This window comes from Akebia trifoliata, chromosome 10, assembly GCF_017979445.1.
Source record: "Akebia trifoliata isolate Shusen 1 chromosome 10, ASM1797944v1, whole genome shotgun sequence".
In the NCBI taxonomy this organism is placed as follows: Eukaryota; Viridiplantae; Streptophyta; class Magnoliopsida; order Ranunculales; family Lardizabalaceae; genus Akebia; species Akebia trifoliata.
In genome coordinates this window covers 21608431-21662011 of record NC_141384.1, presented here as the reverse complement: position 1 = coordinate 21662011, position 53581 = coordinate 21608431, and the positions used below count along the sequence as shown (strand labels likewise).

The window sequence follows — 53581 nt, the reverse complement described above, 5'->3', positions numbered from 1 at the left end:
AAAAAAATATTAGTTGTATATCATATGAAAAGTCTTTACGATCTCCTTCAACCCATTTCATTTTTAACTCCAATGTTAGTGCCAATCGTAGTCAGTAGTCCCTGACATCGTTTCTCGGTGTTATAATTATAAATATGAAGTGCAATCATTAAAGGAATATGATGAAAAAATTCTTTATTTTTTTTTAATTTATTGTTTTCCGGAGTAACGATGAACACTACAACGCAGCCAATTACAAACTTTGGCCAATCAAGAAAAAGATGAGCACAAGTTTTTAATTTTATCCGAGTGCAATCAATCTATCAAAATGTGATCATCTACAACCAACCCATCCTTTAAAATAAATAAAATGACACCAAACAAATAATTATTTTACTTATCACCCCCTTTAGTCTTTAATAAATAATTATTTGAAAACATAAAGTATACAAATAAATAAATAAATAAAATGACAATGAACAAATAATTACTTTAGCTTTTAATATATTAAGAGTTTACAAATTAACAATTAATGCGTATCAAGGTTTTGAAGAATTTGGAATTTTAAGGTGCCCAAGGCCTTGTGTGGATACACCTCTCTGCACAAGAGCAAAAGTTCAATCTCTCCCCGCAAGAGCAAAAAATCTCCCCGCAGAAGAGCAGGTTCTTGGAATTTTTCAATAAAGAGCAAAAAATCTCTTCTCGCAAAAGCAAAAATCTCTCTGCGCAAGAACAAAAATCTATCCAAACGTTTGCTAGATCTCTGAAAGAGCAGAAGTCGTCAAAAAACTCTATCCAAACACATAGTAAGTGATTGGGGCGTGAGGACGGACTATCAATGTATACAAGCAACATTTTGGTATGTTGGTATCGATCTTTTGATACCAATATTTTGTATCAAATTTGGATGCACAAGGTTCATATACCACAAATCTAGGACTGCAAATTGATCTGATCAGATCCAAAATTTGATTCGTTCCGATCCAATATCAAGGATTTGGGTTTCTGATCAAAAGGAACTGATTTGAAAACCTATTGGATTGTTTATGGATCGATAATGTCCAATAGGACCTGGATCCCATATATTATGTCAATATGATCATAAATGATGTCAAAATATATGAAGTTATTTATACTTTGTATATCAAATCAGATTTGGATCCTAATATTATGGTCACATAAAATTTAAAAAAAAAAAAAAAAAACTTATTATTATTAGGGTATGTCTAGGATTGGAAATGATTAGAAATATACCCGATATCCCGAACTGGTCCGATCTGATCCAATCCAAAAATTATGAAAAAATCGGATTTTTGGATTGGATTCGGATCTACTCCATTTCGATCCAAAAAAAATTCTAATCCTAACATATTTCAATAATTTTTTCTTTATTCTTAATTTCATATATAAATAAAACGTTTTAGTCTTTTTGATTTCCCCTTATATTTGTAGTAGGAAAGTAGATTTTTAAAAGTTTTGAACATTGATAATTTTAAAATAAGGCATATGTTCGGATCGGACCGGATCGATTTTAGATTAAGGATGAAATGAAATTGATCGGATTTGGTTCACATATTCATTAATCCATTCAGATTGGATTGGATTGGATCGGGTACTTCTTTTTAAAAAAAAATCAGATTGGATCAGAGTGACACTGATCTGGTATCGAACCTATCTGTTTCCAGCCCTAGGTACATCTGATCTGATTCTTATCCTATCGGTTCCGGATCGGATCCCACTAGGCCAGTCCCAAGTCAACTCTGATCCAATATGAAACCGATCCATTGACAATGCTCGCAAAATGCCAATGAAGTCACAAATTTCCCTTAAACTATGTAGATTGTTTAAGTAACAAATACATAATTAAATTTTATATTATGAGAACACTATTTGGAGTAAAAAAAAAATATCGTAGCAACATATATATTATTCTTGTAGGTAGCATAGATATGTCGATTAAGAGTGCTTTATTCGAGTGAGAATCTGTTAATGTATGAGTCGACAATCGTCCATCTTTGTCGGGTGGGGATGCTTGGTTTGGATTGTTAGATTATATGATTCTCGATTATCACAACCAAGATTATAAAATTTAATTAATAGAATTAAGAATCTTGTTCACAATATTGTTTCCAGAAATTGATTTAAAATCTCATTTTGTTGGCCATATTTCCAATATTGTGATGCAAAATATTATAAATAAATAAAAAAAGCCTCTTTAATTTATTAGAAAAATGCAATAAACAAATGTCAAATTAAATATCAAGAAATAGGTCTTGCTTCATTTTTTTATTTTAGACAATATAATTTCTTATACAAATTATGAGAGAATCTCTTTTATAATCCAAATAAAACGTAACATCGAACTCTATAATCTGATTCTTCATGAGGATTGGAACTTGGGTCTAAAGATCTTTTAATGAAATAATTGTATATATCATAGGGGACAGTTCATGGGACATAAGTAAAAACATATGTAAAAAACAATGGTCTTTCAAAATATGAGTTGGAAGTTTCGGGTTGAGCTGATTTTTTGTGAGGACGATCTCTATGATGAGTTGATGGGGTTAGAAGGTTTAAACATGGGCTGGTTTTTTGTGAGGATGATCTCTCATGATAGAGATCATCCTCACAAAAAATCAGCCCATGTTTAAACCTTCTAACCCCATCAAAAGTGATTTAGAATGTAATCACTTTTGATGGATTTCAAAGTTTCAGGAGATCATCACAAAAAATCAGCTCAATCCGAAACTTCTAACCCAGATTTTGAAAAACCATTGTTTTTATATATGTTTTTACTTATATCCCATGAACAGCCCCTTATATCATATTCTCTTACAAGTCTACTCGGGCATGAACCTTGTTCCCTTGTTCAACTTGTTTTGTCCAATGCTTAGTTTCCATCGCGAAAATGGAGCCAAATAGGAAAATTATCGTAGTTAGAATGAGTATGGCTGAGCCAATATACACTCCGGCTTTTACTACGTAGCATTCACCATCTAGCCATCCTTCACCATAGGCCTGCCTGCGGTTCATACTAATGGCCGCACTCAATAAAATAATTGTGAATCCAAAGTTGATCCTACAAAATTATAAAAGATATTTTAGAATTTACATTGTCTATATGATGATAGAATTGGAGATGTAGAAATTTACCGTCATTGATTTGGATAAATCTTGAAAAGTTTCAGAAAAATTCCATGCCAAAAAATTATGATCCCCTTTTCAATATTTTTTTTTCAAATTTTCGACAAATATGATAACGTGGAAGCCTGAGGGGAAAGAAGAAAGGAGATGCTTGGATGAAAAAAAATGGACCCATTCAATTCTATGATTGGTCCATCATAGAGAACTAGAAGGTGGCATGTGCAAACTCATATGTCTCTGAAGGGTTTATTTGTAATTTAAAATATTAATTAAAAGGTAATTTTGAAGATTACATAGTTAAAAAAAAAGCTAATAGTTTTATAATTTTAAAAACTAATGAGTTTGAATCCAATTTTTTGGGCCCAATTACATTTTAAGTTTAAATGTTAAGGTGAGGGCTTTTTTAGAATCTAAATTTTGGTGTCTACCACTTCTACTCATGGTTTCAAAACTCGTCTAAGACCAAAATGTATTATCCAAATTAACTCGGTATTAGGGCTGAGTAATGCACAACTCACTTTTTTAACTGAGATTTAATATTTCACGTTCAATTTTTTTATTTTTTGAACGAAACGTCTCAAACGTATCGGAAAACTCATCAGAGACAACTTGGTATCAAGTAATGATGAGACAAGATGCGAAATAGAGTTTTAAAACCACGCTTCTACTCTACCTTCTTTCATTATAATAGTGAAGACGGTAGTGTGGCAATATATGAACTCCTAATTGAGTGAGATGCTAGAGTCAATATGATTAACATAAGCTATCTTGACATCCCTCCATCAATCAAGTGGTGAACCAATCAAGGGTTATCAAGTTCTCACTTTCCTTTTTTATCTTTTATTTTTCATTTTTGAGTAATTTAGACATACCCCCATAGAATTTGTGAATAAGCTAGTCAACTCCTTTACTACAGTCTTCTATAAAATTACTTAAATGTCCTAATCTCATCCTGATTTAAAAATCTAAATTAGAGGTGAAAGATCTTGAAGACAAAGGGATGCAGTAAAAGAAGATAAAAAAGAGTTTTGATTAGAGGTTCAAGGGGAGGGGCATTTAGGTTATTTACTATTAGTTTCTCCAAGAAGATCATAGTCAAAGGGTATACCAACAATTTGAAAAATCTCAAATATTCACCAAAACCCATAGAACTATGTCTAAATTACCCCCCCCCCTTCCACCAATCTCTCCAGTTATCAATGGATCGGACCATGGTCCATTCCAGACCAACCTGATAAGTATTGGTTTTTATCAGATCTCAATATTAGGATCTAAACTTGATCCAATAGCAATCGTATTTGGATAACATATTAAACCAAACAATTTAATATACAAAATCTAAATAAACTTCATATATTTAAGCAGATCCAATCCCTCTTGGATAGGGATTAGGACATGGTTGATCTAGAACCAATCCGTTATGACATCAGATTGGATTTTTATTAGAATCAAAATCCTTGTTCCAGAGTTAAAATGGATTGGATTTTGGGTCTGACCCAACACAGTTCTATATTACTCCGACACGAGGAGGGATCGAAAAAGAGAGTTTCTATTGCCACAATAACTTTTGCTAATGCCACCCCAATTTATATGTAAATGTTATACAAATATGAATTGGGATGGCGTTAGTAAAAGTTGGTGTGGCAATAAAAGCTCTAAAGAAAATAGTAGGTTTGTAAGGAGATGTATAGTACCTACCAAGAGAGAACCAACAGACTAAGTGCAACAATTCGTTTCCAACCTTTTTCTTCTCCACTGATTTTATTCTTTCTTGATGACCAAAACTTCCTGCAAACAAACAAGGTTCCAACAATCTGAACCATTGAAAGACAGATCGAAGCTCCAATTCCCAACCCAAATGATGAACTCTCAGGCAAATAACATAGTTTTCCATCCAATTTCACATCCTTCACCTTCAGAAAATAAAATTACAATCCAACCAATATGCATTAATTAATGAATAAAAAGCTATAAAAGAGAGAGAGAGAGAGAGAGAGAGAGAGCATTATGAACCTTTGTTCTTTTGAACTCTGCAGCAATACATGCTGAGAAGGCGAAAAAGCCAAGAGAGAATGCCAAAGAACAAATTATCGGGAAACTGTAACGTTGTATCTCCATTAAAGCTGTGGGTTTTCTTCAATTTATTGAACTTAATTGGGTATTTGGGCAGTTTTAGAACTAATTTATGTGGATCGATCTCAAATTCTATTGACAAGAAGATGGTCAACTGCTACTAGAATGAACGAATGAGGTTCTTAGAATATAATAAAGTAAGGAATCCTTCAAAAAAGAAAAAAAATTTCAATTCAAAGGTGTTAGCTTTTGTATGTTATTCTTGGAGTTTGCTAAAATGGGTATTTGATTAATTAAAAGTAGGTCATTGAAGCATAAATGAAGGTTCCAAGGTGTTTCAAAAGTGAGGATTCTCTATAATATATATATGACACTGACAACCGAGTTGATAACTCACTAGTCAAATTGTACATGTCCACTTATTAAATTAAATTAAATTTTTTTTTTTTTTTTAATTTTATTTTATTTAAAGAGTGGGTAGTGCTAGCCCTCCCATACTTAAGAGGTTTGTGGAGAAACCCTCACCTATTTCAGATATTTTCTAGCTGAGTAACTTTGTTAAGTTTCTGAGCTGAGTTGACTAGGTCAAGTTGATGTGATATTTTATGAGTTGGTTTTATTGACTTTAGGGGTTGAGTCATCTCAAAGTCAAATTGAGTCGTGTTGACTCGTAATCTTTTAAATCTATGATTTGGATTAATTGAAAGTCTAATACATTGTCAAACAATGGAAGAAAGAGGGAGGGGGTTTCCACATTTTGGTCAATATTAGTGATACCCATGTGGTTTCATACCCTTAACCGAAGTCTTCTTCTCTAAGAGTAATGCAAATGACTTAAATGCCCTCGTCTTCACCTTCTAACAAAAAATTAATTGTTTTTCTCTCCAAACCAGTTATCTTCAATCTTATTTTACCCTGATTTTCTACATAATTTTTTTTATCTTCTTCAACCTTCAAACCTCAAGAGCAAGATTGGATTTTTGGAGAAGTAGTAGGATGACTTTTGAATAGAAAAATTAAAGAGTTATTACAATACATTAAAAATGATGGGTAAATTGTTTACCTAAGAGTTTAACAACTTCAAGATAACTGATTTTTAGGGTAAACACCTCTTCAATCCTAAGCACAACTCTAATAGACTCATCACCTATCAAATTCTCTTTAGAATAAAGAGTCAAATACTAAAATAATGGATCCAACAAACTCATCACCTGTCAAAATTAAAGTAGTGAGTGCTTCTTCACTCACTAAATTTAGCGAATAATACCACTCATTACCCATTAAAATAGTATTATAATTCAAGATTTTAAAAACTCACAATCTTGTCACACTACAGTGAAAAATTTAAATTGTTTCACCTTTTGACTATCATAATAAATAAAAAATAGTAATTTTTTTCTTTTACTTTTTACAACGGCTAAAAAAAATGGTAACATTTTTTTAATATATAAAATCCAATTTGCAATCTTAATTCCCACAATCTCTTTTTTTCCCTTATAATTTTTCTCACAATCTAATTTTTTTCCCATCTGCAACATGGATCCTCATAGAGATGATTTTCACACAACTTCGAAAAATGCATACTCATACTACGGAGCCAATGAAGATTATCAATTTTCAATAAAATTTTTCCATTAATCAACGCAATTTTCGGCACAATCTTCTCAATTTACTCCTCAATCATCACAATTCTCCACTCAACTAGAATCCAACACAAAAAATGTAGAGGTGGTAATTTTACCATTGAAGAGGTCATTCTCCTCTTGCTGGCATGGCTAAACATCAGTTTGGATGCAGTGCAAGGGAATGAGCAAAAACACAAAAGTTTTTGGGCATGGGTGTGGATTTCTTCTATAAATACAAAAAATTTAACGCTGTTCAAACTCAAGTTTGTCTAATGAATCGTTGGTCATAGATCCAACTGATTACAAATACATTTTATGGGTGTCATGCCCAAATTGAATCAAGAAATCAGAGTGATATAATTGAGCAAGACAAGGCAATTTGTTATACTTAAATTATCATTGTAATTATTTTTTATATATTTTTCTATAATACTTATTTTAATTTTAATTTTTCAGATTGGTAATTCAAAATTTTTATACCAAGAGTTGTACAAAGGTAAAACACCATTTCTACTTAAACATTGTTGGAATGTATTAAGGCACTAACCAAAGTAATTGGAAGATTGTCAAAATAAAAAATCAACAATAAGTACAAAAACTCTATTTCTTCCCCTATCATTTCTTTTTCTTCTACTTCAGGGACTCCAATGGATCTTGGGGAAAAAGATGTCCTGCATGCCAATTTTATGGACTTAGAAAGACTATTGAGAAGGAAGACTAAAAAGATAGTCTAAATAAATGGAAGAACAAAGATTATGGTAATGAGCATACAAATTCATCAGTTGCAATGTTACTACAAGAAATGAAGGAAGATAAGAAACATTTGAATGCTAAGAAAATGAAAATGTATGAAAGAATAAATATCTAAGAACAAGAAAGACTTGCACTTGAGTAAGAAAATATTCGAATTAAACAAATGAAATAGGATGTACGAAGAATATTGATAAATACGACTGAAATACCTCAAATACAAGTAGAATATTATTGTTGTTGTCAAATGGAGATTCTAGCAAGAGGATCTAATAATTTTAAAAAAATTATAATTTTTTGCAATTACTTTATTTTTGTTTTAAAATTTTTAATATTAAGTAATATTAGTTTTTGTTGTATTATTTTGGTGTAATGATTCATATTATTTAATTTTTAATGTTTTCTAATAATATAATTTTTATTTGTCAATTTGATAGAATGACTAATATTAAAATGTAACTTGCTTATGAAAATACTAAATCATACACCTCCAAATTGCAAATTACAAGTTCCTGTAACTTCTTAGTATTGAAAAATCTGACTTTTTAAAACGGGAGTAATTCAATGAAGAAAGAACAATAACTTCTAGGTATGAATTTTATTTGATCTCTTTTAAAAAAATATTCTCCCCTACTGGTTGAATCAAATTGGATTATGTACAATCCGATTTAGTCTAGAACACTCGAAAAAATAAAAAACTAATGATACCTAGAGCTTAAGCTTAGAGAGAGGAGAACACATACATTTTCAATGAAGAAATTTGAAATCTGGTTGGTTTTTTATAGCCATTTTTGTGTCTATTGACCAAGAATCATGATATAATATCTCTTGGTTTATTAGCTATTGGATTGTGTCTGATCTAAGATCTAACGATCCAGATTGTACTCTATTGAAGGTATGTGTCTCATGCTTTTTAACTAACACCTTTTAGTTGAATTTGTATGATCTAGTGACTCTGATCGTGTTCGATCAGTTGTCATTTGATCTAACGGATCCGATCGTCTCTAATCAGATACCAATTATGAATCAACACACCTGATCGATTTTGATCGGGTACTAACTTGATTCAATGCATCAGATCGTTCTTGATATGGTATTATTTTGATCCATAGTATATGATCGTGTGGTGCTGATCACACCCGATCCATCATATGTGACGGATCAACCACAACCGTTGGATGGTTTTGTATTTCGAAAAATTCAAGACTCTCCAATTCCTCGCGACGATGTGTACGTGCGAAGTTTAAAGTGCAAAGTACGTCTCAAAACACCCAATCACCCTTTCATACGATGCACGTGCGCGTGCGAAGTACCAGGTCAAATCATCAAAACTGTGATATAAATATAACTAACTATGTTGATTATTACTTATAAGGTACACCACTATCTTACTTGTGAGCAATGTGAGACTAAACCTTACATACAAAAAAATCTCAAAATCTAACTTAAGAAAAACCAAACAAATAAACTAAAAAACTAATTTTATTTTGAAAATATTCAACACTTTGTAATTGCCACAAGTGCTCAACTAGGTCAATTTGGGGTTGAGAATGGGTTTCTCTGTCTCGGATGCGACAATGATATTGAATGAATTACATAAGTTCTGTCGTACACTCATGTGACACTCTTACGTAAGGATTTTCATCGATTGTATTATAACTTAAATTTGGTTTGTTGACATCTCGTTCATCTTCAACGATTGTGTTGTGCATTATAATGTATGCCTTCATGATATCTTTAAAGGTTTTATACTTTCAAAAATATGCAAGTTCACATACAATTGTAAAACGTGCTTGGAGTACTCTAAATGCCTATTCCATGTCCTTTCTTACCGACTCTTGAACCTTAGCAAAATGTTTTACGTTATTTTCTTGTGGAAATTGAATTGTCTTCATAAATATTGACCATGGAAGATATATACCATCAATAAGATAGTATCCCATTGTATAGTTATGACCGTTGATCAAATAATTAGTTGGAGCAGTTATCTTTTAGCAAGGTTGGTAAATAGAGAAGATCATTCAAGCACAATGATATCATTGTTAGATCTCGGTAATCTAGAAAAGACATCTTATATCCAAAGGTCATATGAAACAACAACTTCAAGAATTATTATTGATTCATGGATATGACCAACATACATTCATTTCCATGCAACAGGACAATTCTTTATATTTCAATGCATACAGTTAATGCTTCCAAGCATTCTAGAAAACCCGCGACTTTCTCCTCCAACTATCAATCTAGCGATGTCGTTGTTCGATGGCCTCAAGTTTTCATTGGAAAAAATTGAAACTACCACTTCCACAATGACTTTTTAAGACTTTCTATTGCAGTACTATTGTCAATTCTTACGTAATCGTCAATAGAATCTATTGCTACTCCGTAAGCAAGTATCCTCATTGTAATGGTAATCTTTTGAAAGGAAAACAACTCAAGGATTCTAGAAATATTTCTTTTTCAGATAAAGTATGGATTGTGAGCTTTAATTATAGATTGAATGAAGAGAAAAAGTGAATGATTCATCCAGAACCTCCTTCGAAATAAAATTAGAGGATACACAATTTTCAGCAAAATAATCACACACGATGGTTGCATGGCCTTGAGTGGAACATAACGTGGTCCTGCTCGTCTTTCTCTATTGTGTTGTTTTTTTTTCCATAACAACTATTGCCAAAATCTTCACTTCATCGTCATAATCAAAATCGTTAAGAAACATATTGATTAAATGATTGTGAGTCATAAAGAATATGAATAATGAAGCTTGGAGAATAAGCAATTGAAATTTATGCGGAAATAAAGAAGTATGTGATTTTATAGATAAAAATGGAGGAAAGATTAAAAAATTGATGTCAATTAAAAATAAAAAGTGGTTGGAATAGTCAAATTTTCAATTTGGCAAGAAAATCTAAATTTTCATTTTGGATCAAAAATAGAAAATTACGGAAAAAGTCAAAATTTTATTTTGGGTCAAAATAAAAGTGGCAAAAAAAATGGAGAGAAAATCAAAATTTTAATTTCGATAAAAAAAAGAAAGTGGAATATGAAAAATATATTTTTGGTGTAAATATAAAATATAATATAATATATTAAAGTAGAGAAAGGTTTGTTGAGTCTTTTGTAATACTTAACAAATTTTAGGCTAGCTAAAATAACATTTGTCAAAAGTGACAAAAGATACTCTTTAGTTGATAGAGCATTGTTGGAGTTGCTCTAAGATACGTTTTTTTTTATGATGATAGGTTGTCCAGATGCATAGGCTCGACTAGTAGGGGAGAGGTAATTGGTCTTTTAGAGCATTATATCTCACCCAAATCCCCTGATGTATGCAAATACTCTTACCAAATAAGATGAGATAAATCCATGTGGGTGGCCAACGAGAGGGTTTGAACTCAAGATCTCTCCCTTTAGGACTACGCCCAACATCTTCAACCTTAAAATTTCAAGAATAAGATGAGATTTTAGGATAGAAAAATTAAGAATTTTATACAAGACGTCGAATATGAGAGCTTGAAGACGAGAGTGGATAGCTCTATGATGGTGAATTGACAAGAACCTGAATTTGATCTAATGAACCATGACAACATAGCCCAAACTTTTGATTTAGGGTTACCAACTTGACTCATTGCTTTCGAAAAATATTTTATTATGTCTCTCCAAGCATTTTATCTACAATAGCAGAGGTTTTTCTTGTCAAGGTTGACTTAATCTACTCTTCATCTGGTATATGACCTTATGTTCTGTTTTATATTTCAAATGCTTTATTAGAAAAATCTCATTGCAACCAAAAAGAGGTTTGAACTATTGTTTTATTATATTGATGATCAGTTTTTCTTTTAGATTTATCATCTAAGAAGACGTAAAAGGTTGAGATTTGGAAAGAAACCAATGGTTTTTTTATTTTTATTTTGGGAAAACGTTCGTTTCAGCCTAATTTTTAAAAACTTTTAATCAAACAGACTCCTAATTAAAAATATGGTACATTTAAGACTATATTTTTAAAATATTGAACTTTCAAAGACTTATATTTTTTAATAAAATGGCAGAATTACCCTTTTTTAACGTCATTCAAATACCTTTGAAGAATTTTCTCACTCCACCTTTGATACCCACATGTTTTAAAATCAATGGCATGCCCCTTGATACCAGTCTTCTCTTATAGATAAACGAAAAATATCTTAAAAGTCTTCGATTTTTCAATATCTTGGACAAGTGATGATGATGACGATAATGATGTGATAGTGGTGGTGACGATGATGATGATGATGATGAGGAAGAGGATTATAATGATAGTAATGGGGATGCTGTTATGACAATCACAATAACTTACATCATCATCATTCTTCGTTGAGGTTGAAAATCATTGACTTTGGAGAAAAAATCAATGTTTCTTAGATTATAATTATAGAGGAAAAATCAATGATTTTTAGGTTATTTAAAGTATTTTCATTATTGTCTTAGAGAATTTTAAAATATAGAATCTCAAAAGTGGGATCTTTTTTTAATGTGTTGGAATTTATCTTAAAAGGGTATTTTATTAAAAAAAAAATATAAAAATATTTCTAAATGGACAATGTTTTGAAAGGTGGACCTTAATGGTCCGTATTTTCCATTAGGGGACTGTTTAGTGCAAATTCTCAAAAATTTGACCCATGTCGTCAGTTTCCTTTCTATTCTTTTGGGTATAAAGTTGATTTTAAGAACATAGTCTAATCCATTAGGTTTAATAAAATTGGGTCTAGATCAGGAATTTTGGTTCCAATAAGGATAAAATTAGTTCTAAATCAACTATTCTTCTAATCCAATGACCTATCAATAGTTTCTTTTTAGTTTTTATATTGCTTATTTTTCCTTCCCTTTCATTATCTTTTAATGTTTCACTTTGGGTGGTCTTCTATAGCTTTTGCTTAGTACATTTGTGTTGGGGGTAAATATTTACCCAACTCAAACTTGGCATGAATGATTGTGTCAAAACCTTATACTTAAGTACGACTCATTTATTAAACAAGTACGTAGTGACTTACGTAACCCATTTGATAAATCGGTTGGATTGTGTAATATTTAGGTTGACATACATAACTTGTAAATACAACACAATATAACTAGGACTGAAACTTGGTTCGGGTTGCACTACAAGAAATTTGACTTTTAGCCACAATCACTATATGTCTAAAAGTTATCACTAAAAATTTTAGTGGTGACAATTTTATTGTCATTGAGCTGTGGCTAAAAGTGTTGTAGCTAAATGTTTTAGTCATGATTTTTTTTAAATTATCACTAAAAAAATACATTTTAGTTGCAACAATAAAAACATCCCTAAAAGTATGAAATTTAGTTACAAGAGTTGTTGCCACTAATTAAAGTGTTTATTGTCACTAAACATATTAAGTAACAATTAAAAATTGATTAATTAATAAGTAAAATTTGATTTGTATTGGTGACTTGAGGTTGTTGCTAAAAATGGGCCTTTAGTCACTGTAGATACGTGATTTCGTCATTACGATGATCACATCTACTAAAGTTAGGAGTCGCCACCATTCATATTGTAAGTGGGTGTGAATGGTTACCCGATGTGTATTTTTTTGAAAAAATAATATTTTGGCATTTAGTAACTCTCGATGGATAAGGTACGAATCAAATCTTGAGATTCGGGATAAGCGACTTAGTTGGAGAAAAGGAAAGGTGTTAGGCACCCTTTTCTCCCCGTCAAGTGGCGATAACCTCAACTCAACTCGGTCATTTCGATTAAAAATACAAGAATAAAAATAAAGTGCCACGTGTGTGTATTTGTACCCTAAGTAGGGATTTACTTTCGGCTTAATTATAGGATTGTCTCATTGAAGGAGATGATCCTAATGAATCATTTGCCTTGAGGTCCATTAATCCTAAATCCATTTGAACAAAGTGAAGAGGAGAGGGGATAATAGAAGAGGGAGGATGAGAGGGTGTAGAAGAGAAGGGGATTATTTTTGTTGCACCCACCTTGCATCTTCAGTCTTCTTTTCTTCTTCTTCTTTGAGTCTTCTTGAGTCCTTAGTGATTTAAGAAAATACAACTCTTGTATGATTGAAGGAGTAGAGAAGAGATGATGAGTATAGTATGTGATTTTTTTGTGTGTGAGACTTGGGGAAGATTAGTGAGAGAGAATTAGTAAGATTTTTCTTAGTGAGAGTGGGGGGGCCCTTTTTTGAGAAGAGGAGGAGGGTATTTATAGATGTTGAGGGATTATTTTAGGGATATAATGGGGTGAAATGAAGAGAAGTGGTAGAATGGTGTGAGATTTAAGCGAAAGGTGGGGCTAAATTGGAAATGATTGAAGGGCATTTGTATAAGAAGGGTAGGGTTGTTTTACAACCCAAATGGGTTGGATCTTTCAACCCATTTGGGTTGAATATTAGATGAAATAAAATAAATGAGAATGGTTGAGATGATGGGATTGTGTAAGACAGTAATTAATTGGTGAAGTGAGTTAAGGGGATGCGATTTTAATTAAAAGAAGGATTGTGTAAGAAGGTGGTTGATGATATTTTGGGAGGATGTGGGAGATGATGCCATGTGTCAAAATGGGTGAAGATGAAGGGTTGAGATGGGTTGATGGGAGAGGATGAGTGTTTGATTTGAGAGGAATGGTGTGGGTTTAGATTGTAGATGTGGATTTTGTAGGAAATGATAAGGGTAGATTAGGGGGAGGTATAGGTTAGGGGTGTGGGTAGATTAATTTTTTTTTAAGAAAATGTGATGGGTTGATGTGAGTAGATTAGGGGAGGTATAGGTTAAGGGTGTGGGTAGATGTGATTTTTTGGAGAAAAGGTGATGGGTTGATATGTGAGTAGATGAGATTTAAAGAAAATTAATAGGGTAGGTAGTTGGATGAGGGAGGTGAGATGGGGTGATGACATGTGTCATATTTGATTATCAAGATGGTGATTGGTTGATGTGGGTAGTGGTTTGTGAGTTAGGATTATGGCTTGGATGTGAGTTGGATATAGATAAAAGTTTGTGAGCTTTTTAGTGTATTGGGCTTGGGTTATGAAATGATTTTGGGTTATTGGATTGGGTAGGGTTTGTTTTGGATTGGATTTTTGAGGGTGGGTGTGTTTTAGGTTTTATGTGGTGTGGGATTGGATTTAGGTTAGGGATAAGGTGAGAAATGTAATTTGTGAGTGTTGAAGGTTTATGGGCCTTAGGCGGGCTTAGAATTTCTTTGAATTTAGGAGCAGTACGGTGAGGGGTAAGGAAGTTGGTAGGCATCCCAAGTCTCATTTTTTTAATTTTATTTATTTTTTTTTGAGATTTTTGAAATCATTGGTTTGATTAAAATGCCATGTGTTGGCAAATCGGACTTATTAGGCCCGTTGGAGAATTTTGTTAAAAATCGGGTATTTCGGGATATAAGAGTGGAGCGGTGAAGGTTGGGAAGGTGTAAGGTATGTTAAATCTCTTTGACGGGCCCACCAAACCATTATAAGGTCTTAGGGGCCTCGATTCTATCAAAATGCCATATTTCGATTGATTTGAGCCTTTGAGGCCCATTGGCAATTTTTGTTAAAAAATCTGTATTTTTGGGCCCTTTCGAATAGTGACCCATTCAAATTGAGGTGTCTACAGTCACAATCATAAATCGCCACTTAAAATCCCTTAAAAATATTTAAGATAGATTTAGTGATGACTTATTGTTGCAGCTAAAAATGAAAAAAATAATTTAAATTTTATCGATTTTTTTTCTTTGTATATACTTGTTTTTCATGAACCTTCTTAAATATAAAATGAAAAATATAAATCTTCTTCACAACTTAACATTGAAATAAATGTTCAAATTTAATTCACTTAAGCTTAATATTCGTAAAAAAACTGTTTGCATCATCCCATATATCATAAAAAAAAAGTCTTGATTATCAGGATTTTGAAAAGCTATGCATCACATGTCCCTAACCTGCATATAAAATAATTAAAATATTATAAAATTACAACATATGAGATATATGCAATAAGTTAAATGAGGAAATCCAACAAATATCAAGGGGTACACATCATACTAAAGCGACATGTGGCATTGACCAAGTGGTATGGTAAAACGATGGGGCCTCGTTACCACAAAGAAGGATCCTCTTACACAACCCATTCTTTTAATTAAAACCCCAGCCCCTCAACTCACCAAACACTCAACCACCATCTTACACCCTCATTCTCTCAACTATACATCATTAATTTCATTCTACCTAGCACTTAACCCAAATGGGTTGAAAGATCAAATCCTTTGGGTTACAAATAACCCATCTAACCCTCATTATACAAATGCCCCTCCATCTCTTTCAATTTACATATACCCCTCTATCAAACCCCTAACTATTTTACTCATTCTCATCAATCCATCCCATTTTACTTTTAAAAGTACTCTCCAAATCTTATAAAATCCCCCCGAATTCTCAACTAACAAAAAGCTAATGAAAAATTAAGAAAAATACTCTCCCACTCTCAACCCTCTACTCTCAACTTACTACATCAAGTCTCATACTAAAAATCTTCCATCAGCTCTCTTCTATTTTCATTATCATTTTATCACATTAATCTAAAAGAAAAATACTCACATATTCCAACAAGAACTAAAAGAAGAAGATATAGAAGAAGAAGAAGGAAGAAAATGTCTCAAGGTAGGGTCAAAGGATACACCCCCTCTCTCTCTTTACCTTTTCCATATCCCTCTTCTAGTATCCCTTCATCTCTTTAATTTCTTTTTAGAAAGACATAGGATGTGATGCTCCCCTCCCCTATCTCCAGTAGATTAAACTTTGATTCGGTTGAAAGTATATGGGTTGTAACCATTTTTAAAATGAAAATCGATTTTTGAACTTCTTAAATCGTTTTGAGGCAACCGATTTTTGGGTCCTTCTCAACTCATGAGAATGGACCCATAACCATCGCCAACACTTTTCAAAGCACACGTAGTTCACAAGGCTAAGCATTTATAAGGATCATCTCCTTCAATGTGATGATCCTATAATTGAATCAAAAATAAATCCCTACCTAGGGTACAAGTTATCGACATGTGACACTTTATTTTTCATCCAAAATGATTGAGTTGAGTTGAGGTTACCACCACTTGGTGAGGAGAAAATGGTGCCTAACACCTTCTTTTTTCTCTAATTGAACCGCTTACCCCGATCACAAGGTTAGATCAGTATCTTATCCATTGAGTCATTAAATGTTAAAAATGACACTATTTCGAAAAATGCACATTTCGGGTGACCATTCACACCCACTTATAATATGAATGGTGACGACTCTAAACCTTAGTAGATATGGTACTCGTAATTGAGAATCAAGTATCTATAGGGAGGACTTAAGAAAAGTTAACGGATACGTGATAATGATGATTATAGAAGAGTCATCACACGAAGAACATATGACATACAATCATGATATGAACATCGTGGTATCGAAAGTCAAAGACACTGTCATCTTTAAATGTTTCTTTGATCAATTGAATTTTTCAGACGAAAAACGTTATGATGTGACTATTAATGACCTCAAACCACGTTCAAGTCATTGAGTCATCTTTTTTCACGGATTCTCATTAAAGAATGTCAACCGGGATGAAATGCGACTAATTCAGATTACTCGTTAGTACCCCGAATATGATAGTCTCACCTCATTAACATTATTTGATCGTGATGAAAGCAACGTCTCGCACAATCAAATACGGACCAAATGTGGATGGAACAAATAGCAAAAAGGTACGTGGCCAAGATTGAGCCAATGGGCGCCTATGACAAAGGAATCAATAAGAGAGGAGCAACTTGTGGACTTGCATTTGTTGATTAGGAGGACAACGAGGCATTCGATCATTAGGCCCCAACACCTAGACAATGACAAGTGATGAAACATATAAATACCTTACTATTCAGAAAAAAAGGGGTACGAATTTCAAAACCTTATCCGAGCATCCAAGCAAGATTGATAAAAAATTTCAGACAAAACATACATTTTGAGATTAAACAATTTGGCATAATATTTTTTTTTTTAATGAAAACGAAATAGGGAAACATTAAAAAATAAGAATTGGGGATTGAGGATAATAGGATACCTTCGAGTTTACGGAAGACTGACAAAATTGATCACTTGATTTTCTTAGAAAAGCTCTCACATTTTTGCAGAAAATCATCCTTAGCCACAGAGAAAACCTATAAATTATTGAGAACTACCAAATTGGATGTACAAAACCTTGATTTTTAAAAATAATCCAACAACAAAGATTATGGGTGTCTATCGTAATTTATTCCTGATCCCAAATATTGGGGTCCAAAGAATGAATCCACATAACATAGATAAAGAAAAACAAAAAGATAGATTGAGCAAACTAAGTTTCCACAACTAATTAACCTACTAGGTTTTTTCTATTTATGATATAAAAAATAAGAAAGGCACCAAACCAAATTTTCTCATGACTAGTGTGAATCATTCAAGTTTTAGCAATACAAGCTCTCATATTAAATCCCAATTGTATGAAACAAATTAAAATCCATGAATAACAAACATAGATAATAGGGGGAATCATAGGTAATTAGGTAGTTTCAACTTTCAATTAGAGCTTACCCGAGCGAACATGCTCATTATTTTTTCGTTCTTGAGAAGCTAGGCAATGTCCTCATGTAATGGCCTTATAATTGAATCTCTCTTGCTCTTTAGAAGCTTTAGAGGGCATTATAAATGTTTGATCAGTTTCTTGCTGCACCCAAAATACAAAACCAATCCAAAATTGATTATTCGACAAACCCATAACTGATAATAGTGAAAAATTATAGAAAGTGTTAATATATAGTAATATAAGAACATAACAAAGCAGGGATATAATTATAAATATTGATATCATCTATCCCGGAATTCATGCACAAAAATCATAGTAAACAAGAAATATATATATATATATATTTTTTTTTTTTTTTCCAAAAATGGCAGAATAATACAAGTTGTAAACTTTCAGAAAGTAAATGCAAAATGAAACATCGATCTCAACAATGTTTTGGTTGAGACCATCTTGTTTTCCTCATAACTACTGTAACAAAACAAGATTCACCGTTATCCAATAAGTATCTAAACAATCAATAACAAGACTAGACTAAGGCATGAATACTGGTTAAAAAAGGTACTAAGGCATGAATATGTTCTATCTTGCTAAGGTTAAAAAACTTGTAAGTTGGTAAAACATAAATGACAAAACATGTATTTCATTTCATTGTCATATTGAAAAATATCTCAACTAATATATATTGAAAACATAAAAAGAAGAAAGCTCACATAGAAACTAGAACAAAATCATACCTTGAAATTGGAGCTCGATATTTCACCAGCATTAGTTAAAAATTGAGATAGATCGTCATCTTTATCATCATCAATCCTTTGAACATAATTTTTTTGACCTTGCATTATTTGAAGTAATTCATTAAAGTTGAACAAAGCTTTTGAAAACTAAAAATGAAAAGAAAGTACTAATAGTTACATAAGGAAATAATTTGATAATAGCAAGGGTGCCCACATATTAAAGTTGAAAATTGATTTTATAGCTTCATCCTCTTCCTCTAATTTTTTCTCTTGCTAAGTAGTATATACCCTCAATATGGTTAGAAACTTAAGATCTTATAAGTTATAATTACACTGTAGAAGAATGGCTACAAAAAAAATTTAATCCTAAAGATTTTAAATTTTATTTGCCTCCAAAAAGCCTTTTGACTATTTTAAGGAGTTTTTCAAATATTTAAACATTGGGGGTAGTTAGGTATAGAAGTCAAGGAAAAAAGTGGGTAAAAATACTAATGTACCTTTTCCTCAGTTGTGCTTTGCAAGGCCTCAAACATCTCATCTACACTCACACATACATGTCTCGACTGAAAGTAACATAACACAAAATTAGCATTTTTGTTAAGAGTTGACAAATAAGAAAGGAAACAATTAGCAAACATTTTTCCATGCAGCATGTACCATCATAGATTTCATTTCATTGAGTGCAACAAGTATGTCCATATCTCTTTTAGAGTCAATTAAAAGGGGAATTGGGAAGTTTGGAAACGTCTTGTATCAAGCACAATTCCAATACCCATGGACTACAGGTGGAGTAAGTAGTATTCATGTCCACACATTATTAATGATAAATGAGGGAGGAATCACGAAATTTAAGATAGGAAGTTAAAAAAAAGTTTTCTGTACCTATTAACTTTCTCTTATGATGATTTTTTTTAATAAGGTGCTCATTCCAATCAACCTAGGTTTGGGTCACTCAACATGAACTTTAAAGCAATCTAAGATTATGCTAACATATATCACACAATAGCTAAAAACTATAAAATTAGAACACTAGCAAGAATTCTTCAATTCAATCCTGCCAAAATCAACAGCAATGTTTCATGGCTTCACATTATAAGATAATCATCTCCCATTGTAGCCATGTCCTACCCATGTTCTGTTTTCAATTTATTTCAAAGTTAGCAAACATATGTATTTTTATTTAGGATGCATTCAACTATAATTGCATTTAGAACATTAACTTTAGATCCATCCATAGGGATTCGACATAGCAATCTGAGTAAATAAATAAACATATATGAAAATTAATTCAATGTAAAGTATAAAGCTTACACTCACACTTACCAAGCTTATTATCACCTTCATCCTTTTCTCTATTTCATTAACTGTCTTTCCAAAAAGTTTTAACTGATTTTAAACTTGAATTTACTATGCCTTCTTGGAATTTAGGTTCACAAACTTCAAGTTTTGTTTCAAAATCAAGTATTGCACCACTAGAGTATTCATTGTCAATTTCCATGGCCCATGCCTCATTCATGTCCATAGGAAGAACCCACATATTATGGATATAAGGTGGTAAAGTCCCAAGATCCAAGCCAGTACATGTGACCCCATCGATGTAACTAAGACTCCTCATGTTTGACAATGTTCTCTGCTCTTAGGAAATGAATGTGTATCGGACTGTGTGTACCCACATATAAATATAAAAAATGGTACTCCAATAGATATATGGAAAATTCATGAGAAAAATATATAACAATTAGAAATAAATGGAGTATCTTTGGTATCTATATACAGGAACAATGGATGCATACATCAACTACAGTGTCATAACACTTAAAACCTACAATACAAAACTATGGGAGAGATTGGAGGAAAGGCCAAGATAATAAATAAGGATGCTAGAGAACCAATTTAGTTTTATTGACAAGGAAAAATTCTTTCATTTAGATGAACAGTGAAAATGTTATAAATGAAGCAATTGCCCATATCCAAGAAAGGGCTTGCTCAACGTTTCGAAAGCCTTTCAACCGGTATGTAGCTTACAATATTAGTTGAGTCTTTTAGTGTGTTATTTGCATATGACATTATATTTGTTGATGAGACTACAAATGGGGTGAAAGGATAATGTTGACACAAGTAATATCCTTTCACCACAAATCATGGACAAAGATCTTATATGAATAAATATTAAAGAAAATATACAAAATAACCAATGTTGACTTCCGACGAGCACCATAATTAAATATTGAGAATAACTTACTTACTTTGGTGGCTATAAAATTTCATACTCAAATCCATGTGTACGAAATATGTTATCCTGAAAGTACATGAAAATGAAAATGTTGACATTGATAGATTATGCTCATCTAATACAATACTAAATGAAGTTGATGATGAATTGATTGTTGATATGAATATTGTACGGGATAAGATTACTCAACAGATTTATAATGCATATATACATGATGATGTAAAATTTTATTTAATTATTTATTTTTTATTTGATAGACATCAAGTATGTTAGTAAAGAAAAATGAAATTGAATTAAAAAAAAAAAATATTAAATCCAATGCTTGTACTTATTGTTAACATTTTATTTGATAAACATTAAGTATGTTAGTAAAAAAAAAATGAAACTGAATTTTATTTTTATTTTTTTAGTATTAAATTGTTAACATATTATTACTTATAAGAGATAAATAATCTTTTGTTAATATTATTTTTAATTTCATCTAATAAATTCTAGCAAATAGGTACCAAATAGTTCAACATCTAGACAGTACAATTAAACAACATGTTACCAAATAATATACTCAATTCAATTAGTTGTTTCAGTAACAATAACAATAACTTTCTCTCAACTTCAGTAACTTAATTCAACACTAGCAACTTTACATACAACTTTTTCAAATATAACGTATGATCCCCTCGCTCTCACCATACTTTTTTATTATGATAATGGAGGTGGTCTGTATAATTCTCAATAGAAGATCCCAATATGACAGTTTAATGTGTATCCCCGGCCCTTTACATATGTTCATTGGTGATGACCTGACCCAATGGTCTTCTTTAACACGTTGTGTGGGTTGAGAGAAATGGAGAGAAGAGAAACCCATCAAAAAAAGAGAAGAGAAGATTGCATAAAAAATGGAAGGAATACAAAACTTTGGTTTGATCCCCGTCATCCTATCCAAAGTTTTTCTACAGGACTAATTCCAATATGAATTCAACTTTAACTCGAGATACGAGATTACATAGGGAAGCAAATATAGCTGAGCTTATCATAAAATTAAGGTACTAATTGGGACCCCCACAAAAGGATGGCTTCTGGCATTTTAGACATAATTTTGGCAGGGACTTGACACATTAGACATAAATGAAGGGGAGGATGATTCAGTTGTGTGGAAGATTACCCTTTCTTAGTTATAAATCAACTTATTACAAAGAAATTGAGGAAAGAGGCGGCTATGTGTTGATTGGGAGGAGGGATTAGTAAAGATTTTAAGCCTTACCAAGGGTTGTTTTGCTCAAATGGATTGCCACATTGGCAATCCAACACCACAACTTTCTAGATTTCGTGGAAAAATTCCGATCAAAAACAGTTTCCTTTGGACTTCATACAAGGTTTTTAAAATGGACAGCCATTGAACTTCGACATAACTCTCAAATTTAAAATTAAAATTCAATGGTGAGAAATAACTTTTTTTTTTTTTAAATTTTTATTTATTTTAAAGTTCATAGAATTTTGTCCTTTACAACCCCGAAACATCTCATCATGGGTTTGGTTCTTAGATGCCACAAGACACAAGTTGAGCCCAAAGACTCTAAGTGAGAGTCAAATTCTTACTAACTTAGTAAGCCTTGTTGGACCCTTCGAAAAATGGGTTTATTAAGACATGATTTGTTCTAATTCCAAGGCATTTTTTATCATCTAACCCAAGATGACACAAATAAATCGAATACCTCATCCGAGTCGACTTGGTCTTATTCATGGAAGAGACGAGATGTCAAAACAAGTTTTAAAACCGGGGGTTACTACCAACAAGTTAAAAGAATTTTATTCCCCGCTCTTATGAGCATCATAAAGTGAGAGGCACAAAGGTAACTTACTCTTCGTTAGCATGGGAAAAAACCACCATTTTCATAACAGACACCCTTAGATTGTTTACGATCATCTTTATTTCTCATTTATTGAATTAGGCATGCATTTAATCAATCCAGTAAAAAAAAAAAAAAAAAAATCAAATTAAAGTCTGTTAAGAGTTGAATATTTAAAATTAAAATATCCCATGAAAGATTCTTAATTTTGATAAAAAAAAAATGGGTATCACATTTTATCCAAACAACATGAAGCATTCCTTTTTTTGGTATTAGCACACACATAAATGTATAAACATATAAAAATATAAATATGACCAATAACTTAGTCATGTTCGATATATTATAAGAAGTGAGAGTACATATTATTAATCACAATATATAAAATAAGAGTCGTGTCTCAAGCTGGAACCTCATATCGTACTTTTTGACATGAAAGTGGATAGGAACTATAGATGCTTTTTGACTCGTATCTTGATGAAAGCATCTATGATTCTCATACACTTTCACATCAAGAAGTGCGATATGAGGTTCTAGTCTGAGGTTACTTTAACATTATTTATAAAATAAAATAAAATAAATACTTTAAATATTAGATTATAGATTTTGAAAATAACATAATAAAATGGTATTTTATAATGTTACAAAATTAATTAATATGATTATTAGATTCTAAGTATATAATTTTACTAATAAAAATTATCCTATGAAGGTGGGGGCATTTGTGAGAATCCAAATTTTGTTGTCGAACCACTTGTACTTGCCCGTCTTTCATTATAGTAGTAAAGAAGATGTCAAGATCTCTTGACTCCTAATTAAAAAAACACATGATCCCAACCTTTTAAATGCAAAATCCAAAGGTTGGAATTTATCCTACCAAACTAAAGATGAAATTAAATATAAGAGTAAAGAGAGACTTCTCAAAACCGCAACACTACTTTTACGCATTTAATTACTTTGTATTTGGTAACAGAATTTTATAAAAATGGGTTGGGATTCATGACTCATGAATAAAACACATGATCCCAACCTTTTAAACACAAAATCCAATGGTTGAGATGTATGAGTATTTTGATAACACAAATCTCGGAGATACTTATCCCAAGGATAAATCTCAACCGTTGGAATTTGATAATTAAATGTGTAAAAGTAGTGTTACGGTTTTGAGAAGTTTCTCTTTTTTCTCGTATTTAATTTCATCTTTGGTTTGGTGTGTGATAAAAACTATTTGGTGCGAAAATATAAGCTGCAGGACCCACATAATCTGCTGAAATAAGTCCAAAAGACACTGTGGGTTCCACTTCCAACCTGAATGAAGAGAGTCAGTCTCATGGTGGGGTGGCTGACCTTTGGCGAGCTTCCTCTGTGAGAAGTCTCCAACCTTTTATTCCTTCATAGAGAATAAGAGAACACAGATAAAAAGAAAAAAAAGCCTAAAAGTCTTCAATTAGGGTTTCTATTTGATCCTGCAAATCCTCTATTCAATCAATCAATCCATGAAGATGATGATGAACACCAGTTATTCCTAATTTGAATTTGAATTTGAATTTGAAGAGAAGAAAACAGAGATTTGGATTTCTCTCCATCATCCAAGAGGAATGAGTTGGAATCATCGATTCCAAGGTATGGCAAACTCAAGGCCTCTGTTTATTATTATCTACGCTACAGTCATAATTGGTCTAGTTTTCTCCTCCATCTCTGTCTTCTCTGCCATTTTCAGTGGAAGGCCTCAGGTCTTCACAAACAATTGGTCTTCATCTGTTTCACGTAAGTTTCCGTTAATTACTCTCATTTATGAACTTTGATTCTGCAAATCTATCGTTTGTTTTAGTTGCTTATTTACAAACTGTTATTAGATCGTTTTTTATTTTTCCAGCCAGGCTATTTGCACTCTCTGCACCCAGCTTAAGGTGGGTGCAAATAGAAACGAACTTTTTTTTTTGTTTTCTTTTCTCCTCAATGCCCTTGTACAAATGTGGTAATTTTGCTTCGCTAATGATTTTCTGACTGGAAAATTTTCACTCGGTCTGTACTCTGATGACGTGGCAAAGTCACAGAACCGTTGATTGTTTTCCTTGTGTATCCCGAAGAAAAAGATCTATAGTTTTGTCCGCTTGCCATGTCAGCCTCGAATTAGGAAATCACGACTCATTTTGCTTGCATACGGTAGTATGAGGTAACAATAATGATTTTCTAAATAGAAAGTCTCCACTCGGTCGATACTCAGTTAATGTGGCATGTTTCCTCGGGATACACAAATGCACATCCCGAAATGTGCAGTTATGTATCCCGAGGAAAAGATCTATGGTTCCTTGTCCGTGCCATGTCAGCCTAGTATTGACCAATGAAGATTGTCTAATTAGAAAATCAGTACTCATGATTTAAAGGCTAATGATGAATCGACGGCAAAACATACGTTGTCTGTACATGGTAAGGGTACAAAATCGTTGATCTTTTCCATGTGTATCTCGAAGAAAAGATTAATGGTTCTGTGCCCTTGCCACATCAGCTGCATATAGATCGAGTATGTTTTGCCACGTTGATTTATCACGCCTCTGATTTAAAAGCTCGTCAAAGACCGAGATGACTGGGACGAGTCATCTCAGTATCTTTTAGTAAGAAGTCGGACTTACATGGCATCTCAAACTTCACACTATCTTGTAAGATAAACGAAATGACTTGGACGATATTTTGAAAATCTCAAACTTTACACTATCTTGCAAGATAAACGAGATGACTTGGACGATATTTCGAAAATCTTGGTTGAGTCGGTATAACTTGGCTGAGTCAACTGGGATTTTGTATATTTTGATTAAAATAATTAATTTCTTTTAGAATTTGAAAATTTATCATATACATAAAACATGATTTTATGACTAAACATATTCTAATCTACCTTATTTTATGAAAAAAAAATTATACTTACTTTATATAAATATACATGAATTAAATCATTATAAACCGACTTATATGATATATCTTGTCAGAGACAACTCAGTCTTGTAAATGGACGAGAAGAGATGAAGCAAACTGAGTTGTGAAACCATGCATATGGGAGTATGGTTTAAAAGCTCATCCGAGACTGGGATGACTCCAACGAGTTATCCCGATCTTGGGGCATCGGGTAGAGAGGGTCAATGTGAATCATCCATCACATTGACTCGTCTGCTATTTTGATATATCAGCCGAGTCAACTGGGTTTTAAAATAATTATTTCTTTAATGATTTCAAAGTTTGTTGTCTTTATAAAAATGAGATTGTGTCCGATCATCTACTATTCCACCGTACAATGACACAAAAAATTTATAATTATTTAGCATGAATATATATGAATAAATTATTTGATAGTTTACAACCGATTTAGATGATTTGACTCCTTAGAAACGGGATGACTCACACGATTCAACTTGGCATCGGAGATGAGGTGAGATAAGTGGTTTTAAACTCTCTCTAGATTTGAAGGGATTCAAGCAGTACTCGATTACGCAATCGAGGTATTTGGGTCTACCATCATGGACTCTATTATTTTTCAGTTCGGTTTTGGCTAGCCATAGTATAATTAAATATTGCTTAATAAGGTAGGTACATGTAAATGTGCTTTAGCTAAAAGTAGAATCTAAAGAGAATGTGAAGTCTTTGTTGTTTTTTTTATTCTTTTCTTCTTTCACATGAATATTGGTTTATATTTCCTACTCCTCAATCTCAACTACAAAGAAAGACTCTAGGTCCTTATATTCTAAGATTTTCTTTTCAAAAGTTTGATTTGCTTGAAGAATTCAGTGTTGGTGTCAACCATCAAGTTACATGTCAGTTTATTTATTTTTCCATTAAAAAATAATTATCTATCTTATCGGCTCACCGGTTGGTAGTCGTTCCAAGGATTTCATATTTTTTAATTTCGGTTTCTCATCTAGTCTCAACACCCAACTCCATTTAGACTGAGATGACTCAGACTAGTCAAATCCTTACAAAATGAGGCAATGTATTTAACAACTTTCCAGATTTTAGAAATCTCGGTGAGATGACTCAAACATGGGGAAAACCATTGAGAAGGCTGAGCCACATTGGAACTCTTGCTCGGATGCCTCTGACATCGAGATAACTCACTGGAGTTGTCTTAGTGCTTGTAGAAGAGGTCAAGTACTTGCATGCATTGTGTACCACAAATAAAAAGGGAAGTTGGAATTATTATTTTATTATTTTATTTTTTGAGGGGTAAGCTAGGCTTGAAACCATGACTTCAAAGCTGCATTGCAATATGCCAACCAACTTAGCTATGTCCAAACCCAAGGGAGGCTGGGTTGAGTGCAAGCTTGGTCGAATACTCGAATCTCATGGATAGAGAGCTACCGGAATCCCTTGATCAAGGGGATACTGTGATTATTTCCATGCTTTGACTCATATTTAATATAATTTCTGCATTCATCAAGATGATTATCATCAAAATCTCGTTGGTCTCTTTTGAGGGCATTGTGGTAGTATTATTTTTTATTTGTTTTATGGGATTTATAATAATTTAAGTATAAGATCCTGTTAGTTACTTTTCTTGGATTTGATATACTCTTTGATCTGCCCTTTGACTTTATTTTTATGAAAACCTGCTTGAATTTCAGTTCTTGTTTAGGTAGCTTAGCTATAGGTACATGTGAGACAGACATAGCACATTTTCATCCAATGTCAGCATGCCTTAGTCATTTCTTTTGGCATGCAATTTTACAAGTTAGGCTAGTCTCTCATTGGACATGACATGCATCTCATTTCTTGCCTCCTTCCTTGTTAATCATGATGAGAGAGTGTTCTTGCCAGGTTCCTTTCCTGCTGAGTTGGATAGGATTGTTAGAGAGGATGCAATGGGTTGATCCTCCCAGAGATTGTAATAGTTTTCACTTCTTGCTCTCCGGTCGGGGGTCTGCCTTAACCCCCGATTATCTTTCAATATATATATATATAATTTGACTCATTAGGTGTAGTTCAGCTTTAGTCTATGACTATGACATCACCACACCAGACATGCATACACGTAAATTCCTTAATACATACAATATGCACATACGGAGATAGCATCTGCATGACTAAGTATAAGTTTCCCAGGCCATTCCTTCATGAGACGATTAAGAATATTTATTTACTTGAATACCCATCTTCATTTTTCTGAAGATGTCCTATTTTGATGTTTCAACTCCAGGTACATTTCATGTGATCTGTGTTATTTGCCTTTGGTTTCTAGGCATTCAATTATCTAAATGTGAAGGTGTTTTCAGATATAGATTCTCCCCATCAGGAACACACTCCTATTTCTAGTCCAACCGCAGAAGGTGGAAAATCAACGTCTACATCTCCGTTTCAAAGTATATGGACGAGGCCTATATGGGAGGTCCCACCTCCTGGTGCAAAGAGGCCACCTATGAAGGCATTTCGGCTGACCAAAGCACTCGTGGAACCTAGGGTGAAAGATAACATCATCATTGTAACTTTTGGGAATTATGCTTTCATGGATTTTATCCTGAATTGGGTTAAACACTTGACTGATCTCGGCCTTCCTAATCTTCTTGTAGGTATTTTCTTGTAACTTCAACCATGTAACTTCTTTGAATTTGGGCTTACCTTCCTAGCAAAATCCTTCCTTTTTCAAGTAAAATATACACTTTGTCGACTCAAATCCTACTCTTTTGATTTTTTTTCCCTTTTTTCATTACCTAAAGAAGTTCAAAATCGTGCATAGGGGCAATGGATACCAAACTTTTGGAGGCTTTGTATTGGAAAGGTGTTCCTGTTTTTGATATGGGTAGCCATATGAGCACGGAAGATGCTGGTTGGGGGACGCCAACATTCCACAAAATGGGGAGACAAAAAGTTATTTTAATAGATGCCATGCTGCCTTTTGGCTATGAGCTGCTGATGTGTGATACAGACATGGTTTGGTTAAAGGTACGTCCTTTGTCTACTATTTGGTTACTGTTGATCCTACCACTACATCATTTATGTAAATATTAATGGGTTTTATTACCAAGTAAGTGAATTGATGCTTCTGCTGGTACTAAACCCAATCCTTTGAAGTCGGAATCCTAAAATGAATTTCTAGTTTTTTCTCCGCTTTGTTGGAAAAATATTTCTTTGCTTATTTGACATGCTCATATTAAAAACCCAGAAACATAAATTTCTAGCCACTATCCATGAACTTACAGTGTTCAATGAGGCTGTCATTCCCATGTAGGAAATGATTTAGTGGTTTAGTGGCAAGTGATGGTTTCCTTTGCATTACAAGGTAAGACACTCATTTTTTTTTTTCAAGATCTTTGACTTGAAACGTATCAAAGGCAGAAGGTATTAGAATGGTCATCAACCATATATTCTTGCTTTTTTTTATAAAAACTTTTACTTTAGCGATTATTTTCTCTGCAGTTTTGATTGAGTTATCACTCATATGCATTGGTAGTAGAACTGAAGCAGTGACTGTAGGGGGTTTACAACTCATTCTCTCTGTCTATCCTATTATTCCTTCTCTAGATTTTTCTTTGTAAAACATAGTTTCTGTTTGTGCCTGGAACAGAACCCGCTTCCCTATTTTGCTCGTTTTCCTGGAGCTGATATCTTAACTTCCAGTGATCAATTGAGACCGACAACTGTTGATGACAGTTTGGAAATCTTTGAACAAGGTGAACATAATATCTAAAGCTTTTATTATTTGACTTGTAAATTTGTTTATTCTGTTTGTTTTATCGTTCATAAAATTCATTTTTAGTTTTCCATGAATAGCTTTTTACTAATTTTTAGAGGCCTAGGCTAGCTGAGTTTGACATGAATCCAGAGAAAATGTATATTTTTTTTTTATATATTTATTCCCTAAGACTCAACTAAAGGCTTTACCAAGTGTTCAAGAAAATCTTGGAAAATACTAAGATCTTTTTTTGAATTTGTATGATAACCAGTGTGTTTCCATTTCTTTATCAAACATTATACTACCTTAAAGATACACATATCTTCAACTATATATGTTAAGCATTGTAATCAAAACCATTAAGCTACACCCAGGAAATACGGGTCCTTTAGGCAAGGTGAAGCCTAAGTGACAATTTATTTGTTCATAATCTTCATTAATATATTTCATGAAAATATTATATGCAAAATTTTAAAGGAAAAGATAATAAAGCACATAGGAACAGGTAATATAGCCATTAGCCTAAAAGAATTATTAGTTATGTAACTTTACTTATCAAAAAGGAAACTTGTCAGTTATATAACTTGATCAACAATTATACGTGCTTGATTGTTTTTCATGCTCCAAATATAACAGATGCACATACAAACAGAGCTCACTGCCATATTTACTTTGGACAGTGAGAAGAAACTAATAAGCAAAGAAAATGAACAGTAGCAAATTACTGAAGAACAAGAGAGAGAGGGTGGAGGAAAAAAATTAAAAGAGGAAACAAACATTATAAAGGGAGGACTGGTTTTTGTGTTGCACCAATACAATCCCTCTTTCAAAACATAAAAATAAATAGAGATAAGATTGTTTCTTTGTTGGACAAATACAAACCTTCCCCTTGGCAAGAAAAGAAACAGAAAGAGGGTAAAAGAAGAAACTACTGAAAAAGAGAGGATTGTTGTAGTGTTGGGCACAACTCCAAGCTTTGCTAGGCAAGCCCGTCACATAAGCAATGCCTAAGACAAGATTTAATTACACTGAGAGAGATTATTCCGAAATTAGGTCTTAAATTTGATTTCAATGGATGTTAATCATGATGGGAATGTAGAAAAAGAAAATCATTTTTATTTAGCAAAAAAAATCATGATAGAAATGTAAATATTTCAATCGATGCGTAGACACTGTGAAACAATAAATTATGGAAATAATATTGCAATTTTTTGGGAATGCACATAGAATTTTGGTTTTAAAGAAATATTTTGTTAACAAGGAAAAAAGATGAGGTAGAAAACAAAGAGAATTTTATCCACCAAATTTCTTATAACGGATTGCCCAATTTGGTCCATGAACCTAATTTCCATTATTGCAATGTAAAAGTAAATATATATTTCTCTTTCTCTATCTCTTTTTATTCCATTATCTTTTTAGCACATTTGGATGCTATATGAAGGTGTCCACTTAGCCAAGTTGGTATGGCGTGTGGAGTGTTGATCTCACAATCTAGGTTCATAACTCGTTGAACCCACCTTCACTCTGAATACTTACCCATTGCTTTAAGCAATTTTAAAGATTGAGAATTTTAAGATTGTTGATTGATGAAATTGATGAGAAATTAGATTAATTCCTTCTTGAATATTGGTTCATCAAATAACTTCTAGAGCCTTGAAGTTAAGATAGATGCCTAGAAAGGCTTATCCAAATATTCACTTTAGGATCCAAACTTGTAGATTAAAGTGACAACGACCTGGTTGAGGCGCGGACAATGTCACTCTCTTTAAGGCAATTCTTGCCTTTGCCACAACCGAAGGAAGCAAGCAGGTGAATTGCACGTTGCCCCCAGGATACAAAAGCCCAGTAGTGGCAGACTTTTTTTGTTCTTACATTTTATGCACCCAATACAACGAAGGACCAGAATCTTCCATAACAGCCTTGCCCATAAAAAAAAAAAGAATACACAAAAAAAATCTGAACATGTTTCTATGATATGTAGTTTTTTTGTGAAAAAAAAAACATAAGCATGTTTCTTTTTGTTGGATTTTTTATATTTCAAATACAAAACTGATCATGGCTTTTGTATATCCCAAATGACACCAACACACCTTTTAAAAAATTGAAAACTAATGTATACATGCAAAAAAATAGGTGTATTTGAAAAGGTGTTTCTTTTTGTATTTGAAAAGGTTTTGTGCCTGCAGCAGCCGAATCAATGTCCCTTATAGAGACAAGGTGTGTCTCTATTGTCCAAATATAAGCCTTCTTTTATTTTAATAAATATAAGAAAGAATGAACAATAGACAAAATAAAGTAAAAGACAAGAAACAAAACAAATACTTTAAAAATATATCTATATATCTATATATATATATATAGGTGAATACTTGTTTAGTTTGATGATGAAGTGATGATATATGATTATGATGTTTGTTTCCATGTTGAGATATTTTGTTTTTGTAACTTTGTCTTTGGTGCATGGTTTTAAAACTCGGTTTCGCGTCTTGTCTTGTCCATGCCAAATACCAAGTTGTCTTGGACGAGTTTTCCGATACGTTTGAGACTTCTTGTTCAAAAATTTGAAAAATGAACGTGTGGTCTTAAATCTGGTTCAAAAAATTGACTTGTCCATCCATCTCGTCCATGTCTGATACCGAGATGACTCGGGCAATACGTCTCGGTCTCGGACAAGTTTTGAAGCCATGCTTTGGTGTAAATATAGAAATTTCTAGGTTGCTTTTTCACTATTTTTTAGTGTTTTTACAAAACTTGATCACTATGATGCTTTATGGAGTAGGCAGAAATTTTTTATTTAAATTGAACTTTTTTCGTTCAATTTTTTATTTACTCGCCTGGAACGATTGATTAATTTGATGGGTAAAGGGTTAGTGATAAGTAAAGTGAAGTTGTGTTCACGGGTTCAAACCTAGAGCCTGGAAGCAACAATCCACATCTTATCAACTTAGCTAAGTTGGCACTTCTATAGTTTCATATTTTTCACCTAATGATGTGAGTCTCATTTCAATTTGAATTGCATACCTTACCCTTATGTGATTCCATTCCATTCAATTTTGTAGCGTCAACAAGGAGTAAAAATCAGTTGATTATCAATTTGCAACTTATAAAAAAAAAAGAGTAAGAATATTGAGATCATTAGACGGATCAGAATTAAAGAAGCCAAGAGCAATAGCATTTGTATATCTTGCGTAGGTGATGGATACATGGAGACTCATACTTGCTAATTTAAATGTTGTTAATCATGTTATTGAGTACTTAAAGCTGCAAAATGGTTTAAACTTTAATATATGAGATATTCATAAATTTCTCTATGAGGTTTTATTTTTTCTAATTTTCTAACTTCTATATTTTAAAATTATTTTCCATATCTGATTCACAGTTTTTAATGCAAAAATGAAGAAATAATAATTTTTTCAAAAAATATGAAATCACATGGCCCATAAACAACTTATAGCTATTAAAGGTAAAGAACAATGTTTGGGGAGAAATAAAATGAACTGTTTTTTTTTCATTAACAAAGAAAATTTTATTAAAAGATTATAGGAAAATACAACTATGGGACTAGAATAACCTCAAAGTAACCAAACTATTTTTCATCCCACCATTGTGTTTCTTATAGATGTCCTAGGAATTAGCCAAAGGTAGAATCCTCACAAAAGTTTTCCTTTCTCACCAAAGGGACCACTTTGGAACCCAAAAAAGACATTGACTATGTCTTTTGGGAGAGCCTAGTCGATTCCAAACAATGAAAGGATGGAGCTCCACACCTCCCAAATGACCTTGCGACAGCTGCAATGGTAATTAACACTCTCTTTGAAATAACAATTTGGGATCATTTTTTTATGATTACTATGATCTATTGAAAGGACTTTGTCTAAAGTTGTCTCATAGGAGCATGGGCTTGGATACCATGAAAAAGTTTAAATGTTTGGATAACTGGGATTATTTTGGTATGCCGTGAGGTTCCATTAAATAGAGAAACATGTAGTCACATGATCACATAACTACTCTAACTACATTATCTAATCATAAATATGATTTGGTGTACCAATATACACCTTAATACAATGGTTCATAATTTAATGCTCTAATAATACTTTGCAATAGAAAAGTGGTTTGTGAGTGCTGAACTAGCATAATACTAACTTGATAAAGCCTTAAATTTTACATGGTGATACCAAAAATCTCAATTGTATTGTTATGTGTTGTGAATTTCTTTTTAGTGCTGTTTACAGTTGTATATTTCCTTTTTAATGTTGGTTCCAATCAAATGCTTATGAGTCATCAATTTATTTTTCTCATAACCCTAGAATTTTATTTATTATTATTTTTGAAATCCTTGTACTTAACCTTCTTTTTCTTCACCTTCTGCAGTAACCGCTGCCTACAATATTGGGATTTTTCATTGGCGGCCAACAGATTCTACCAAAAAGCTAGCAAAAGAATGGAAAGATATGCTTCTAGCTGATGATACAATATGGGACCAGCATGGGTTTAATGAACTTATAACTAAACAGTCCCGATCATATGTTGACGAGGAAAATGGACTTGTATATACTTATGATGGAAACCTTAAGTTAGGAATTCTACCAGCAAGTATATTTTGCAATGGACACACTTACTTTATTCAGGTGGGATCTCCCAATAAATATTTAAGCAGTTTTTCATTGCTTTCATTCCTGGTCAATCTCTGCATGGACACCAGACTTTTTAAGAATATTCATTTTTTGTTTTCCATATTTTCCACTTTGTTTATCTATAGCTAGAATGCTATGCATCAAGGGTGGATCCAGGATTTTCTTGTAGTGGGGCCAAACTATAGTTGCTCGATAAGGTTGAAGAACATGAAGATGAGTGGTTTTGAGGAAAAAAATCAAGACTTTCTTGTTAGAGGTTGTAGAAAAGGGCATTTAGGTCATTTCTTATTAGTCTATGAGAGATGACCTAAATCAAGGGGTAACATCATCAATGGGGGTGGGGACAACTGCCAATTATTAACGAAATAGAAGGGTTCTAATAAACCCAAAAACTTCAGTGGGTGGGGGCAACTGCCAAAAGTTTGTGGGGGCAAACTCAAAATATGCCGCATTACCAAGAGGTTGATGTAATTTTTCAAAACTTTTGTCGGGGCAAGAGCCTCCATTGCCCCCACTGTAAATCTGCCCCTGCCATGCATGGAATAAGTGCACATCTTTGAAGAAGCTGACTATTAAGTATTTTCTAAGTTCTTAAGCTGCATTGGCAGGCCATGTATCAACAACTTAGAATGGAACCGTACGCAGTGCATACCACCTTTCAATTTGCGGGTACTGAAGGAAAGCGTCACCGATTACGAGAAGGAAAGGTTTTTCATGATGAACCTGAATATTATGATACACCAGGTGATATCTCTGTGCAAAGTGTTGTATGTATTGTTGGTCATTTTGAGGTGGTGTTGCATGTGTTATACATAAATGTCAACATGCCTATCATACATGTATCGACATAGTATGATATAGTACTAGTTAGCAGATATGACATGGGTGCTTTTGCAATACAGTTTTACCATTTCCAAATGTGTTGTTGATTATTTTATGGTCTTACAAAAACCTGTGTGCGTAAGAAATCTCATAGGTGAGAAAAACTCTAAATAGACGGATTGGGCCATAAATGTAGTTGGTCCCCAACTTGACCAATAACCGTCAAAGCTTTCTTTAATCAAATAGTGCAGGTGAAATTGTCTTTTAATTTGAAAAACAATAAAAATATTCTTAACCCTTCCAAAGTATCAGAGCCTAGAGTGTTGGCATTTATATTCTTTTAGTATCTTTTCTTTGATTGATGGGGTAGGGGACTTTTTATCTTCTTCTAGTTGCTATCTTTACTTTGTGCACTAATTTAAAGTCACTTTCGCACCGTTGTAATTAATCCAATTATATTGAAAACATGAGTTTACCCCATGTCCCCACCTCACACTCTTGACTTTTCTTCCATGTACTTGCCTTTTTCTACGACTTAATTTCAATTCTGCATTAATGTTTGGAGATGCAATTTTAATTTGTGTTTTTTTTTTCTTCACACTCGGTATATGTGTTGCAATTTAACATGTGAAGGAACATATGCAGGAGGATTCTTGTCTTTTAAGCCATCTATCCCAAAGAGCCTATTGTTAGATGGGGAGCATAATATTGAATCACATTTTTCTCTCATTAATTACCAGGTATGCATGTATGACCTAACTTTGTTAGCTTGTATGACACAGATTTGTTTAATGCTAATCTATGTTGTACCTTGGTGATTATATCGGAAATGATATTTTTCAGATAGTGCAAATAAGGACTGCACTAGCTATTGCTTCATTGTTGAATCGTACACTGGTAAGTATGATCAAACCCCAAAGAGAATAATAGCTCATTTGTCTTTCCCATGGAATGATTAATTTAGATAGTTAAATGTTTTTTTGTTGATAAAAGGGAACTGGGCCTTGGTCATATTAAGGCTCTACCCTAGGTTGAGTATTAGAGAACTTTCTATGCTACCTAAAATCATTTGAGAACTTTGTTCATCACTGAGAGATTTATGTTTGGAGAGGCATAAACTTTTTAACTCATAAATCCAACTTAGAATTTTTTGGATGCTTTGGAAAGCTTGATCCAAATTCTAAAATAACTATCTGTTGTATTTTATCGAGATTCTGATGTTTAAGACCACAAGATAGGAATGAGAGTTTGGTTTAATGGTAGTGATATACTTTAGATGGATGAATGATGTTCGTAACTTAGATATTTAGGATTTTAAAAAAATATGTTTTGTTCTTATAATGTTTGGTGGCTAAAGGTTGGATAGGATAGATGTTATGAGAGCATGGTCAAGTGGAAATTGATTAGTAAGTGAAAATTTTCTTTTAGCTTATTTAGGATAGATGTATTGAAGTTTATATCTTACCTTGCTACTTATTCTTTTAGTGCATAATGGGGATGAGATCTCTCCTTGCATTTTGGTATCATAGCTTCTCAAATTTAGTGGTTGAAAACTAGATTACTAAACAAGGAATTGTAGGTAGTACCTAGTTACCAAATTTGGTCATCCTACACCGGACCAAAAATCAATATGAAGTGAACTAGCTTGCAGTACTGTTTGTAGTGAACTACATACCAACTTAAATGCTGACCCACTTGTTATGGTTTGCTGAATTTTGACAAGCTCAATATAACATTTGGGTGAATCAAAATGTGAAGATACAACATATTTTCTTGAGAAATTAGATTACAAACCTCCATGTCCCATATATATATATATATTTGACCACAAATGTGGGGAGATTGAAGATGTTGTGGAGTAAGAATCATAAAGATGCAATTGAAAAGACTTTCAATTGCTTTTCTTTTGTGTTTTTGCATAAACATTAGCTTCTCTTCAGTGCAAAGGTCATCATCAATGAGGAGTATCTTTGAATTTTTTTAAGCATTATGTTTGTACTTGTAATTTGGTAACATGCTTGAATTATATGCGAACTGAAGTAATGACCCTAAGAGGGTTGAGAAATGAATCATCATTTCCAATCCTATGAACCAGGTTCGTTCCAAAATTCTGAACCACAAACCCTACTTCGAGCCTACAAACCAGCTAACATGAGGTATGACTCACTGGTAATCTTCAATACATTTCAGGCGAATAATATTAGGTCACTGTTGAAAATCCAATTTTTTTTACCTCCATTCCAAACTACAAATCAATATATGGAATTTGGGGGACCATGTTCTTTAACACTTAGAGACCAACATTGTTTTTCAATAGACAAGTTTTTTACTCATATATCCAATTTAGAAGTCGTCATACTCTTTGGATAGATCATTTCAAGGTCTACAACAGTTATTTCATGACTTTCAATGATATTATACTGTTTTAGGGTGGAAAATTATGTTGAACTTTGGGGTTCTAATAGTTGACTTAAATTAAGGGCATTTTAGTCATTATAAAATGATACCTAATTTTCGTTGGATAAACAGTTTAGATTTGTAACCTAAGTATTAAGCCTCTTTAATATTCATTTCTTCATAATTGGATCTTATGAAGGCATTTTAAATAGGCCTTTGATTATTCATTGAAATTCAACCTTATTTTATGTCCTTTAGGAATGCTTGGGAGCTTTGATTGATTAGCACCCTATAGGAGGTTTTCCCCATATTTCTCTCCAAGACATGTTGATCCCCTTTTATATCTCTTATCTTTCTGCACCATTCTTCAAGCTGTCTGGCAGAAATCGAATTCCTTGACTTAGATTTCTTTCCTAGGTCTGTCTGGTTCATTTCATCCCTGTTGTTCATCTAGCCCAACATGACCATCCAAAATTGTTTCCATTTCATCCTGTATGGCAACACTCATGAGGGTGAGGCCTATTTTACTTAAACAAGTTTGAATAACGACTGTTTTTTGGCAAGAGTGACCTACACACTTGTTAATTTTTTAGCCCATATGGCAAAAGTAACCAACACAGTAGCCATGAGTATGGTAATATCTTATCGATTGAATGTTTCGGCTTCTGAAAAAACCGATACGTATCAGCCAATACATTTGATACAAACCAATACATTTTGGTACATACCTGATACATTCCGAAACATTGAATGTTTCGGAGTCAATGTTTTGTATTGATCTTGGCCGATACCGATACCGATGCATACAGACCAATACATTTTGATACATTCTGATATTTTAAACCATGGCAATGAGAATTGTACTTGTCTCCTGAATCGGGTTGTCTAGCCCATATCTTAAAGTTGGTGATGATAGAATTTAGTTTATTTGCCCATTGGTTTCTTGTTACCTTTCTTGTTTGTAGTTTTCTCATGTTTTCAAGCTGTTTTTATTCCTTGTCCACTTGTCTTGTATTATTGTTATCAAAGCTTTCTTGTCCTGAATCATATATGGGAGCGCTCACATTTTATACTTTCTTTACAAATAAGTTGATATAAAATTGAGAGGCTAGAGCAATCTTTTAATAATCTATGAACATGAATTACCTTGTTTTCAGTGTGTTTTCTTAAAAACTAAAAATATGAACAAAAAAAAGAATGCAATCAGATAAAAAAAAATGATTCCTAATGGATTTTACTATTTTCAATCAGATTATGAAGTTGTATTTTTAACTGCCTTCGATATGGAAGTCCATTTTCTGACTCTTTTTTTATGGCAAAACTATTTAGGTGATGCCTCCACTATGGTGCAGATTGGATAAACTATGGTGGAACCATCCTGGAGTTTTGAAGGGGACAATGACGAGACAACCTTTTCTTTGCCCTTTGGATCATGTATTTGAGGTATTTATAAACTTATTACTAAGGTTATGTTTTGATTTCTCATAAATAGTTGTTTTGATGCCTCCCCTTTTTTGTTAAGAAGTCTCATTACCGACAATCAGAAAGAAAAATAAAATATTGACACACTCCCTCTTGTTGCTATATTTCCATACAACATTTTTCCTATTTTCATGTGTTGCATCAGTAGTTGACCACTAAAAGGTTGCAATGTTATGCTATAATTCAGGTGAATAACATGTTAAAAGAGCTACCAGAAGATGAATTTGGTCCACACATTGATTTTAGAGAGTATTCTTTCCTTGAAAATCCGTTACTTTCAAAAGAGGTACTATATTCAACTGCATTACCTAAAGGGATTACTATATTCTTCTTCTCCTTGATTTATCTTGAACATTTTTTTCCCATTGTTTTTAGGTGAAGGAGTCATGGCTTGATGTTCAACTTTGTCGAGAAGGATCATCCAATGAAACAAATCAATCAGGAATGCTCAGATTTCCAAGGAATAGCAATGAAGAAATGGTACTCTATTTTGCGATAATAATTTCCTTCCGTAAACTTGTGCCAAATTTTTACTCCACTTGTTTTGCAATAGCTTATATCAAATTAGTGCTGGTTATATATTATTGAAAACAAAAGGGAAGGTTGAGGAGACCTACCTCTTACAGAAGGAAAGAAAAAGACCAAAAGGCATTCAACAATACCGGAGGAGCACTTCAAACCGGCATTACAGACAAACTCTCTATTGAAAAGAAAACTTTCAAAAAACTCCCCTCTGTTATATGCTCAAATTGCTTACACCCAAAGAATATGAGAGCAAGAATGTCAGTGATGACTTCTTGATTGCTGTGCTCCTTCCCGTCAAAGGCATGGCAGTTTCATTCCTTCCACAAGCCCCAACAAATATTAAAAGGTGTCGAAAAGAAAGGAATCTTCCACCTTCCTAGAAATGACATAGACTGCCAAACTTTCGATGAGATGACACAAATGAAGGGAAAATCCAAGAAATGCTAACAAGCGAGAGCAAAATTGCATTAGATCAAGGGATGATTAACTGACTCACCACCAACTTTGCATGACACAAGAATCAACCTAAATGATATCCCTGTCAATGATGTGATAGGATTTTAATAATCTATTGAATGCCACTGTCCAAATGAAGAAGCTAACTTTCAATGGGACAAGAGAGAACCCGGATTGCCAAAGCCAGAAATTTCCATGGTGGACCGGAGGAGAGAGAAGAGGGAGGTGCTTCTGTCTACATCATTTCTGCTTTCCTCTCACCCTTATAGATCCTTGACTTGCACCATAGTGCTCCTTACTATTAACATAGTTGGGCTTTGTTCTATATGCCCAAACCATCTCAATGGAATTGGTTTTATCGCCTATTTGGGGCTATTTGTAGATTCCCATTGACATTCTAATTTCTTATTTTGTCCTTCCTAGTCTCACCTCTCATCCACCTCAACATTACTCTTTGTTGTTCTCATTCCATGAACACTTGCTTTCTCCATTGTACATGATTTATCTGTCTTGGATTACCTTCTCTTTTGTTTGATTTGTTACACGTCAATCCCATAATACTCCATAAACACTACTTAAGCCATCTGGCTCTAATTCTTTGGTAAAACTTGCTGGAAACTTTTCTTATGAAATCTTTTCTATGATGCAATAGTTCATAGAAGTCTGCATATTTTCGAAATATGTGGGTGCTTATGTATGCATGTTGTTTATTGAAGCTTAGATGGTTTTCATGCTCTTATTTACATTTCATTAAGGTGTCTGCTTCCTTGTATCTGTCTGACCATAGGATTTTGCTTACAACAGTTCAAAACAGTGTTCTCGTCATTCAAGAATGTCAAAGTGATACATTTCTCATCCATGCAAGAAGCCTTCCAAGGCTTTACTGACAAGGTAAGTTCTGCTCTATTTTTCGAGGTTTATCTTGATTAATTCTATCATTACTCATGTGGATTAAGGTTTAAAATTTCGTTTCAAGGCAATGTCTCGGGTCAGGAGAAAACCAAGATGTTCTCAACTAAAACATTCTGAAATAGTCAGTGTTATAGAGTTGGCCAAAACCAAAGTGTTCCAAACATTCTGAAATGGAATGAAACCATAAACCATTGTTTGTATTACAACATGTAGATCCCCTCATGAATATCATTTTGGACTATCCAACCATACAAATGAGTTCGTGACCAACCTTGAGAAAAATCAGTTCATTCCAGCAAATCTAACCTCATGAAAAGTTGACTTGAAATTGAAAATTTTGATTTGTTGAATTAAGCTGTTAGTTCGCGTCAAACATTTCATATGGTTAGCAATATTGGAAGAGATTGATTCTCGATGATGTTGATCATGTTATGCATGTATGATTGCATTGGAAAATCACGGCAAAAATCCCATGAAAATGTGATTTGTAGTGGATGATTGCACATTTTCTTATGAGAATGATATTCTGGCTTGAAAAAATTCTTTGACCCGAACCCCAAGAAAATCATTTTCTTGTAAGAGTGGAAAAATCGTAATGTAATTCTCTCACGCTATATCCTCCCTCAAAACTGAAAGCCTACTCTCAAGTTATTTTCCTAGGTGCAATTAAATGCTGACAACTATTTTCTGAGGAAATCTATATTTTCATGATCATTTTCCCTGGAAATTATTTTTTCAAAATATTTTCTTCGCAATCATACACCTAGTGAGGACGACTGACGTTATGGTTGGATTGTCCAACATGATATTCATGAGGGCCTTACAAACAAGAGTACGAGTAGGGTGTAAGCATAAGTGGGAATTTTAAATATATTCCGTTTGGCTTTTATATCTGAAGGTGTATGTCAATTATTTGATCAGGTGAGGGCGAAGAAGTTCAGGAACCGAGTCGCGGGATACGTGGGCGTATGGTGCTGCATGCAAAATCACGAGCCCGGAATTATATATTATGACATGTACTGGGATGAGAAACCCAATTGGAAGCCATTACCACCTGGCAACTCCAGCAGATAACAATTTTTACCAGTACCTGAGTTGGTACTATAGCCCCCACTGAAATTTGAAAAAAAAAAAACTGAAGTTCAGCAATATAAGAGAAATTAGCTTTATAGTGATGGAATTTTCTGCCTCAAAATGTACCTTGTCACTATATCAGCAAGCGAAACACTTTCCTTACTAACATAGTAAGATTTCAAGCCGATTACCACATCAGCAATCCAACACCACAACCCTCTAAGTTTCATAAAAAAAATTCAGGTCCAAATAATAAAAAAAATTCAAAAAAAAAATTCTTTTGTGCTTTATCCAAGGTTTTTGAAAATAGACGGCTACTGAGCTTCCACATAACTCCTAAACTTAGAATTGAAATTCAACATGATTTTGGATGCCACAAGGTGAGCCAAAGACCCTTGGTAATGGTGAAATCCTTTCTAACTTAGTAAGGCTAGTCAGACTCTATCCGAAACATTCATTTAACACCAGCTCACGAATTTTTTGGGCGTTGTAGAACTTACATATTTTCAAATAAAACAATTATAATATCTATAAGTGGAGCTATAAAATAAAGATTTAAAAAAAAAAAAAATAGAAGATGGTACTTTTTGAAATTTTTATTAAAATTTCAATTTTGTACCTAGTATTCTTTAAATGACTAATGATTCTTCATATTTTAAGATTCAATTAGTTCAAATTCTATGATTTTGCGACTAAATATGTATAAATTTGTAAGACAAACATATACATTCACAAACTGTAATAAAAGATTGTACATTCTTGATATGTTGTCAATAGTTTTAAGTATCACCACTTCAACAATCCTTCTCCTGCGTGCGGTAAGGCTTCAAATGAGGTTATAATTAAACCAAGGCACAACTCCAAAACCAACGTTCCAAGCATTCTCCCTCGTATCCTTACCTATCCATTGCAAAATTATAGTTCTTTATGCCCATAATATTGTCAAAAGTTTCTAACAAAATGGCCTTGGAATGTAGGATTGAGAAAAAGTCATTCTATTAATTGGGCTAGTTTGATTATCCGAATTTTCACTTACATAAGCCAAGTTTTTTAAGCTGTTTGATAACCTTGATTACGTGTAGCATGATTTCTCACATTATAAATGAACCCTATCAAATGGTTTTGGTGAATGGAACCATAGTTCAAAATTCTCAACACTTTCGAAATATTAGGATGAAACATTACAATTTAACAAAACTCAATACAAAATATTCAAACATTTCGGTCGAAACCATTCCAAAAGCCGATGATGTTGATCTAGAATTGGATGCAACAATGCCACCACCAACTTCTATTTCAATGCAGTTACCCATTCTCTTATGATTCTTTATTTTTTATATTATTTTGGTTTAATTTGCAATAAGTTCTTAGTGTCTCATATTCCTTTTAACTTACAATAATAAGTTTTATATCATAGCACACTATTATAATGTATAATGGGATGTTTAAGAAACTGTTTTAGATTTCTGTAGCCATGCTATTTTCGAGTATGAAAAATCGATATTTTTTTGAAAATGGGTGTGAATGGTCATCCAAAAATTAATTTGGAAAACTGATTTTTAAGGAAGTGTAGTAACTCTCGTATTGATAAGGGACATTTGTATACCCAGAGTCCAAGTAAAGTAGTCCGATTAGAGAATGAGGAAGGTGTTAGGCACCCCATTCTCTCCACCTTAAGTGGGTTACCTTCAAACATTGTATTTTTAGAAAATAAATGAAAAGAGAAAACCATGGCAAAAAAAAAAAAAAAAAACACAATTTGTGCCCTTGATTAGAAGGGACACTGATTTAGGCTTAAATCTTGAGGACATCCTTACTAAGAAAGGAGTCCTAACCCATGTCTTGCCTTAAGGTCACACAATTTTGAAAAATATAGGCTTGATAGGGCTCAAATACCCTTAACCATGAAAGGAATTTGTAGTGGTGGGTGCAATGAGTGTATTAATGGTTTAAGACAACCAAAATGGTGCCATCCTCGAGAGGAGAGGATCATGGGCATTGTACTAAGAACATCTTATCGTTGGTTTTTTAAGAAAGTTTTAACCCTAACCCTTTCGATCGACTCGAAGCCCAATCTATTGGGTGAAGGAGAGGATATTCATTACATCTTAAGACTTCTCTCAACCAAAATTAAAAAGCGGGGAAGGAAATAGAAGAGGGAGATAAAAGAGGGAAATAGGGATAAACCTATTTTAATTCTAATCCGACCTTGTTCTTGATTATCTTTTCTTTTTAGTTTTCAAATGAGAGCTTTTCTTGATCTTAATTTTAAGTGTAGAGATTTAAAGTCGGGAGTTGAAATGGTTTTGGTGTGAGATTTAAGGTTGAGAGAGATAGGTGAACTTGAGTAGAGATTTGATGGGGAAAGTTCAAGCATGAGTTTTTTTTCCAGAGAAAGGGTACGTTTTTATAAAGTTTTATGATACATTTTAAGGTCAGAAGGATCAAACTTGAAAAAGTAGAAAAATAACATGATTTTTTAAGGGAATGTGGTTGGAATTTGGGATTAGTGGAGGTTAAAAATGGGAAAGGGGAGGCATGAAACTTTTGACCCATGTCTTTTGATGAAGCCCATATGAGATTTTGCTCATTCTCATGAGTTTGAGTAAAGATCAAACCAAATGGGGTGTAGATTGGTGGTTTGAGAAAATAGTTAAAGTGGTGGAATTAGGTGAATTGATTAAGATAAATTAGTATGAGAGAGGCTTATGAGATGGTTTTAAATAAAATGATGGGACTTGGTTGATTGAATTGGTGAGGGTGAGGACGGTGATGACATATGGCAAGGTTTGTGTGAATGGACTTTCGTACTTTGTTTGACCTTGATATGGGTCAATGAACCTTGATCGAGGGCTTAAAATAATCATGAATAGGAGATTGGGATTGGCAGTGGTATGAAGAGGGGCCTTGAGATTGGGGATTGAGGCTAGAAATTAGTTTAGGTTAGAAATCGGTTATGGAATTGGAATTGGTTAGGGATTTGGGGAATTGGATTTATAAGGCTTTAAGAGTGATAATGGGCTTAAGAAGTGATTGAGTTTTGAAAAGGGGTAAGTGTAATGAATGCTACGGGTATTGGCCCATTTAAGGCCTAGGGCTTTTATTTTGAATGAAATAATGGATTTTTAGAATTTGGGCTCTTAGTTTTTTTGTTGGTATTTGAGATTGGAACGTACTTTTGGTGGACCCATGAAAATATGATTGTCAAGGAGGAGTTACTTGCAAATAACTGGAAAGAATAGACTTAACCCTTGATTATACGGACCTGAAAGAACTTGTCAAAATATGATTTGAAAGTACTGAATCAATTGATGAATTTTATAGGATGTAGCAAATCAAGCATGGGGTCTGACCAGGTAAGCCTTTTGAAATCCTTGATCTCGTGGCACGGAGTTCATTTGAAATTTTAGTGTATTTCTTTGTCGTGTTCCAACAAATTGGACTTTAATTAAACATTTTCAAAAACCTTTAAAATGCATTTTTTTTTCTTTTTCTTTTGTGTGTTTTGCATATAAATTGACTCGTTATTGACTTGCAAGAGAGGCTTGCTCGAAGTCCATATTTTGATGACTTTGCGGCCTATTTGGCGAATCATGATGCTTCAGATGTCGAGAGGGTGATAGTTGACTAGGCTACCTTAATCTAAGCTCTAGAGGATAGACTTGACACTTTTTTTATTTTATTTTATTTCCCATCAAGATATATAATTGGGTACTTGTTGTCATCTTATTTTTTTTCGAAGTTTTAATTGAAAAGAAAATAAGTTTTATACATTTTGACTTTGGATATATCTATCGCTTTCAAAACTTGACGTTTTACTAAAAAAGTCAAATTTTTTATTAAGGACCAAAATTATAGTTTTGAAAAATATATTTGTTTGTAAGTTGTCCTTATCAAATAAATCATGACAGACTAGGGTTTGATAGCTTGAAAATTTGCCAACTACAAAGGATTCAAATGTCAATGTTCTTAAATACAATTTGAGTCATCCCCAATGCCATAGTATTAGGGAGAAGCGAATTTGACTATGCTAATATTTAGGACTTGGGATTTTGGAAAAATCATTATTGTTCATAGTTTACATACTTGCGGGCTAGTTGTTAATTTATTTACTTTTTTTTTTTTCCTTATTTTCCAGTATTGCCTTTGGTGCCAGTTATGATTTTAACCAGACCCAAAATAAGCATTTTTGTGCATCGAAGTCCTTTTCGGATTTTCATCATGCTTATGACTTTGATATTGCCATAATCTGACTTTTTACTCACAATGCCCTTTTAGATTTTCATTGTGCCCTTTCAAATTATGCTCATTTTTTTTTTCTTTTGGATGTCTGCATTTGAATTCCTTTCCCAAAATTTATGGGTTTTCGTGGCTTGATGACTCAAATTGGACTGCAAGATATAAAAAAATTCTATTGTTTTAGTGGCATTTTTCTTAAATAACAGACATGAATTCTCCTCTCTAGTTTTGCAATGACTTCTCGTGGTTTGGTAACTCAAGTAGAGCTGCGAGATCAACGACTCTACACTTCAAGTCATTATTTTTTTGAATATCTAATCTGGACTCCCTTCTTGAATCTTCTAATGACCAATGGTACTTGAGATCCGAATTGAACTACAAAATCAAAGATGTCTTAGTGTCGTGCTACAACCGTCACTCTGTTACCTTAAGCCATTCTCTAATCTGAAAGTATAACAAAACGTAGGCTTGGGTTGAGGTCGTGGAAGGATAAAGTAAGGCTAGAGTCTGGATTTATCTAAGGTGGGTAGGGCTTGTCTATTTTTATTTCAAAAATATGATCTATGTTTCCTCATAGCGTCTCATGAACTTGTTTAGGCTAAAGATTTGGTTCGAGCTAAAGATTAAAAGTGAGGTTTTTGATATTTTGATTTTATTTTGATTTTTATTGTTAGTTGTTTACAATTTATACTATTGTAGACTTAGGAGTCTTTTATGCTGATGTGTCATTCACAGTTTATACTCATACGGACCAGAAGTATATTAGGTATTTTTTATTTTTTAGTTTTGATTTTGTTTCTATATTTCATTTCGCTAATCCCATTTTTTTCAATTTGACAGTGACTTGCCCTAGTCCTAGGTTAATAAAAAAATGTGATGGCTTAAAAGGGTTGATCAGAGTTAGATAGTTGTTTTGGATAGCAAAAAAAAAAAAATGTTCTTTTATCATTTCAGGGTCTGGTTTAAAGTATAATATCTCTTCATAATGTCAACATTGATTGGTTCTTGGAAAATTTCTCCATCTATTTTTGACAAAATCTATAGGAATGAAGACTTAACAGACTTACGACATGATAATTAGAAAAAGTCTCTAAAACAGACTTGATTACCGCCTGTAGACCTGGGACATCGCAGCCAACTGACATGACTGAGATCTTTAAGAAATATCTGGGCAATGTAGAAAGAATCTACAGTAACTTGTCAATCCTCAGCTTCTTTATCTTCAAATTCCTTGTCTTCTTCTTCCTCAAGTCATTTCATTCCAAAGAAAATTTTGAACCCTAGTAGATGAGTACCTGTGATGTGATCAATAAAGGGCCCTGGAAAATCGCAGTAAGGGAAGTCTTCTCTTGTTTTCATGAAATACCAATTGAGAGTCTTATGATAGTGTTTCATCTTGATCAGAACCATATTATTCCCTTACCTTCAGTATTGGGCCCAATCTTCCTTAATGAACTTGTACCCTAGTCCAAATGTACTAATAATTTCTTAAACAAGTAGTGTGGCCTTGATCCCTTGTTATCTACAACCTAAGCCCATGCTAGGGAAGAATTTTATATTTTTGAACATTTTATCCATGTAGCAATTGAAGGCGTTCTCTATGGAAAAATATTTTTTTGTGGATTAATCCCACTAGACTGAATATATTTTGTCGAATTCAAACCCACTAAGTTGTACTCCCTGATGTTTTGACTGAATCTCAAGCAATGACTCATTCTTAGTTTTTATATTATTCATGACTCCTACAATCTTAAGATCCTCATGAAGGATGATCACTAAATTGTCCCTGATAAACTTAACCTTCTGATGTAATGTAGAAGGTATGACCTTGATTTGATGTAACTATGATATCCCCAATAGTAGATTGAAAAAAGACGTGATATTTAGGACTTGAAACTCCATAGAAAAGTCAGCTATACTTGTGAATAGCTGAGTATATCCCTCTTGGTATTATTATAAGCCTTGACACCTTGATTTGTTGGTTTGATATATTCTGTTTTGAACATAAGACAAGTAGAAGTCCTTAGAGGACAAGTGTTTAGTGCACTTCCATTATCAACTAATACCAGATGGACCCCTATCCCATTGCAATCGACTGTGATATGCAACCAACCCCATTGAATTTTTTCATAAAGAAATCTCTATAACCACTTTGTATTATTTTAGGATCAATTTAGGTTGATAGAAGGATGTCTCCTCTAGTTCGATCAAATGGATATAATGGGGTCCCTTGGTACCGATAATCAGTCCGTCAATTGTAAACCAATATGATGGGCGAGACACGAATCCAACTACTTATTCCAAGCCTTAATTGAGTTGTGACGCTTCTTTTGAGAAATGTTTTAATCCATACTTGAAGCTGAGGGAAGGTCCACTATTTTAAGACGGTCACATAGCCATATATAAAGTTGGTAGGGGCTTCCTTTGAAGCCTTCTCCCTTACCATTTTTATGGGATCTAAACCTGAAAAGCCTTCAACTAGAATAAGGGGCACAAGATTGGTTTTTCTTGAAAGTTGGGAAATTATTTCTATGAAAACCTCTGGGAATGTTCGAAAATCACTTTTGGAGGTAAGTATGTATTGGATTAGGATTCCTAAACACAACCGATAATCCTTAGTATCTCGTTAGGTTTGTAGTTTTACATTAATAGGATGTTTATGTGAGTGGTAAGTGCCTAGTTAAGGTACTAATTCCAATCTTGCACTATGGACTAAGGATTTGACTTGTTATTTTGAGATGATTAACCTTGTAGCAAGGTTACTGGAATAATCCATTTTCAATGAAGGCCTAGCCAAAGGTCCTAAAGTAAATATCCTCATGATTTCGTAGTATTCCTCATGACTAGGACACAAGTTCATATGTTCAATATGGGAAATATGGTGTCTTGAGTTCCAACACTTAGTCATAGTTCGTAAAAGGTGTTAGTCTACTTCAAACTCATGAAAGTAAAAAAAGTAAATTTTAATATGAACTTTCCAAAATTTATTTCTTCTTCAGTGTGCATTCCTGTGATGATTATTTTGACAAAGTGGTCGATTGGATTGTTTTTCGCAACTAACATCTTTAGATGACACACTAAGAGTATTTTAGTCATTTCTCAAGGTCTATATAAGAAAACAAATAAGTCATGGTTTTGAAAGGATGAATTTGTAAAAGTCCCTTTTGTTATTTTTAAAGAAAATAAATTTCTTTTTTTGAGATGTGTTAAAGTTTGAATTAGAAAAGATTTAATTAATTTTGAAGGTCATTTTGAATGGTCCAACCCATAATAATCATTGAATCAAGATGTATTAGGTCATTTTAGAATCTATGCCTTAACCAAAATGAATTTTTTATTGGGTTGGTGCACCCATTGGTATGATTACTTTTAAATTAGAAATAATTGCATGATTATCTTGAGGGTGTGATGGACATTGATCAATTTTAACATTAGAACAACCCCAAAGAAAACAACTCAAGATTACCCTTGATAAGTTCAGGTCGTGACCTATAAGAAGGTTCCTAAACTCCAGGTTTATTACTTGTAATACAATTTATTTGATCACCCTTAACCAAGTGCACCTATATACCTCTCGGGTGTATCAATAAATTGGTTTGATATAACGTATAAGTACGAGATTAGGGTTGTAGCTTTCTCAAATGGTTTAGCATCTCACTATGAGACCGACCACATATTAGTACTACATTGTTCGACAAATGATTTTGCGACTTACAATAGGACAAATGTTCAAATCGCTCTGATGTGGATGTATCGATATTCCCTTCGAGACATATGACTTTGCGACTTATAATAGGACAAAGGTTCAGGTCACTCCGATGTGGATGCATTGATATTCCCCTCAGAGTCATCTGATCAAATGATACTAATGATCCAATTTTATATACCATATATGTATGTGATTAGATTTGTGCTTTTTAAGAATGACGTCCCATCCCACGAGAAGACCGGGCCATACACTAGTATTACATTGTCTATAACAAACATGCAAGCATGCAATATATCACAAATTAAACATGCTAGTGGTGTGTGCAAATAGGGTGGGTTGTGTCTAGGACATTTTTCAAAAATGATCAACCACACAATTCACATAATCCAATTAAATAAACATCCACATAAACATCAAATATCCAAGAATCAATCACACGCTCATAAATAGGATAAAATCTAATATAGTCTAAAGGTCTTCTTGAGTCAACTGGTGTGAGTCAAGTAAAAGTCAACCTAAAGATAATTTTGGACCGGATTAATTTTAATCCTAAAATCCTTAATGGAGTCACCATTGAAAGCGCTTCGACATTTTTTAAAATAAATAAAAAATATGTAAATTGGGGGATTTTCTAGGAATAAGTGAATTGCCACTTAATTTACGTTTAAGAACTAAAAATTGACTCTGAATTGGATTTGGGTTGTCTACGAGTAAGAAAAAATGGGCAATGGGTCAAGTTATAGGTTTCAGCAGGTGTTAGGCATCGAACCTGCCTGATTGAAGTAATCGGTCTCTATTACACTCCAAGACTAGCCTATGGTAAACAACTAAAAACTAAAGTTAAGCTAATATCCTAGAATTATCAAATAGGGAGGCCTAAGTCAATGTCAAGATCTGAGAACTTAGACCCAATCATCATCATTTTCTTTTATATTGATCGATCAAATCCTGTGATTATGATTTTACGACAAGTATGACATAATTTTCTCAAATTTTACACACTAGAAAAAAAGATAAATAATTGGGGAAAATCTAGATCATATTCAATATTATAGGACCCACGTAGCATAAAGAATGATATCGTTGGATTGATTCTCACATGGTAAAACATACCTATGAACCAAATCAAAGATATATAAAGTAATTTAATTTCTTTGAAATGTTCAATCTTCTATCCAATTTAATAATCCTAACTTTAGTTGGGTCAAGTTAAATTAGTATATCAAAGTTGATTTTCTAAATGTACTGTAAAAACTCAAAAAGACAAGTCGACTCATAGGCCATTTTATGCACACTAATCAACGAGTCAACTTAATAAAATTTGATCTTTTAGGTATCTTCCCTCTCTACAAAAAATCAATGAGTTGACTCATTTAATTTTGAAATAAGAAGAAATCAAATTTTAATTACCCCAAAAATTAGTGAGTTGACTCAACTGTTATTTTTTTAAAGAAAAATCATTTTCACCCTCACCTACACATAAGAAAATCAGTGAGTGTTTTCTTAATAAAATATCAACGATTGTCATGTGCACACTAAAACAAAGATCGACTCACCACAATTTATACATCTTTTTTATTATTTCATGTATATTTTCTAATAAATTGAATTGTAACAATGAATATCCTTACGAAATAATGAGTTGATTCAATAACACCAATGATTTTAATTAACACTTAAACAACCATTGTTCAAGATAACTATTTGATCTTCATGCCCTTATAAAAGAAAAGTAAAACAATGAGAGAAATATATAACACATTAAATCGAAAAGATCGATGCTCACTTTTATAATTAATTTAGTAACAATACATGGGTGGTTAGGATTCTTTTAGAGTTTTTTGAATGGTGTGTTACCTGCATCGATCAATAGAGAAAAAGTTGGAGAAGATCGAATATTAGAACATAAAAGAGATGAAAGAGACATTTTTGAGGTGGAAAGGATTCAAAATGTGATTGTGATGGGTAGTAATTCGTGAGGGTGGAAATAGGTGCTTTGAAGGTGAAGGATATGCTACTATAGGGGGTTGCTGTGAAATTGTGAAGAAGATGAAGATGGTTGTGGTGGAATGAAAGAGAGGTGATGGAGTGGGAAGGGAGAGTATTATTAAGAGGAAGGATAAAGAAAGGGCTTGATAGTATTACTGTGGAAGGCGAACCAGGTAAGTCATCTCCCTCTTCTTTTTTTTTGATCGATTCTCTCTCTATCCCATACCTTTTTTGAATGACTCCTCTTTTATAGAGAAGATCATGATTTTATGTGAGATCTTCTCTCTTTCCTTTTTTTTCTTTTTATTGTTCCTCTTGTTTCTATTTGGTATAAAAGTTATTCCCTAACAGTTCATATGAATAAGATTAAAAAAATGTACGCTTTCTTTGTTTTCATTTTCTCTCTCTTCTTTCTATTTTCTTTTTATTGGCCGAACTAGGGATTAGGGACATGTGACATAGATTTTCTTTTTAGAGTGAGAAAGGTGATGATCCCACAGATCTCATCAATTTTGATTAGGTGATCTCGTGGTTGATTTTAAGGTCAATTGGTTGATTTTAGGATTGATTGGGTGATCTCATGGTTGATTAGGTAAAAAATTTATTTGTGTGATTGGCGATGCCAAATTTTAAATTTAAGCATTTGGATTGATCATTGATCATTGATCGATTAATAGATCATGATTGCTTGGTTCGATCAATCTAATTTTCCATTGATTAGTTTTTTTTTTATTATTATTATAATTATTGGGTGATTTTAATATTTATTAATTTTTGAGTTTAAATTGGTTGTGAGGTTGATTTGTCAGTCGATGATCAATCAAAAATTAATTTGATCAATATAATTTTTCTTGATTAGTAATTATAATCCTATGATTTGTGATTAATGAGTCTCGACTTTAAATAATTGTTATTAGCACCCCATCTTATACATTTTCATTTTTCCTAAAAATTTATTGTGTAATAAATAATTGTTTAAAGATTTTTATCAATGAGGATTCACTAACTAATTTTGAATTAAAATTTTATCATTTCATTGTGATCGATGGGTGTTATTCCACGTAATGAAAATCATCATTTCATGTGAAAATTTATTATTTCATGTGAGATTTTATCATTTTATATGGAGAGGGGTGTCATTCCACGTAAGTGAAAATCATCATTTTGAGTAAAAAAAATGTATTTTCCTACACGTCGAAGGTTTCTAGGTGCAGTCAATTTGCACAAATGTTTACAAAAAAATTTATTTAACACAGGGGTATTTTGATTATTTTTTAAATTTGTATGAATTTTGGCAAGGAGATTCGTTGGGTTCTAATGTGATTATTCCTAAGCCTTAAGATCCAATTTTTTTAGCGTTACGAGGATTCTAGGTTATCAAAATACGTAGTGATCCTAATCGTACGTACATGCTAAATTGAATGTAGAAGTGATGATGATCCTAAACGAGTATATGTTCTATGTCATGCGTACTGAGAAAGAAAATATAGAATCACAAGATTAGAAAAAAATTGAAAAGACTCATAAATTTTTGACTTTTTCTTTTATTTTGTGCTTATCATTAGGAATTCACAACAACTAGGTAACAGATTGTTGAATTAGACGAATATAAAATGGGATCTCTACACGGTTAAAATTCAAATTGAGGTTTGATATGTATGAAAAGTAAAATGCAACATCTCGGGTCAATCCTTGTAAATAACTCTTATCT

The 53581-nt window shown here is 33.0% G+C and overlaps 1 protein-coding gene and 2 pseudogenes across 2 annotated transcripts; 1 reads left to right on the top strand and 2 right to left on the bottom strand.

Moving 5' to 3' along the window:
• Positions 1-2772: 2772 nt before the first annotated feature.
• LOC147393259 (protein MODIFYING WALL LIGNIN-1-like) lies at positions 2773-5432 on the bottom strand. The gene is made up of 3 exons (XM_086456810.1): positions 5137-5432; positions 4822-5036; positions 2773-3058 (listed from the first exon to the last, which is right to left on the bottom strand). Exons 1-3 carry the CDS (start codon positions 5239-5241, stop codon positions 2812-2814), a joined length of 567 nt encoding a protein of 188 aa, XP_086312936.1. The 5' UTR covers positions 5242-5432; the 3' UTR covers positions 2773-2811.
• Positions 5433-9325: 3893 nt separating this feature from the next.
• Positions 9326-9974, bottom strand: LOC147393258 (uncharacterized; annotated as a pseudogene).
• Positions 9975-24265: 14291 nt separating this feature from the next.
• Positions 24266-42143, top strand: LOC147393257 (arabinosyltransferase XEG113-like; annotated as a pseudogene). Its single transcript, XR_015182197.1, has 13 exons — positions 24266-24737; positions 28232-28525; positions 28693-28898; positions 29521-29626; positions 34003-34259; positions 34874-35009; positions 35733-35827; positions 35931-35984; positions 38814-38927; positions 39154-39252; positions 39342-39446; positions 40752-40838; positions 41781-42143. The product of XR_015182197.1 is annotated as an arabinosyltransferase XEG113-like (transcript).
• Positions 42144-53581: the final 11438 nt, after the last annotated feature.

Excerpts from the sequence above, each read along its gene's own strand:
- LOC147393259 (XM_086456810.1), bottom strand. The coding sequence starts at position 5,241 with ATGGAGATACAACGTTACAGTTTCCCGATAATTTGTTCTTTGGCATTC. Across the intron at positions 5,037-5,136 it reads CAGAGTTCAAAAGAACAAAG|GTGAAGGATGTGAAATTGGA; the intron begins GTTCATAATGCT and ends TATTTTCTGAAG. Across the intron at positions 3,059-4,821 it reads AGTCTGTTGGTTCTCTCTTG|GATCAACTTTGGATTCACAA; the intron begins GTAGGTACTATA and ends ATAATTTTGTAG.